Source organism: Panicum virgatum, chromosome 3K, assembly GCF_016808335.1.
Source record: "Panicum virgatum strain AP13 chromosome 3K, P.virgatum_v5, whole genome shotgun sequence".
In the NCBI taxonomy this organism is placed as follows: Eukaryota; Viridiplantae; Streptophyta; class Magnoliopsida; order Poales; family Poaceae; genus Panicum; species Panicum virgatum.
Window position 1 is genome coordinate 44,584,774 of NC_053138.1, and position 63,639 is coordinate 44,648,412.

Here is a 63,639-nt window from a genome sequence, read left to right on the forward strand (position 1 = left end):
CTCCGCTGCCGCCTTCTGGATGTCCCGCTCACCGGTAATCCGCGCCAGGTCCTCCTCCAGCGCCTGCTGACGCGCTCCCAGATCCACCATCTTAGTGTTAGCCTCGATGTTTTTGAGCACTAGCTCGGCGTTGTGCTGCCCGAGCTGGCTCATCTGGGAGTACATCAGGATCATTGCGACGCTCTTTCCGCGTGAGATTTCCTCAGCCGCTGCAAGTGGAAGGGTGTGGGCAGAAACATGTTAAAACCGAAATTGAATCCGAGCAATTTTCAAGGGAAAGTATTTACCTGGCTGACCTGGTAATCCGTCCTCTAATGGAGCTGGAAAGCGCGGTCAAGAGCTTCTAGGATCTCTCGGCCGACATTGAGCTGCGCGTTCCAGGCCACCTCCTCCTCTTGCTCTTTGCGGAGGAACTCCGAGGGGAGCCCGGACGGGACGATTGCCCCGTGATGACGCCCCTCGGACGTCCCCGCCTCGAGCACGTCCGCGCTGGCCGATGCAAACTCGGCAATGTGTGCGGCGGCGCTTGCTGCAGCAGCGGGGTCGATGTCCATCGAGTCCCCATATTCTTCACTGCTGTCCGGCAGCTGCACCACCGGCACCATGGCCCCTTGCGCCGTGGGCACCGGCACCACCGTGACGGTACCCTCGTCCCGGGCCTCGGTGGGCTCCGAGACGGGGGCTCCTTCCACCCCTGGCGCCCCTAGCGCCGTCTCCTCCCCTGCTTGGTTGGCGGGGCGCTCCTGCGCGCCCCCACCAGTTTCTCCTCCCGCATCCGGCCGGGCGGCGTTAGCCGCGTCGCCCTGACCGGCCTCAACTTCAATGACTGGCTGGGCGGCATCGTCCGCGCCGCCCCGGCCTGTCTCCTCGGCGTCGTCAGCCTGAGCAGCTGCTCCAGCACCACTTCGGCTGACGTCGCCCTCCTCCTCCTACGCCAGGGCTTGCTGAGCCGCCAGGGCCCCTCGCGCCACGGCCTCCCGCAGCTTCGCGGCCTCCGCCACGAGGTCCACGGCAGGCAGGGTCTGCGGCGCCGTGTGCGGCGTGCTGCGTGCCCCGGTCTTGAGGGCCTTAGCCGGGGCAAGCTGTACCACATCCTTGGCAACGACCCCGGGGCTGGCAAATCGAGGAACAACAGCTGAGGACAACAGGATAGAGAAATCGACCAAACACGCAACAAAAACAAAACCCAAGTCTACTTACCTGGATCGAGCACTCATGCTCCACTTCCTCGTGGCGCTTCTTCAGGCCCGCGGCACCGTGCCACCCCTCGAAGATTGCCCCGAGGGCACCCCCCCTCGTGTCGGCCTAGTGACTCGAGGCTGCCAGCACAGGTGACTCCAAGCCCGCCGCAGACTCGTCCCCACAGACAAGCACCTGGGGTGCGGGCGTCTCCTCACCCGCCATCGGAGGGGATGACTCCCGCTCCACACCCTCGAGGGACGGACCCGCTATTGACTCTGCCATGACCCTTGTCTCTTCTGCCGCTGCCGGCGTCCCCTCATCGGCATCCCACTCATAGGTGGGCGGGGGGCTCGCGCCCGCAGCTGCCTCAGAGCGTGGTCCTCGGCGTCCGAGGCCTCCTCCGAGGACTCGGGCGTCGCGGGACACGGCTTCCCCTCCGCGTGAGCAAGTTTGCACGCCTTGTCGTGCCACGCCTTCCTTTTCCTCTTCCTCTCGACCTTTGCCTCCGCCGCGTCCTTCCGCCTTTTCATCTTCTCCGCATGGAGGCGGTTGATCTGGTGTTCTTCCGGGATCGGGGGCTTCGAGGTGCCGCACCTCAACCCCTACAAAGCATGCCCGAGTTAGAGTCAGGAAAAGGGGCTGCACAAGACACAGCGGATTCGGAATCAAAACTTACCAGAGAAATGTACCCCGGCTCGGGGTGCATCTTGATCCTCCAGAAATCCTCAGGGTCGTGGGGGAACTCCGCCACCGCATACTTCGCCCTCCGGGCGGCGGTGGTGCTGGAAAGCAGCTTGTACGACGTCCTCGAGCCCTCAACCTGGCTCCCGGGGGTGAGCTGGAAGATCGGCAGGGCCCTTTCCACGAGAGGGATCACCCTCTGCCGGTGGAAGTTTGCGATGACGGCCGCCGCTGTCAACCCCTTCCTCGCCAGATGCGCCAGCGCGTCGGTGAGGACTTCGAGCTTGTCTTGTGCTGCTGGGGGCGACACCCCCTAATCCCACTTCGGTGGTCACTCCCGGAGCACCCTATTGGTGAATGCTGGGAGCGCGCCGCTGTAGTTCCGAGGATAGAACCACCCTCGGCTCCACCCGGCGTTGTTTGTCGTCATCTTGCTGTGGATATAGAGGTTCCTCCGGGAGTGACGCACGTGGAACGTCAGGCCGCCGGCGCGCGCGAACCGCCTCGGTTGGCCCCGCCCGCTCTCGATGAAGAGTTCGCCGCGGAATAGGTGGATCCAGAGATCCTAGTGCACTTCTATCCCGAGGTACCCCTCGCAGACGGCGACGAAGACCGCCACCTGCGAGATGGAGTTGGGGCTGAAGTTGTGTAGCTCCGCTCCATAATAATCGCACAGCGCCCGCATGAACCTGCAGACGGGGACGCCGAAGCCTCGCTCGTGAAGGCGCATGAAGCTCACAATGTAGCCTTGCAGGGGCTTCGGCTCGGTCTCGTCCGGATGTGGGGAAATCCACGCCGGCGCCCCCGATTCGGGATTCCGTGGCAGCAGCCGGTCGGCGACCAACTGCTCCAGGACCGCCACGGTGACTGAGGACTTCCCCCACGGCAAAGGCTCCTGGATGTCCGACATCTCTTCGATTCGACGGGGAATGTGGGAGTGAAGGCTCCAGGATGGCTAAGGTGCCCTTTCTCTCTCTCTCCTTCCTCTAGCTCCTTTCGCTCTCGGCTACCGGCTCAGGATGCAGGGGAGGCGGAGAAGGCAAAGTGAGAAGGAGGCAAACAGCCAGGTGAGCCCAAACAACCCCCTTCTCTTCGTTTTTATTCACCACGATGGGCGGACTCGCCGCCACAGCCCAAATCTACCGCATTCAATGCGGTAGATTCGCTGTCACTGACGGCTAGGCCCCGTGACCGCGGAGTTTCCCACGCGCACACGCAGCAATAACTGCGGCACGATAATCGGCGGGCACGGCGCGACTGTTGCACTATCCCATCCGTCAGCTGCCACCCACGCCGCTTCATCTACCCGAGGCTGCCGCCTGAAAAGGCGTGCCCCGCATCGCACCGCACGAATCGGGCCACGTCGCCCACCACCAGCGGAATACCCGCGCGCGTGACTCGCGACTCTGCGTCGTTTTCGAATCAAGACGGAATATTCCTTCGGGGGTCTCTTTACCCTCGAAGGAATCGCATTCCGAGGCCTTACCGATCAGGGGTTCGAAGCCTGGCCCTTCGGGGGGGTCGACAGGCGCCCCAGATCGCCGGAGTCAGGGACTGCAGGGATGTGCTGTACAAGCTACTCTCGAACGCGGAGTTCGAGACATCCTACGTAGTGTTCAAGGCCAGTCGAGGGTGCCTAGAAGGGGGATGCCATCGAGGGAGAGCATCGAGCCCTCGGACCCTATCGAACGGGTCCGAGCCCCGCCTAGCGAACCACTCGCAAGCGCTTTATGTGACGTGTCCATGGACCATGAGCCGACCCCTATCGAACGGGGCACGGACGTCCGCTTGAACAACCCGCTAACAGCTCACCGAAGCAGCCATAGCTCGTGGCCCGGGCATGGGTAGCATGGTGCGCTTCACCCCTCCTCCCTACGGAAGGGCGACGAGGGTCGTAATCAAAGTCGAGGGTTCCCCTGAATGCCTTCACACGGGCCTAGGCTCGGGGGCTCCTCGCACACCATGGTTCAAACTGCACCCTCGAATAAGTCGACGACCGTCAATTGTGAAGCTCCACGTGTCTAACCAAACCCTCCGCTGTTAACGTGCGCTCTCCTGGTGGTTAAGCTGAACGCCGGGCCGCTGTACCAGCACTGAGAATGCCGAGGCCGGCTGAAAGAGTGCCGATGCCGGCTGAAAAAGATGCTAGACGACCACCCCAATAAGGCTACCCGGCGAGGCGACGTTTATAGCCCTTGGACGAGTACAAACACTCCTCCAAGGCCTCGGGGGCTACACCTGCGGGTGCGCTGGCGCGCCCCCGCGAAGGAAACTTCACGCATATTCGAGGGTCGTAACTCTCTGTACACCCCTATACCCTCAGTCATCCTCCCCGTGGAGGGGAAAGTGGACTTTATTGCTCAATGCAAATAAAGATTACAAAGGGTTACCGGCGTGAAGCGGTCGGAAGATACAAACACATTGCCACCTACGTGGCAATTTTCCCTGTCTTGGGGAGGAGCGAGTGACGAAGAAAGGCACCGAGCCCCTGGCTGATGCAATAGCCAGGCTGCTAGGGATGTGAGGAGCAGCCCCCAGGCCGCACGGGTCCAGCGGGATGCTCTCCTCGCAAGCTTTCTTCTAGCGTCTCCTCCACCGAAGACTCCGCGGGGGGGTCGAGCTGGCGGACAGCGCCCTCCGCACCGTCTCCCCGAGAGCAACCTTGTTGCTGGGGGGACGATGCGAAGAACAGCCGCCAGACCTGGCGCCAGCGCCACGGTCAGGCTTCTCCATCCCCCTTCAGGCTAGGGGACAACGCAGGAGCAAGACCCCACGGGCCCAATGCTCTTCTGCTGATCCCACTGAAACTGGGGGATGGTCCGCACGCCCTCTCCGGTCTTCCCCCACCGCTCGCAAGCATTCTTCTAGCGCCAAAGCCTAAAAAAGCCACGCCACCACATCTGGGAGCTGTTCACAAAAGGCAAAGGGAAACATTACAAGATTTAGGCAATGCTAGAAGAAAGAGCTGGGAGGTTGGAGAGGAAAGGGAATCCCACGACCCCTATTTATAGCTGCGCCGGGCACCAAGCTTCAAGCCTGTCGAAAGGTAGAGGTTTGGGCCACCCGTGACAGCGTGGCACTCCACGAGCAAAGGATGCCCTCAGTCACCGCGCCGAGATGCGACTGAACAAAATAAAGCGAAGCTGAGCCCCTGGACGCTAGGTGGCACAGCATCGGCTCAGGCCGACCGCCCTCGAACGGCGCACTGCAAGGAAACTAGGGAAGGCAGGGCCAAGGCCCTAAGCACGGGACAGTGCAACGAAAGCGCCAGCTGCCGAGCAGCAGGCGCCGTCCTCACCCAAGCCCCCCTCAGCGCGCGGACACGTCTTGTCCCCGGAACAAACAAACAAAGAGGCGCGCGCCTCGAAGCTCTCCCCCCCCCCCCTCCGCGGGCGCACTACCCTGATAGACGAATTGTCACATCCACCGGGCTGACGCTGAGGCACGCCTGTCAGGTGCGCAGCATCGACCGATCACGTTAAGAGGGAAATCGCCGAATCACCCTTTGGCTGAATCCCCTGACTCGACCAAAGCCTCGGGGGCTACTGTCGGGTACCACGATTAGGGACACCCTAATCGGGGTACTAAGATCACTCTGAAAAACGCAAACATATGTTAAGCAGCTGAGCCCACAAAGGCCCACGGCCTGCTTCCCATCTGGAAGAAAGAAAAGGACTCAAAGAAGCCCAGCGTGCAGCCCATTCGCATCCTCCTCGACTGCGCCCCGCATCTCCGACTCGCTCGAGGGTAGCGCACCTACCCTCGAGCGGGCAAAACATCTCCGCCTCGCTCGAGGGTAGCAAACCTACCCTCGAGGGAGTGACTCATCTCCACCTCGCTCGAGGCCATCTCTCGGCATAAGGGACAAACGGCCCTGCTGCTCACCCGCCCGTCGTACGAAGGTATTAAAGACCAGCCACTCCACCACGGCACCCAGGACAGGCGGCGTCGGGCCGCCATTCCCACAGTGGATGGAAACGGGGTCCCATCCGCTGACTCCGGTCACCGCTGCGCCATCCCGGATGCTGTAGCAGCATGGTAGGACCTGCGACGCGGGACAAGACAGGCTCGGCACTGCTCCCATTACTATTCTGCCTACACTGACCGTCCAGACCCGCCTCCCGCTGGGGAAGGAGTCCGGCGACATCACGTGTCCTTCAGAGAAGGGCGCTCAGCACACACGGACGGAGTCCCGGACCTCCCCCCTCGAGGAGTCCAGGACCTCCACGTGTCCCCCGGACCTCCTAGTGTGCACGCCTGCACTCCGACCAGGGGGTCCGGGGCCGCCACGCGCCCCGCTACCGCTACCGCTACTGCTGGTGCATGCAGGACCCTGGCCCACAGGGCCCACTGAACGCCACCGCGCCGTATATAGAAGACCATACACCAGCGACGACCACGCCTCCTGCAGGGGCTGGCAATACGACCGGCATAATCTTCGCAGGACCAAGGACGATATCTAGGACGACTGCGACGCCCGCCGCCATGCCCCACAGTGTACTTCCTACAGTGTCCGACCACTGTACCCCCCGCGATTCGGGGGAAAATGATGACTTCCATGCTTCCCTACTCATGCACGCCACCCCTCCTTGTGACTATAAAAGGAGGAGGCGGGCTTCCTTTAGATGGGACGCTTCCGGACGTGATCCATCATCACTTACGCTCCGACATCCCTATTCGCCACGTTCAACCCCTCTTCTAGCAGGGACCTGGGAGCCTTCCTCCCTCTCTCGCCTCGCTTGTATCCCCTACTACAAGCACTCCGGGTGCAAGATAATACAGTGCCCTCTCACACCCCCTTTGCTTGACGTACGGCCCCGTGGCCAGAACCAGGATAAACCTTGCGTTTCTGTGTTGCCTCTTGCATCATCATCTGGGACGAGGAAACACGCAGCATTCACTAGTTGGGATCCGGACCCCCGGGTCGGGACACCGACAACAGGGGAGGAGTCCGAGTCCCAGTCTAGTCCCATTGGCAAAGAAGAGCTGGGTACGATGCGGCTGAATTCCTTAGTCTGAAGGGAAAACGAGTAGGTGTCGAGCCCGACAAGGACAAGTTTTCGATTTCTTTGACGAATCCAGGAAGAAGGATTTCGGCGGGAGTGATTTCGCCGAGTTGTTCTTCCTGGGGGGTCTTCGTATTCGTGGGGTTGATCAGATGACTAGAGAAGCCTCCTGATCCATTGGCAATGCAGACCCACGAGCCGAAGACGAAGGTGGTTCCGGCGTCGATCGCCGGGAAGCCGAAGTTGAAGGATGCCATCGAATTCCTCCGATGATCTTTGGAGAGAGGCCCCACGGTGGGCGCCAGCTGTCGGTGTTTTACCATCGGGTTCTCCGAAGGGTATCCCGAGGAGAGTGGTTATGAGTAGGGACTCGCCGAGATCAGAATGCAATGATGCAAGGAACACAAGGATTTAGACAGGTTCGGGCCGCCGGAGCGTAATACCCTATATCCTGTGTGTTGGTTTGTATTCCCTCTGGTATTGTTCGCTGTTTTGGAGGGATCCCTGCTCGCCCTTATATGATCTGGGGGAGCAGGGTTACAAGGAAAGTCCTAGCTTAGTACGTTTAGAGTCCTACTCCGAGTGGGTCGGGTAGTTTCCTTGTACTTTGGCTAGTCCTACTTTTGTACGAGTAGTTAAAGTGGAGGTAGGGCATATCCGTGTGGTACTCCCTACTCTAGAATATTCCATACCCGTGAGCAGTCCTACTGCCCCGAGTCTGACACTAGTTGGCTTCCTTACAGCTATAGGTTGATCATTTTCAAGAGTGGGCTGAGTAGACAGTTGATTATCTGCTTGCTCTAGAGTACTAGATGGAGCATTAGGACTAAGAGAATGTGAGTTGGTACCTGGGTTCTCGTGCATAAGGGACTCTTTATCTCGAGAAGGCAAATTACTCTATATATCTCCATGACAAGGATTATTAACCCCACTTTCACTATCATCATTAATTTCCTCCCCTAACTATGAACCAAATTATCCCCAAAGGAACCAACTGAAGGAGGAACAAAAATAGAGCCAACTGAAGAAGGAACAAGAACAGAGCCCATGTGACTACCTCCATTGTTACTCTCCCCCTCTTGTTGTCCTTCAGGTGGAGAAAGAGTGATTCCAGTGTCATTGGTCGGCTCATAATAAGGTTTAGATTCACGAAATGTTACATCCATACTTAAAAAAAAACGATGTTCCGATGGACACCAACAACGATAACCCTTTTGAGTAGAAGAGTATCCAACAAATACATATTTAATAGCACGAGGGTCAAGTTTTCTAACATCATTTCTGTAGTCATGAACAAAACAAACACATCCAAAGACTTTTGGAGCAACAATAAAGTCATTCGAGTTCAAAAGTAACTCAGCAGAAGATTTATTGTCAAGAACTCGAAGAGGCATACGATTAATTAAATATGTAGCAGTCTTTACTACCTCTCCCCAAAGAAATTTAGGAGCATTCATTGTGAACATAAGGGAACGAGCAACCTCAAGTAAATGCCTATTTTTTCTTTCTGCAACACCATTTTGCTCTGGAGTGTTAACACAGGTTGTTTGATGTTCAATACCATTAGAAACAAGGAAATGTTCAAACTCCTGGTTAACATACTCCATACCATTGTCTGAGTGTAAGACTTAATAGTGTTGCCAAACTTATTTTTAATGAGGGCATACAAATCTTTAAACACAGCAAAAACATCACTTTTGTGTTTCAACAGATAAAGCCAAGTATACCTAATAAATCCATCAATGAAAGTCAGAAACCATCTGTGGCCAGAAATAGAGTGCATCTCACATGGACCCCAGACATCAGAATGAATCACATCAAATGGTCTATTACTTCTTAAACCCAAACTAGGATAGTGAACTCTTGTATGTTTAGCAAACTCACATGCATCACATACAAGAGATTCCTTAGGACATGTATTAAAAAGTGTAGGATAACTACGAGACATAGAAGCAAAAGAAGGGTGTCCAAGCCTGCGGTGGAGTAATATTAATTCTTGACATGGAGACATCTTGGAAGCAAAAGCAACTTCATCACTTCCTTCATCAAGATAATAGAGTCCATTATGCACGGTCCCAGTCCCAAGAATTCTCTCTGTCCCTAGCTCCTGAAAAACACAATGAGAAGGATCAAACCAACCTCTACAATTGAGAGATTTTGTGATAGAGCTAACTGATAATAGATTAATAGGGAAATCGGGAACATGTAAAATTGGTGATAAGGATAGGGTTTTTGTGCACCGGATAGATCCACGCCCTGTTATAGGAATGTTGGCGCTCCTTAAGTACCCATTTTATCCCTTGTTTATCCTTGATAATGACATGAATTCAATATCAAAATCACTAACCGTCCTAATCCCGGCCTAATTATTGGTCATTTTCACGTTTGCACATATATTTTGGAGGAACTTCGTTTTTGCAGGTTTTTGGCCTATTTTAGAGCATGAAATGACGAGGCCCATGATCGAGCGCTAGCACGGAGAAAGGCGAGGGCCAAAGCCCAAAGGAAGGACCAAAGCCCATGTTGATTCGAAGCACATTCATGCACATCCATCCTCCAAGAGAGCCCAAAGGACCGAGCCCACGAAGATGAGATCAAGATACTTCGGGATTAAGCAAAGCAAATGAAGATTTAAGGAAGGATTCCCTATCCTATCCTTTCCTCGAAGATATCTCCAAGATAACAACGTCCAAAGGGGTGCAATCGTGAAGGACAGAAACTCTAGAAGATGCGAGGAGTCTACATGCCAAAGATGAGACCGAGGCGAGCCCGAAAAGGGGTAGGCCGGCCTAGGCCCATGGGGCCGGCTGGCCCAGCCCTTTTCTGAGGCGGTTTGCCTTCCCCTTCGACCGGTGGCTTCCTCGGCTTATAAATAGCTCACACCTTATTCAACTCGAAGCATCCATCCAACCAGAACTCGACGAAAACCAAGGGCCAAGACCGGAGGGAGACGACGGCCGCCGCAAGTCTTTGAAGTTGTTTAGGAGATGGCTTAGGCCATCCCTAGCCGCCATAGCCTCCCTACATGGTTGTGTCATGGTGGAGTTCATGAGCTAGTTGGAGTCGTCAATGGTGTATACGCGGTGGTGGCGATCCAAACGAATCTATTATGTGAGTAATGTCTTCATGTCATCCGATCTATTTATCGATCATGTCTCTCCTCTTTCAATTTCGTTCTTGCTTTGGGTGCGCTTATTCCTAGATCTATTCTCGAGATAGATTGCATGGGGTGTTCATGTAGCTATGGTGGCTAGGAGTTCATACCGGATCTACCCAAAGGGGGTTCGACTTGCTTCAGGGTATTCCGTTGAAAGGGGTGGCGTCGTGACAGGCCGTTGCCACTAAGTAGGTTGGGTATCGAGGGATCGGATTGGAGGTTTTGATTTAAAGATGCTTTGGATGAGATGCATGTTGATCTTACTCGTTTAGCTAGAACTACAACTAGAATGCGTGTGATAGGCTTAGTCATGCCTTCGGTCATGCTTTATCCTTACCGATGTTCATGGATGAGATCAACCTTCGTACATCACTCATATCTATCAAAGGTTCACCTTTTATATGCAATTAATGCTTCAAGTTAGGATAGATCCATTAGATTAGATGGAAAACCCTAGTAAGTTCTTTGTCGATCCACAGATTGATAAACCTTGGGGGAATACTCTAAGGGAAAAGCTACACGATCCGTGCGCTTGCGGTATACAAATCGGGGGCGCTAAGGAGCGTTAACAAGCTTTTCTAGCGCCGTTGCCGGGGATCGGCAACACGAACCCTAGGGCGATCTATCTAGTTTTTGGACTAACCCTAATTTTTATTATTGCATATACCCTTGTTTTCTTGTTGTGTCCTTGAAAGCAGGTGGAAAAAGCTAGACACCAAATTTGGACTTCGAGAAGTCCATAATCCACTTCGACAAATTTCAACAGTCGGCAATAAGATGATCGAGGAGCCTCGACATGGAACATCAACAACATCCACATCGACATGACGGCAACAACATGAGGACCCGCTCTTTAGTGGTAGGTGCTAACTTTTGTTAGTGGCCCAGCATTCGCTATCGAGTCCCCACTCTCCAAAGCAAAAGATGATAAATAAGGTACGCCGTCGTGTCAATTGATTTTAAAGACTAATATTTTTGGAAAAAAAATTGTTTGTTCAAGCAATAGGTATGAAGCATGCCAGCGAAGAAAATCGTGCGGTCGGATCATCATTATCTCCAAAGTGTTACTGTTGTAATGAGTTTTTCGTCCAAGATCAGAGAAGTACCATGAGCAAATAATAGATTATTTTGAAGCTCCGTCAAGTCTACTTTCCAACGCATCAAGAATCATGAATTTTGGAGATCGGTGTGAAGAGTTATGGTAAAATCTTTCAACGCTGCGCGTTCTGAAATGTCTCGGGACAGAGCGTAGTGCCTGAGTAAAATGACCATAACTTCTTCATCCGGAGTCCGTTTGGGATCAATGACCACTCATTGAAAAGGTAATTTCATAAGGCTTTCCATGGAGTAGAATTTTGGTACATGTTCTGTGCAGGATGATCAAGGAATTCAACGAAGAAGAGGCAGCAACAAACAATGGAGAAAGTGATGACGATGTCGCAAGATGTTTGGAGAACCTTGTGCACAAAAGTTGATGATTTGAAGTTGATCAATGCTAGAGGCAACAAGATTAGAAGAATCATGACACCACCTATCTTCTCTAGTGGGATGCTCGATATACTTCTAGTCGAGTGATGCTAACAAGGAAGAAAACCGCTCAGATCATCAACACAAAGCACGGGAGCCTCCACTAATCCCGATACCTTGGGTAAAGCAAGAATCATGGAGAAGACACATCATTGAAGCCATGCTATGTCCTGGTAAATCAATGGTGATGACCTTGAAGCCAAGGACGCACGACAAGACGCTCCAAAGACCACATGATTGAGATCATTGACATCTTCGGATGAATTCACAAGAAGATACTATTCTCATCAATATTCTGCTCGACCTTAGAAGAAAATTGCAGTATATTTTTGGATATTCAAAAGCTCCACGAAGTTCCGATTCCAACGAATCATGAATGAAGTCAATTGAAGTTTCCCACAAGAAGTTATGGCCAAAACATCAAAAGTCGTGCACTCTGAAATTTTCTGGACAGCACGCAGCGCTAAAGTAAAACTGTCATAACTCTCTCGTTTGGACTCCGTTTAAAGCGAGTGACCACTCGTTGGAAAGTTAATTTCATAAACTTTTCAATAGATCTATATTTTGGTATATGTTCTGTTGGGTGTATAGGAGAGATTCTACGAAGAAGAGGCAGGAGCAACTCGATGAGAACAAGATAGAAAAGATGACGATGACAACAATGAAGAGGAGCTTGGGCGATGTTTTCATCAAGCGTACATGATAAAATTCAGAGGCTTGGAGCAGAGGAAGAACCCCAATGACATTGGCAAATGAAGACACAAGCAGTTGACCTTCGACAAATGAAGATGTTGCAAACAAACCACGACGGATTACAAGAGCGCAACATTCAACACATGGAGACGTGAGAAGCAAACCGCGACGGACCATGAAGTGTGCATCAAGACGACATCTCGCACAAAGCACCACGACTCCAATGAGTATGAAAAAGCTCCGAGGCTAAGGTATACAGTGAATTCTCAAACTTCTATTGGTTTTGTTGATAATCTTTAAAAATCTCATGCTCGAACCGATAGTCGGAATGAAAGTTTAAATTCTATGCCTTGTTCTTTTCATGATGATAGGCTAGAGTTTCTTGAGAAGGTTGATTTCATGCTTAAAGAACCTTTGCCTAATAATGAGCTCCATGCTATGCAAGAAACACATGCTGCATTTAATTACACCATGTCTTGTTGATGAAAATTAATTGAGGATGTGATTATGTTGCATATGTTTACAAATAATTGCAAATCTCGATCTTGCTTTGCGCTTGGTCAAGCTCATGACTCTAAAAGAGCACATGTTGGGAGAAGCCCCGAATTTCACTAACCATGCAGGACATGAAACTCAAATGATGAGGAGGGAAACCGTGCCCAAAATTTTGAACACCATCATCAACATCTTCAAGTTTCAAGAACGGAGGTCGCTAAGCCTCATCAATTTTGTGCACAAGTCCAGAGATTTGCAATGCAAGAAAGTTGAATATTCAGGATCTCCATCAAGTCCTCGGTTCAACGCATCCATGATCGATACAATTGAAAATCCACGGGAGGAGCTATGTCTCAAACATCGGAGATGCACGTGCTGAAATCAGCACGAGGCAGATTGCAGTAACGGGGAAAAAGGGGCATAACTCTCTCAATTGGAATGCGTTTTGGGTAAATGAAGACTTGTTGGAAAGAAGATTTCGTGCACCTTGCATTGGATCAATTAGTTGGTGCAACTTCCAATCTGGAGAGAGAGGAAAATTCATGAAAAGAAAAGTAGCGACGAAGGACAACAAAGAAGGAGGTGACGATGATGTGAGAGACGATTGGGCAAGTTTTCCATTAAGCATGATTGATCATGTCCAACATGGGAAATGGAATAAGAGCTGTATGGAACACCTTCACCTCTTGCATGAAGGACCATGGCTTCGCATCAATGAGAAGGTATGTGAGAAAGTCGAGCTCTATGACTCTAAATGAAGCGCTTTGCGGGAGGCAACCCGATCTTTTGTTTTATAAATATTAATATGACCGTCTACATTGCACTCTTTAATCGGAATATCAAGTAACATTGTACCATTGCTCTAACAAAAACCACAACTTCATGTTGTTCATTCTAAATGTTATTGAGGGAGCACTTTGTTATTTGATCTTGGGAAACTTGTAGACCTTTTTGTGTGCCTATTAGTGTTTAGAGTCTTTTTATTTGTGTCTTTTTAGAGAGATTTATGAAGCATTGCACCACCCTTTGATTCTAAACTTGTGGCTAGTTAACTTAGGCTAACTTTTTGTTTTGTTTTAGACCACCTCATCATGTCATATCATTTTATTCACTCACCCCGTGTTGCATTGCATACAATGTTGTTCGTCTCACCCTTGCATTGCATTGCATGTTGCATTTAAAAAAACCTTTTCTAAAAAATATTGACTAGCCTCGCTTTTGAGATCCTAAAACCCTTAGGAAAACCACTCATAGAGCAATCCTAAAACCATAGGGTATGTTTTTCATTCAAAAAAAAATCTAACTTTTGTTTCTCTCTAGTTTTTTTGAAACCACCTTAGATAGAATTTCTATACCCAACACTCTCTCCCTTCAAAATTTTTGTTTTAAGCCAAAAATATAGGAAACCCATAAACCTACTTCTAAAACCTTGTTAGCTCGGTTGGTTGATCCTTTTTCGATAAATAACCTTTTTATTGACAAAAGCCTCACTTCTTATGAAGTGCCGCGAAGGCTTTTTGTCACTCTTAGCAATTGTTTTTGAATAAGCTAGTTGCGGAACAACATCGAAAGGTCCTTTCAACCTTGCTAACACTTGTTTTTGCTAACTTTGCATTTGCACTTTGCGTCCATTCCATTGTTCATGCACTCATTTTGCTAGCTTGGTCTCAACTTTATTGATGAAAGATTTCATATCCATATTAATGCTTCACGTGAGCATTTTCCTTTTTGCAATCTTGTGTAAACATGGTGTTTAGACATGATTGAAGACCATCATCATTTAGTTACCAAGCAATGAGGTTGCATTTGGTTGGTTTGTAAGCTTTGCAATGCGCTTTATTTTTTCTTGTGCTATGAAGGCCTATTGATCTTGGGATAGACATGGTATTTTAACCTTTGTTAAATAAGTCTTTGTGGCTATGGAGAAGTTCGGCAATCTAGTTGTAAACATGGTGTTTAGAACTAGGTGTAAACATTGTCTTTGTTTATATACCTTCCTCTCATTTGCATTTACACTAGCACACACGTACACTCACTAGTTTCGCTAAGCTAACTTTGCCACAAATTGAGATCTTAGGAATGGTAGGTTTGTTAGCATTTGATTCTACTCCCGACCGTCACCCCGGGGGTAGTGTGTGTTTAAAATGTTTTGTAGGCATGAAGAAGCGCTCCCATGAGTTCAAGGCCAAAAGAATTTCAATCAAGATCGTCAACATCATCGAAACCCGAGAAGGACGCAGCGGTTTTCATCAATTTGAGAACATGTTCAGAGCTGTAAAAGAAGCAAAAAGTTGATATTCAGAAGCTCCATCAAATTCTCATTCCAACGCATTCAAGATCAATGAATTTGAAGACCCGTACAAGGAGATATGTCAAGAACATTGGACGTTGCGCGTTCTAAAATTCGTCGGGACAGATTGCAGCGCTGGGATAAAATGGACACAACTCTCTTGTTCGGAATCAATTTTGGGCGAATAAGGACTCGTTGGAAAGGAAAATTCGTGCACTTCGCAATGGAGCAATGTTTCAGTACAGGTTCTGTTCTAGAAATTGAAAGAAAAATTCGTGAAGATGCGGCAGCAATAAGACAACAAGGAATTGAAGGTGGCGACGACGACGTGAAGCAATGATTGGGACCATGACTTAGTACAAGAAGAAGTTGAAGGAAATTGAGGCAACAAAGGTGAAGACACATTGAAGATGATATTCATACACATGAGGGAAGGACTTCAAGAATTTCAAGATGGTCCATCTTCTCCTTCCACGCCTAGCATCATGCTAAGCATGGGGGAGGATTTTGTGAACAAGGAAGAAAGATCTCATGGAGCAAGATAATCTTGGTTGCCACAAGATGCTTATGATTCTTCTTCCATGCTTAGCACAATGCTTAAGTATGGGGGAGGCCGCGCTACACTTCATTACGAGCATCGAGAAGGACGGTAATTCTTCCTCAACTCTCTCTTTTTCTAAATGTTTATACATATATGCCTTCAACCATAGATGCAACCTTTGTATATATCTCTCAACCTATCACATGGCTTCTAGGAGGACAACCTAGTTTCGTTTTTGTTTTCAATAAGTGTAGGATCGCCATCACTTTGAGCTCACCACAATGATACATTTTGGCAATGCCTTATGTTTATGGAAAAATGATGAAAGTTGCTACTTTATTTTACCTATGCTATGTTATATATGACTTGACCATTTGCTCTCAATTAAATGGAATTAAAATGATTAAATACCGGCTCTTTTATTTGTGGAGGTTAAATGACTAAATTCTAAACCCACATATTCTATGTTGCTCTTTGATATAAGTCTACCGATGACCTTACACCTTGTGTTGTTTAATTTGAAAACTTAATTCCTATGCTATCTACATTTGTGAATCTCTTGCAAAGTTCTACCTACCAAAGCCTATAGAAGCATATTCTTTCATGATGAAACCTTTAGATTGCAAACTTATATTTTGATGAGTTGGATTAAGATTGATTTCTTTGGTACGAGACTAAGAAGCTGGTCATTCCATTTTTTTGTGTAACCTTCTTTTTGCTAGCCTATTTATCCATGCATTGTGAGTTTCTACTTCGGAAATTTTACAAACCTCGCTGGATATCCACCCTAAACCAAAAACATCTTTTTGTGATTACCTCCTTGACCACAACCCACTTTGAGTATGGATTATCATTTCGACGGAATCAAAAGAATCAAGGGCATCATATAAAGAAAGTTTTGGGAGACAAGGCTCCCCGAGATTCAAGTGGTTCTACGAAGAAGAAGGTGAATTTGAGATACTTACCCTAGCTAGTTGGTTCTCCCACTATTCATACTCGAGGACGAGCATTCGTTCAAGCATGGAGGGATGGCTGGGTAAGTATTCTATGCTATCAAAAGTTCTAAGGAGCAAAAAGAAAGAAAAAAGAAAAGAAAAATGAAATAAAAAAAGAGAAGAATAAAATGCTCCTTAGTTCTTTTTGGCTTCATTAATTTTCCAAGTTACTTTGAAGAACTATTCCATACTCAAATCTTCCAACCATATGCAATCCGATAACGAGAACTTCATTTGTGTCTCGGGATCATCCATTTGCCACTTGCACATGTCCACCTATCTAAATGTGTGTGTTTCATCTTTCCCCCTCTCCAACATTATTTTCCAATGGCCTTTTTGACTAGTCTCGGTAATCCCATTAGATCTCTCTCTTAGTTTGATAATATTTCAAGTATAATGTTTTGCTAGGATTGTTTTTACCTACCAAGCTCCACATAAGCCTTCCACTTTTATATATGAGTAGAATAGGTTGAAAACAATCTAATGTAGGCTTGAGCGACTTGATGAGATGAGTATTTCCATGATCTTTTGCAAGAGAACCTCGCTTATGTTTGATATGCATTCTTTTGAAAACTCTTCACGATGAAACAAGGTAAAGGTTTGAAGTTCGCTTAAGTTTGAGAGCATTGTATTTATTTATTATTGTGGCTTGTTCTTTAATTGCTAGTCTATCTTCCATAATGAAAAAGTAGCCGGTCACATTCATGCACATCCATCCTCCAAGAGAGCCCTTCCACTCTCGAATCGGGCAATCAAAGGTCAAGCCGGTCAAGGTCAAAGCGGTCAAAGACAAGCTGATCAAAGGGCCAAAGCCAAGTCGGTCAAAGTCAAGCCGGAAATCTCTCTCCTCAACTTGTAAGTGGAGTAAGAGTACAATCCTCCACATCAGTTAGGCGGACCCGACTCCACGCAGGTTGAAGAGGAGAAAGTAGGCCGCCCCGCCCCAACCTCGACATTAGGATCGCCACTGACTTCTGAAGGCAAGGCAAGCCTCGTGCTTACACGGCCTCCTCTGATCTTAGAAAGCATACTAAACTTCACTCCAATCTTTCTCCATTAGCAACAAGAGCTGCTCTATCTATCGGCCCTTGATGAGTAAGCTTAGCTATACCGCTTAGGTTGCAAAGCTGCAAGCTCCCTTCTAATGCGTTATTAGGCTGCTTGGAGCCTTCTCGCTTAGTAAGCCGCCTTCGGCCTGCCTATTTACTCGTCTAAACTCGTCACACAACTCTTGGTCATATTTCTTTTTATAGAAAAATAGAGGAAGCCATACAAGGATTTAGTCGGGCCTATTCATACACTATCTAAATAAGGAAGTTAGATTCGGCGATGCCCCTTTCGAGGGGCATTCCGATTTCGTTAGTCCCATCTTTTTTGCCGCGCAAATCCAGATTGAGATTGAGGAAAGGGAGTAAATTAAGTTTTCGAATCACTGACTCAAGCCCATTGTCGAATCCTACTCAGCAATTGTCGAATCCTACTCAGCCAAATTAGGGGGTACTTATGTATGGCAGAACGGGCCAACTTGGTCTTTCATAATAAAGAGATAGACGGAACTGCTATGAAACGACTTATTAGCAGATTAATAGATCATTTCGGAATGGGATATACATCCCATATACTGGATCAAATAAAGACTCTGGGCTTCCATCAAGCCAGAGAATAGAATGGAGTAGGAACACGAAGAACTTATATGTAATCTAATATTCTTTTATTTGAATACTAGGAATCGCACCTGAATTCCATCAATCATTCGGTTAGAAGTCCACTATTTCATCCTTGATGTTTCAATCGAAGGAGATACTCTATTTCACAATCTATCCATCTGGATTCCTCTTTTTAAAGAAAGTCTTTCCTGGATCCTGAAAAAACAAGAAAGAACAGAATGAGAGCTAAGAGTTCTTTCAGTCGAGCAGTTGAGGGAACGAGTAAGATACGTTTGTCAGTCTACTATTCTTTCGGGAAGGAATTGAGCCTCAATCATCATACGCAACGAAAGAAATCCTTCGAGAGCGAGAACATTCAGAGTTAGTAGTTGAGTAAGTATAGATTCACTCCGATTACCAAACGGGCGACTTTACAACTTAGGGAGTTCACCTTGATCCCAGTTTAGTAGGAATTGTTTGAAACTAAGGAGGTTGATTGTGTAGGAAGTTGGAAATGATCTGAGTGGCAGTAATCTTTTTGATCTAATCACAAAATGTCAATATCGAATTACTGAAAACAATTGAGAGGAAAGAGATAAGCACATGATATTTATTTTCGAAAGGACATGATATTTATCAATTGTAGTGTTGGCATTCGACTAAACGAATAGCATTTCGAAGACAGTCTGACTCTTGAATTATCCCTCATCTGTTGACTGACTCGCCTACACAGCTAACGAGGAAGGATATGGTCTGGTAACGAATGAATTGTCTTGTCTGAAAGCGGAAACTAAGATGAAGAGCTTATTCTCATTACTGGCTTGTTGTCCTTACTTTAGTTGGCAAGCAGGCGGGAAAGCTAACTGGTGAACTTGCTGAACATGCTCAAACTGATCAACATCAAGTTGAAAGTGTAGTTGAGATATTACTTGCAGTATGAGAAGAAAGAGAAGATCTAACCTCTCCACTTGACACCTCTGAACCAACTTCATTCCTTGCTAAAACAGGAACTACAGCTGAAAGTACTAAAGCTTCAAACTCCTTGCTAACAGCCCTACCGATAAACGGAATAATGCTTCAAGGACTATATGACTAGCTCTTATACGAGTTCCTGGTAAACCACTACTTGCGTAAAGTACTCCGCTCGCTCCCCTGCTCGTTCAAAGTATTCCACTCGCTAGGATCTTAGTAAATAAGCTTGCTCTGACCTTACCTTTCCTTCCTAGCTTTGAGAGCAATACTACCTGTAATAACACAATGAACTTATCCAACTTAGGGAACAGGCTGGCATAAAGGCATTCCACCATGGGACCGAAAGAAGATGATGAAGATTTTCATTCATATCTGTGGATCTCTACGCGAATGTTGATGGCGGCTTTCACCACTAGATTGTGTCCCTTATAGATCTGATAACAAGTTTCTAGCTGACAATATGAATAAAGGATAAGCTCGACTGTCCTGCATCACCATTCATCATCTTATCGATATACAAGAACATGGTGACAAGACAGCAGCCGCCCATCGCTATCTCTCTCCCCGCGCGAAAGCAAGGCCTCCAGTTTGTGAAACTTTATTTGAATGAATGCCACTCCTTTTTTTCTTCTTCTGACAAACTTTTATTCTAAGGATTTTCTGATAGCCCAGAATACATAAAAGAGGTTGGATAAAAAAGAGGATAAGAAAGGGATGATGGGAAAGTGACAAGACTGGACTTCGACTCGTTTAAAAAGAGTTGTAGCCGTACGGAATTCAAATTGGAATTGACCCATCTCATGATACAAGTTACCCTGGATTTATTTCTATTCCTATTTAGCAGGGCAATTCTAGTTTTTGTTATGATGATCTCATGGATAGTAGTATTTAGTTCTTCTTTTACATTCAGATTGGTAGTAGGTTTTCAGACTAGCAGGTCAAAACCCTTTCCGCAGTGAGCTTTCAAACTTTCTTTAGAACTTGCTTCACAGGCTTTGAGGCATTTTGACACCCTCCCGTAGGCTCACTTTGTTTCAGGGCTTTCCTTTCTCTCCTAAGATCCCATCCCAACCAACAAACGAGAGTCTGATGGGGATTCTGCTTGAACGTTAACTAGACCTGCGCCCGTATTAGCTTACCGGAAAACTAACTAAGGGGAAGCTCAAAGGAATTAAGTAAGCCAACTTCAGGCTATAAAGATATTTCTATTGAGGCTAAACTTATCTGCCTTTCCTGGTACTTCAAAGTCGAATACCACTGCTGCTACATACAGGAGAAGATAGATTTTTTGCTAGAGGATGGATACAATGACGGGGTCATCGCAAAGAAAAAGAGCTAGAGGTGAGTGATTGATAGATTGGTAGCTGAAATAGGAAGGAAATGCTATCCACGCTAGATAGCGAAAAAAAAGCTTTTCTTATTTTCAATTGGTAAAGGTCATCCACGATTCATTCCCTCTTTTGAAAGACAAGAAAGAGAGGAATAAGATTCCCTAGAAAACCCAATGACAAACCTGCTGGTAGTGAGTAAGAAACAATTAACTTATCTGCCTTTCTTGGTACTTCAAAGTCGAATACCACTGCTGCTACATACAGGAGAAGATAGATTTTTTGCTAGAGGACGGATACAAGGACGGGGTCATCGCAAAGAAAAAGAGCTAGAGGTGAGTGAGCCTACGACCACCAATTGCTTATCCCCTATTACCAATTGCAGCAGACTTGGACTAAAGGAATTGCTTGAAGTGAAGACCAGTGAACAAAAGGCTTTACACAAAAGAATTGTTGACCTCTTTCGGGATAAGGCCTGGAAGAAGCAGGGATTGAACCAGGGCTTGTTGACAGAGCAAATATCAAAAGCCTATGTTATCTCATTTTCAGGGACCGAGCAAGGGATGAGCGCCCTCTGATCTAACGACCAAACAAGCAACGGCCCTTGTTACTAGAAATATGAAGCGTGCTAGCGCGCACTTCCTATTAACCAATTCACTAATTGGAAGATTGGTAAACAAAGATAATAGGAGCCGAAGTCAATCCCTTAAAACACTCCTCCCCGAGGGGATGTTATCGGTCGCTTCGTTCCCTTGTTTACTGAACTCTTTTCAGGAGATAGGTCTACCGTTGCAAACTCATCTGCTTGTAAATTCATTGTGTAAAATAACTCGTAAATTCATTGTGCCAGAATTGATCACTGATCAGGTGTGATCAGTCTCATCCGTCTAAGAGACTGATCCGGTGCGATGAGTCTATTCCGTGTGGTCAGTCAAGAGCGGCATCCGAATCCCTCTCCAATCCCTCCAGCGCAGGTTCCCGCTCCAATGCCTGGAGCGGCAGCGGAAGCAGAACAGAACCCTCCTTCTTTTGATTGGGAGGGACGACCTCTCTCTCTTTGAGAGGAAAGTTCTCTACAAAAGGCCCACGCCTGTCACGCCCAGATTCTGGACACATTGCGTGATATTACTCTGAAGAATGGAAGATGAGATCAAGATACTTCGGGATTAAGCAAAGCAAATGAAGATTTAAGGAAGGATTCCCTATTCTATCCTTTCCTCGAAGATATCTCCAAGATAACAACGTCCAAAGGGGTGCAATCGTGAAGGACAGAAACTCTAGAAGATGCGAGGAGTCTACATGCCAAAGATGAGACCGAGGCGAGCCCGAAAAGGGGTAGGCCGGCCGGCCTAGGCCCATGGGGCCGGCCGGCCCAGCCCTTTTCTGAGGCGGTTTGCCTTCCCCTTCGACCGGTGGCTTCCTCAGTTTATAAATAGCTCGCACCTTATTCAACTCGAAGCATCCATCCAACCAGAATTCGACGAAAACCTAGGGCCAAGACCGGAGGGAGACGACGGCCGCCGCAAGTCTTCAAAGTTGTTTAGGAGATGGCTTAGGCCATCCCTAGCCGCCATAGCCTCCCTGCGTGGTTGTGTCATGGTGGAGTTCATGAGCTAGTTGGAGTCGTCAATGGTGTATACACGGTGGTGGCGATCCAAACGAATCTATTATGTGAGTAATGTCTTCATGTCATCCGATCTATTTAGAGATCATGTCTCTCCTCTTTCGATTTCGTTCTTGCTTTGGGTGCGCTTATTCCTAGATCTATTCTCGAGATAGATTGCATGGGGTGTTCTTGTAGCTATGGTGGCTAGGAGTTCATACCGGATCTACCCAAAGGGGGTTCGACTTGCTTCAGGGTATCCCGTTGAAAGGGGTGGCGTCGTGACAGGCCGTTGCCACTAAGTAGGTTGGGTATCGAGGGATCGGATTGGAGGTTTTGATTTAAAGAGGCTTTGGATGAGATGCATGTTGATCTTACTCGTTTAGCTAGAACTACAACTAGAATGCGTGTGATAGGCTTAGTCATGCCTTCGGTCATGCTTTATCCTTACCGATGTTCATGGATGAGATCAACCTTCGTACATCACTCATATCTATCAAAGGTTCACCTTTTATATGCAATTAATGCTTCATGTTAGGATAGATCCGTTAGATTAGATGGAAAACCCTAGTAAGTTCTTTGTCGATCCACGGATTGATAAACCTTGGGGGGAATACTCTAAGGGAAAAGCTACACGAACCGTGCGCTTGCGGTATACAAATCGGGGGCGCTAAGGAGCGTCAACAAGGAACCATGGATCCATCTGCTACACGTACCTTATCCTTACCTGAACAGGGAGTATAAGAAGTGAAAAGATTGGATTCTCCTGTCATATGGTTAGTAGCTCCAGAATCAATAATCCAAGATTTATGTGCATAGGCCTGAACAGGTTTTATACCTTGGGAAGTGGCATGATAACTGGAATTAGTAGAAGAACCTTGAGTAGAAGATGAGCCTTCAGAGAGTTTGAGCTTGGAGTTGTATTTCTCAAGAGCTTGAGTATCTACCACTGGAAGTTCCTTTTCAGATGCAGTATGATGGGCTCGATTCCAATTAGCACCTCGAACTCCCCCTGGCTGAGATTTTTCTCCTTTTTTCCACCCAGGTGGAAAACCATGCAGCTTAAAGCATCTCTCTATAGTGTGCCCCTTATCACCACAATGATCACAAATCACCTTATTTCTTTCTTGATCCCCTCGGAAGACAGATGGGCGGCTCTTCTTTGCCGATAAGGCAGCACTAGCATCAACTGCTTTATATTCATCCACTTTGGAATGTGACAACCTGGTTTTCTGTTCTACAATGCTAGAAATTATCTCATCAAGAGTAGGCCATTCGGACTTAGAGAAGATAAGCTGCCGACGGAGGTCAAATTCTTGGTTCAACCCATCAAGAAAAAGTTTGCTCACCAATGACTGGAACAATGTGTAATGAATGGCCATATCCTTTTGGTCAATAGGCTCAAACGGATGATAATAATGTAAATCTATGTATATTTTTTTCAATTCACCAGAATACTCAGTCACTGATTTTGTACATTGCTTTAAATGTAACAACTCATGCATAATATGAGTAGCCTGCATCTTGTTTGATTTGCCTGCAAATTGATTTTGTAGAGCATGCCACACTTCTGCTACAGTAGCCATTGTTTCAACTTGTTCTCTATCCAACAGCCACACAAGCACTCTATCATTGATCTGTTTAGTCTGGACATCCATTTCACCTTTAGCATCGCCTTCATCAGGGACTAATAACCTCTCATATCCATGAGAGCTCACGATTAATCGAGCATGTCGGGCCCAACTTAAATAATTTTCTTGTCCCTGTAATTTTATGGGATTTGGCTCAAGAGCATATTTGGCAACATCTGAAACTACCTTGGGCTGCTCAATTATTTTGCTAAGAATTTCACATAATTTTCTAATGCTAGAATCAGCCTCCTTTTCTCCACTAATCCCAGCTATGGTTCTGTAATACGCAAATCACAAAGTCTCCACTCGCATGAGACTCACCAAACTGAGTTGCTTGAACTGTATTAATTGGCAGCACTACGGGCTAGCCAAATCTATAACAAAATCAAACTCCAGTGAGCAGCACTAGCACAACATGCAGCACTACGAATTAGATCTTGGATGCACACACTTCAACAACTCTCCCTTGACCAATCAGCACATCATACAGCAGACAAGCAGCAAAGGACCAGAAAAGCCAGCAGCCACCAGACCACAAGCATACGGGCTACCTGAATAGAAGAGAAAGCCAGCGACCTGCAGACTTGGAGACTTGCGGATGGTGCTGCAGGAGGAGACAGGCGCGATGACGACGGCCACGACAGGCGACGGCAGCGGGAGAAGAGCCGCAACAGCCGGCGACGACGGCGGACGGATGGCTGCCGGAGATAAGATACCGACGAACAGGGCTCCAAGGCCCCCAACAAATTGCAGCCTGTCGTGCCGCAAAAGACAGCAAAATCGATGGAAATGGGATAGAACCTGCAGGATCAACCCGCTCTGATACCATATTGGAGTTTATTGGATGGATTTGTGGTGGATTAAGGATTGGAGATGAAGAGGAACAGGGACTATGAAGAACACTGAATGGGGGAATTTTTAGATCGGATACCCTCTCGATCCTTCTCTGGTCATATCTATTTGGAATTGTAACTTTACAATTCAGTCCCTATGGAACATATATTTTACAAATATACACCAACAATAGAGGAGAATCCGATCATACTTTTGCTGAACAATGAGGCCAGCGCCCTTTTCTGGCAATGAAGTTGATGATTGGCCTTTATTCATGAGTCCACCCATCAGAACTTCCCTTTCAGGACAAACCTTCTTAACTGGTCCAGCAAGCCCTCAACATGTACCGTTTCCTACTTGAGCAAAGCCGTTCTCATCTTGCTATAAATAGGTATCGAACATAAACCACCAAAAGATATTGAGCCCTCAACATTGCAAACCAAACTCGAAGGATTCTCTATTATATTGATTTCTTGCAATATTGAAAGAGAAAGAAATGGTTAGAGACTTAGTTATTCAATTGTGAAATACTGAATTGGCATACTTTGTTCAACATTGCAAACCTCCGAAGTAATAGTGTCTTGCAATTAAGCATCCGATTTGCCATATCACATATTCCCTCCATTCTAAATTATTAGCCATTTTGCTTTTTCTAGTTGTATAGTTTTTGTTATGATTGAGAATTGAGATATATGTTATGGCTAGATACATACTAAAATTTATGTATTTAGAAAACCAAAACGACTAATAATTTAGGACCGAGAGAATACTTCTTAGATGTTGAACATCGCAGCCGCTTCTTCATCGGATATTTAGAGAGCTGCATCTGCATTGGCTGCCACTAAACTCTACGGTGGGACTATGAGGTCTATTTTGAGCCTATTTGACACCGCTTCGGCTATCTCCGGCTTCGTCTGCTACGAGCACTGTTGATCATTAGAGCACGAAGCCGGAATAGGAATCGAGGTAAAAAAATAAACCAGCACACAGGTGAAGCTTGAGAAGCCGGAAGAGGCAAATAAAGCACCCTCTTATGTTGCTCCACTGCGCATGCGTATGTTGCATATCTTGTGTAATATCGAATTCTGGATCAGTTGTACGCCAGAATGGTTCAGCATCTCCGGCTATTCATGTTGACCGCTAGGGCACTTTCAAAAAACACGTCGATTGTATGGTTACGTTCTTCTATCTTAATTACAAAAATGTGCAAATTTTTTTACGTATTTGATAAAAAAAAAGAAGTCAGAAAATGTGGTTTTCGTACTGGTACAGTAGCTGTAGCTGAAGCTGAAGCCGCCGAAGGTGCCAAACGGGCCCTTCTTTTGTTTGGAGTTTGGACCGTATCTAAATTATAAACTGGCGCAGCCACGTCCAGGAAGGCGTATCCGCAGCCGTTGTTAGACCGTTGGGTTCGTTCTTTCCGAAAGCTCGCGGCTTTCTCCGTCCTGGCCGGCCGCCCTCCTCTCCCTGGCCAGCCTTTTTTTGGCATCCGACTAGTCATCTCCTATAGCAAAGAAATCTGGACGCGTCTCCTCCCGAATCCACCCAGAGGCCACCACGCCGGCCGCCGCGGCACCGACCACGAAAGGGTGGACCCAGCATCCCCCCTCTCGGCTCTTTCTTCACCTGCGTACGTGCGCGTCTCGATCTTTCTCCGCCTTTATCGAAATTTTCCTCTTTTTTTCTAGAGCGTTCTTCTCCCAAGATTCGGTTCTGACCTTCTCAAATTATTTGCGTAGTATGTAACCTCTTTGCTGGCCGATCTGTGCGCAGGAGAAAGAGTTGGAGAGGGGAGGGCGGGCCGGGATGGAGGGGGCCGGCGCGGCGGAGGAGGAGGCCAGGGCCGTGGAGGAGCTCCGGGAGGCGTTGGCCGCGCGCGACCTGCTGCCGCCCAAGTTTGATGACAAACACACCATGAGGAGGTATGCGGTTGTCGCTCCATGCCATTTCTGCTTGTTTCTTATTCTCTCGGAGTTTGGTTCAATTTTTTTATAAAAAAAAAAGCACAAATTTTAAAGGGGTGTGTGTGTGGCTGGCTTGTGTTTTTGTTATGGAGTTGGCCACCAGGCATTTTTGTGGCGACCATTCATTGCTTTTCTCTCCAGAAGAATAATAGACTGTTAATCTTGGGTTTCTGTCTGATCTGAGGTGTGATGGTTAACAACTTGACACTGATCCCTCCTTTCATCTGTTCACAAAAAGAAAAGGCATGCCATGTTTTTTTTCTCTCCAGGAATGGACCAGGAGATGAACCATGTTAGATGCTTATTAATTTTCCAAAAACAAAAGTAATGAATTTTCTTCAATGGGTGTGCGCGCCTGTTAGCTGCTGTGTGGTGACTCCTTACATCTGTCTCTTTCATGCTTGTAACCAACTGGTTGGAGAGATGAGATTTGCTTCTTGAGGTATGAAACACTTGGTTGGGAACAAATGCACACATCTGTAACTTCTTAAAAACTGTCGTTACCAGTCAAGTGTCATATCAAGCATTTTGTATTGATATAATTTAACAAAATTTGGCATTTGTACTCTTAATGGGTTCTGAATTTATATTTTAGCCACCAAAACTGTGTCGCTAAAAGTTGGGATAAAATTTTGTCTCACAACAATTTATTCGCAGGGGATGGGCTAACTTTTAACACGAGAACCAAACCTACCAAAAGGTTTTAAGCCAAAAGTATCTGTCCTGATTCCATGATCGAAACAATTTTACGGAATTATATAAAGCAGTTCAAACTTCAAAATTATCAGTGAAATTTCCTCAAAGAAAAGTGCAATTAAATTTGGTCAAATTGAATTGTTTCGGACTTTTGGTACTTGTTCTGTATCTGGTGAAAGTAACTATATTGCAAAAGGTGTTTGTCGGTGATACTGTAGCTGGAGTTGTTTGACACCACATCACTAAAATTGGACATGAATATATCTGGTTCCCTTTTTAGTTCTCTTTGATTCTTGTCTGCAAGCTTTCTGTAAGAGAAATTCTCTTATCTCAATCGGATATCTTCTGCATGGCAGTTTTCCTTACATTCACCAAGATTAACATCATATTGTCTTTAAATCACTACATTTCAACTGTTTGTAGCATGTCCCAGCTACACTTTGGAATAAACCACATACCAACATCTAAAAATATATCAAAGCCTCTAAGATGCATTCATGGAAAGTTCATATAAGGCCATATGTTACACAGCTTATGTGTATGGCTATATCACCATGGGAATGTATCAGGTGCACACCAACCTTTCCGTGCAAACCATGGAAACTTCAATCTGAGTCATTGGATCAACATCCAAGAGGTACGGGGGATTGGATAATTTTACAATCTGGACCCACCCTTGGATTGGGTAATCACACTTTTGCAAATCCCCCCTCCCACCTCTCTGCGCCCCCTCCCCTTGGATGTTGATCTGATGGCCCAGACTGAAGTTTTCATAGTTTGCACGGAGAGGTTGGTTTGCACCTGATATGTTCCCTATCACCATATGCAGTTTTTAAAATCAGGAACATGTTGTTAGGAAAGTATATATATTCTAAAAATCTTAGAAAGAATGCAGAGAATCTAGGAGACATTGAGAACTCAGTTACCTTGATGAAACTATATTCCTTGCTTCCTATCCTACCAAATAGCAAGGCCATGTTGCCTACTCATCTCCTTCAGTAACTGCAACCTTAATTTGTGTTCGAGATAGGTCTGGGGCACCTATATCCTGGTGTAGCGGGATTAGTACCACATTATCCGAAATAGGTCTGGGGCACCTCTGGGTTAAGCTTTTTACATGAACCAATGATGGGGATGTAAGAGAGGGCCTATGCATAATTGCATTTTCAGTCTCATTCCATGTGGGAGTTGGTCCTTATGAAGATTTTGGACACTGCACACACTGATCACACTCAAGGTATTTAAAGCAAGGTTCGTTTAACTTCGCTACAGCTGTCTCTGTATTCCAGGCATACTTGCATCTGAACTGCACGCTTCCTACAGTATCTATCTCCAGAATTAACTCATTATTCCATATAATGTCCTAGTGCCTAGATCATTTCCTGGCGCCCCTTGAGAGCTAAAGAGGCTGACACAGACATGGTGTGCAAGGTAGAAGAGCAGCTGGGGTGACAGTAGAGCAATAGCTGTTGATGCTTAACAGGGAGGTCCTACAGCTACTCTGTGCAGATCAGGAATTTCAGAACTCCACATATCATCCTAGGGTTAAAAGATGAACAAATTCGTGGCTTGCTGTAGAATTTGCATCCTGGCCACTGCGCATGGGTAAATTTTCCCTGTGGTTGGCTCTACTGAATTGCTGCTGGACAGCTAGTAGGCTGCCCAAGTGAGGCCTTCCTCACCCTTCTTGCTGCCTTCTTTGTGATCAAAGGGATGAAATCATGCAGCGCCTTCTCATCTCTCATGTGTTCTTGTGGCAAGTCTGGTTCTTCATAGTCCAGCAAGTGAGGCTTGAATTCATGGCAGATGGCACCGCCTCCTTATGTTAGCTGTTTTCAGGATTGTGGAGCCGATCCCTCAGACAGGTGGACAAGCAAACCGGAAAAGCCTTCAATTGCGTGCATGTTGTGTTGTTTATTTCTCAGAGGGTTACCCTTGCGGCCTTGTTGTTTGGTTTAGGTTGGGTTGTTTATTTCTTAAGTCAGTTGCATGTACTGATTTCTTGTGAGATGTGGTGTGGTGTTATGTTGTTCGATTTGCACTTATCTACTTTTCTCTTCCTTCATAAAATTATATTCATTCTCCTGTATATTAGAGAAAAAAATGAACTAATTAAATGTACTACCTACTAGAAAAGAACATGCAACATTGAAGCACAAAATGAGTAAATGCACCTAGGAGGAAGAAATCGGTGGGTCGTGAGCTAGAAAACAGATGGGGTTACAGGCTATGCTCCTTCCAAGAGGGAAAATGGGCTTCCTGTTTGTCTCCATCTTCAGGGCTAGGATTTCACAAGAACGTTTGCCTCAATGATGAGTGGCAAGTTGACCTCCATGTAGTGGCAGGTCACTGGTAAATGACCATGGTTAGAAGTTGGAGCCTGATGGGTGTCTGTCATGCTCCTATGCTAAATGCAGCTACCTTTGCTAGCTTAACCAGGAGGACTAGTACATTGGGATGCTGAGAGTAGAATTTGGATTGGGATTTTGAGTTAGATTTTGATCGAGATTTTCTTGGACATCAAAAGTAGTAGTGCTGGTTGCCTGGTTCTACCATACTGGGGTATATCACAGAGTGTCATAATGTATCGAGAGCTTTCTTTCTGTCCCCGCTGAATTTATCTGACATTTGCTGAGAAAGTATCTCATTTTCTTTTTGTATCCCTTATGTTGCTCAGGAAAATGGCAACTCGATTATGAGGGCCTCATAGCCAAAGTATTTAACAAGCTTGACAACTGGACCAGACGTAGTAGAATGATAAAAGCACAAAAGCTACCCAATAAAGAGTCTAGTAATACTACCATGCATGAAAATGTGACAAGTCTTTGTAGTGTCTTTCAAAGTTTGGTAGCCCATCAGCCTCTTGAAGCTAAACAAGGTTGCAATGATGCTAACAGCAATCCCTGGGCATTGTCCTTCAGGGATTTTAGGCAAATGTTCCTGCACATAAAGTTGTATTTACTCGGTAATATAAAAAAATCGACCAGCGGGGGAAGACTGCCCCCATGGCATTGCACTAAGAAGAAATCTCAGCCAAGCCGGTCGAGAAAACCCCCCGAACCCCAGCGTCACTCTATAGGGCTGCACCGTAACCTAAGCCGACCACGACCCACTGGGTTAGCGATCACTGCAACTACCACCTAGTAGGAGGGCCCAAACCAACAATTAATAGTTCTGTTCCCTAGATATAGTTTTATTTACAATTTTATGTTTCTTACCTTTCTCAAGACTATACCAGTATAGTTCTTTTACTCACCTGGCTTATGTTATTGCAGATTTCTAAAGGCAAGGGGATTTGATAGTGACAAGACAATAGACATGTGGTCGGAAATGCTAAAATGGAGAAAAGAATTTGGTGCAGATTCTATCCTGACAGTAAGTTTTGTTTTCTAAGCGTATTGATGTGTATATACATTCTAGCTATATAGTTGAAGGGTTCAATCAAAAGAAACGTGCCAAAACACTAAAGATTTATCTTTCTGGTTTATAGGTGTAATTATACCTCAATCAAATTGCTATTATTAGATATTCTCTCATACAGATTGCGATGATTGTATAGAAAATTTATTTTCAAATTCCAGTTTTCAGTCAGAGGATCACTGCTGATCTGATTAAGACACCAATGTTACATGTTCGAAATTCTTGGTTAAAATGACTGATATTTATAGCTTCCATTTATGTTCTTCTCACAATAAAAGGCCCCTTGCTGAGATAACTGCTTCCAGAGAAAGAAAAAGCCATGGTGTCTGTCACCTTTTAGGGCCTTTGCTCAACGATTAAGGAAGCTGTGGTGGCTATCTTCCTCCATGGATCCAGATTTAATTATGTTTTTCTTGCAACAGTATTGATAACAAAGGATTAAATGAAAGCAGATCCTCTTGCAAAAGTTTTTGCACTTTTATCTTTTTTCTCGAACACACTATACTCTCAAAACAGGCAGGACCTGACCTAAAGGAAAAACACCGAACCTCCTAATCATTAGGTAGCAGGGCTAGGAGATAACGAATTCCTCGAGCCCCAGCTGAACCCCACAAGTGCAGCTCTTCTCTAATAATGGACAGAAGTCCTTTTAGGTTAGGATGAAGACCATCAAAGACACAACGATTTTATCTGATCAATGCATACTCTGATTCGTTTTGGCAATTCAACTCTTACTGTATGTTCTCATTCTCCAAAGTATGATAAATAAAAAACAAGGCCAGTTGGGGAAGACCGTCCCCAGAGTTTTTTTTACTAAGAAGGAACCTCAGTCAAACTGGCCGAGAGAACCCCCGAACCCCAGCTTCAACCAATAGGGCCGAATCGTAACCTGCCAACCACAAGGGGTGACCATTGCAAGTATCCCTAGGAGCCCCAAACCAACCACAGGTGCCACAGGCCTGGGCTGCTATTATGATAAATACCAAGGTGCAAAATTTCCTATTAAAGAAACTGCAACATTCTGTGATTTATTTCAGTTGCCCTGTAACCTGCACATTTTCCTGTCAACTGAAAGAAAAGAGTCAATATTTCATAAAACACTTATCATTTATCCAATTTTTTAAATTGAAAGATCCGAAGTTTTAAAGATTTGTCGTTATTGTTTTTCCTATAGAATTTATGCTTTGTCATATATACAGCTGGGTCTTTTTGGAGGTTGCACATTGCAGCTTTTGCCTGGTTCACTGCACCTTTTGGCTGCATTAACTGTGTACTAAATTTCTTGCTTCATTGCATAAGCTTCCTGTGGTGACCTTGGTCTCTTGTTGCAATATATATTCTGACTATTCTAATCAACCTCAACACCTATTATTCTGAAGATCGTGTGATAACAGTGAAGAGACATTTCAGGATTTTGTATTCGACGAACTAGAAGATGTTCTTCTTTATTATCCACATGGCTTTCATGGAGTGGATAGAGATGGTAGACCTATTTACATTGAGATACTTGGGAAGGTCGACCCAACTAAGCTCTTGAATGTGACAACAGTGGAGAGATTCTTAAAATATCATGTTCAGTCACTTGAGAGGCTCTTTGCTGAGAAGTATCCAGCATGTTCTGTAGCATCAAAGAAGCATGTTGATACCATAATAACAATACTTGATGTGAAAGGAGTGGTACGTTGTTGATTATTTTGATGATGATGCAGATATAATTTTCAGTTTCTTGGTGATGACATTTGATAATGCAGAACTGGATGAAAGTCAGCAAATTGGCTCGTGAGGTTGTACTTCATATAAACAAAATAGATGGAGACAATTATCCTGAGGTAATTTAACACCTATCTATTTCAACATATGGATTTGTTGATATTCATCTAATGAGTTTTCGTGTGCAGATTTTGCATAGGATGTTCATTGTTAATGCTGGCAGTGGTTTTAGATTATTGTGGGGTGCTTTGAGAGGTTTAATTGATCCAAATACAGCTGAAAAGATAGAGGTTAGATAGATATGGAACTTGCAAGAATGCTTGCAAATCGAGGTTATGGAATTCTTAATACTTTGATTCCATAATTGCAGGTATTGGGAGAAGCATACCAATGCAGACTGCTTGAACAAATTGATAAGAGGTTTGGCACCTTTCTTTCTGATGTGTATATATCTTCTTTGTTACAAATTTTATAACCACTAATTGATGTGCTATAAAGGTTATTGGAATTTAGTCCACGTGTTTCTGTAGTAATATTTTTCTCCTTTTTAATTATGGGATTGTCAACAACTGAATAGATGTTGATATTGGGAATCTTAGTTATTTATCTAAGAACTTCTGTGAAAGACAAATTTACATGTCTTTTCAGTTCTATTCTTTCTGAGAATGAGGTAGGATCTATGCAATGGATCCCTTTAATGGCGCATATTTTGCCCAAGGCTTGCATGCGCCCAGTAAGCTCAGACAGGGCACAGCACTGTTCAAAGCAACATATTATTACTTGGCCGTTTAGTAGATTAGGATATTCCACTATGCGGAAAGTATATTTGTGCCTTTTAGATTATTCCAGACTGTAGTAGATTACTTGGGCATCAAGTTAGCCTATTAGAGGTAGTCTATCAATAAAGGGAAAGCCGGAGTGGAGGGGTTAAAACCCTAAACTCTCCGGCGGCCTGGCTGGCCACTGCCCCACCATCCCTCCCTCCATTTTGCTAAACTCACGCTGGAACCAATGGTAGGGCAATATGTGATGGCCTGGCATTTTTTCATGCCTCTCTTTGTACTAGGTTTTGATATACATACTGGTTTACATATATTTTTTTGTTATTTTGAACATTACACAATGGCGCAGTTTTTTTGTGAAATGAGGCCATTTCGTTCACATTTCCTTTTTTTTTTACAAAATGCAGTCAACTGCCGGATTTTCTTGGTGGCGCCTGCTCTTGCTCGCGTGAGGGAGGCTGTCTTAGGTCAAACAAAGGACCCTGGAATCAGATGATGACTGTATGATTATTGAAACATGTTCTATTAGTAATATGACATTGTATGATACAAAGTCATAATTAAACTTCTTTTTTAGTCAGATAACCTTTCAGAATCAGCACCAATGGAAACCGGACATCTCTCCAATGAGAATTTGGCTTGTCAGGTTATGCAGTTTCTGCAAGTTATTGCAATGGTGCCAAATCATAACTACTAATTATCATCATGTTTTTTGTCTACAGGACATGGAGCCAGATGTGCAAATGAAGTTGGAGAACTCCAAATCATCTGATTCAGCCAGCATTCCACTCAAGATGCTATCTTCCCCTAATACTCCTGTTAGTATTATGATCCAAATGCCCCATTTCCATTCTCAGATACATTCCAACACACACATACACAATAATACACATGTGCACACACAAAGCTAGGCAGCTGTTAAAGTTACCTTTTGTCTTACTGTTATTGAGAAGCATGCTGTAGTTGAATGTACCTAAATGAACACCAAACATGTTCCTTGAATGTGGGAATAACACATTTGTGCCCCCAGAATCATGCTACCTCCAATACAAATTAGGTCACGCTGCTTTGAGCACATAAACTAAGTACTAAGAAAATGACCTTTCCGCCTTTCATTTATAACACATACATAAGCCATGTTTTTCTTTGGCAGGCTGAACATGTCCTTCTCAATTACATGTTGACCTTCAGAGTAAAATTTTGCAAAACTGCAGCTAGATCTGCAACTTATATATCTACAAAGTCGAAGGGTGTCAATGTATCACAAAAATACAGATTTTACCAACTAGCTTGGCAATAACAGTTTGGACTTTGGAGGATATGCAAAATAAATAAATAAATAAACTCTAAAATGTAAGTAGATGTTTAAAATAGGTATGCTGTTTTGTCTTTAATTTATTTCTGCATTAATATAAGCCCAGTGAATATTTTACATCAAGTAATCAAATTAAGCATATTAATTAAAAAATGTAGAAATTGAAAGTTCTTCATGTTCAATTTTGAATTTCCAGATATTTGTTTCTTTCGAGCCAGTTATAACCATAACATGTAATTGTCACCTTATGATGCACTCCCCAGGTCACTAGGAAGGAAAATGTGGTCACTCCCAGGCTAACTACAGTCAGTTCAACAGTTACATGTACGTTTGGAGATTGCTCAAATCTGTGATTTACATATTATTGAAGTTTTATTTAGTATTTATAGCTGATGTCTGAAAGCATTTTGTATCTTCTGCTTCTGGAGGTAGTGCTTGATTATTTTCTTGATAATACTGAAATAACCTATTGTTTCCCTTGCACTGCCTTTTGACATTTGGTCTCATTGAGGAGATAAATGTCATCTTCATTTGTTTACTTGTGTCATAGCAAAAGTTGTTTGTTCTAATAAGGAACCTTCTGAGTACCACTGCAAATGATTTTTTTTTCTGTAACAGTTTATGATATTTGTTTGGTTTGTAAATGTTGATAGGTGGAAGCATAGATTTGATTATACCTTTTATTAACTATTAGCAGCTCATTGTGTCAGGATCTTGAGAAATGTTATTTGTGTGGTACTGTTGGTTTATATTGAAAAGAGTAGTTTTTCAAAAATAATTAAAAAGAGTAGTTGTTGGTAGGAATCTGAGCCTCAGTTTGGTTAGTTGAGGGTGTGGATCTTCACCTAGTCCACCCAGGTTCAAGTCCTTGTCAAGGCGAATTTGGGTGCCTATTTTCTTCTTAATATATATAATAATATAAAGCCACCTGGCTCCTCCTAGTTTGGTTTAGGTCCTTTTTTTTAGGAGTTAGTGGTGGTGCAGTAGCAGAAGCACGACTCTTTGTTTTTTTAAAATTTTTCTGTATTTCCCTTTTTGTTGCTATCGTTGTCGTTATTGTTATTCTGTTTTTGGGGACCACATCTGATTATATTATCCTTTGCAGGTTTTCAGTTGTGCCACCCTGTTTGGTATCACCGATTGCTGAACTTGCTTGTAGATGTGATTAAAGCTATCTTTGTATTTCTATGGAGGCTCCTTTCAGTGGCTCAACTGTTCTCTGCTCTAAGGAGGGTAGCCTCTCACTGCATTAACACGAGTTCCACAGGTGAACATGTACATACGCCAGGCATGAAGTCAAGTGATCCCATTGACAAAGATCGCACGGCCCCATGCTTAGAGAGACTAAAAAGGCTAGAGGACATGGTCATGGAGCTGAACCAGCGATCTCCAAGAATTCCTCCAGAAAAGGAAAACCTGATAGAGGAGTCAATGAGGCGGATTAGATCCATTGAGTGTGATATAAAGAAGACTCAATGCGTAAGTAACTTCACCACGCATATTTCACCATTGGTCTCTATCTTCTTGTCTACTCAGCCATAATTTCTCTGCATTCTTTTGAGTTTTGTCAACCGCACTCCTGTCGTTGAGTATTTGTTTCAATTTCAAATTCATTTGCAACCGATCTGAAATGTCCTGTGCTAGACTCTGCGAGTGTACAGTGCCTTGGCATTCCCGTGGAAGAAGGGTGATGAGACGTGGAAGTCATGAATTCTATTTGCAGGATCACTATTAGGGAATCGATTGCAGCTGAAGTTGAATTTTGGGTCTCTTTAAATAATATTGATTTTTCTATCTTATGATTTTTTTCTGTTTTTGTAGGCATTGAATAGGACATCGTTGAAGCAATTGAAGCTGGAACAGAGAGTGGAAAATTGGAAAGACTCCATGTTAACAGTATGTTTTTTTTCCCTTGTGCAAGGGACTGTTGATTTCTTAACTTCACTTATTTTGTGCTGTTATTACCTGTGTCCTACACCTATTACTTTACTGCAGTTAACTTTTACTCGCTGTGTGCAGAACTCATGTCGGTTCAGTTACTGCAAGGCCATTTAACTGGAAACCTCCATTTCGTACATCAGAGAACTAAGGGTTTGTTACACGGTAAACTTGTGCATATATAAAAATTATAGTGTGACGTAGGATTTAAGGTATAGGCTACAGCTGTATATAATGCATATATGTGATGTTACTACTTACCAACATCACAAATCCTTTGACCACTGTTCATGGACGAGAGATAAATGTAAAAGATTGGTTGAGGGGTTTCCATTTTTCTTTACAGCCAAACTGTTTGTATCACAGCCATCAGAATGATGGCCTTTGCATGCATACCGCTGAGAAGTGTTATTGTTCAGCCGGAAATTGGCCTGTTCCCTTTTCTCTGAACACCAAGATGATCTGGCTTTAAAAACCAGCTGTAAGTAAAGGATGCATGGGTGATTTTGCTGAAATGGTAAACTTGGCAGCAGATTAAATGTTGAATGTTTCACGTATATGCACATGCTGCTAGTAAAATCTACACTTCCAACTATGGAATCAACTTGTATATGACCATAAAACTTGCAGTCTGGCTTGATGTGATCTACTGATCTTCAACTGTGTGATCCTTTTGTTGGCTTGATGTGATCTTCAAATTAAACCAAACACCTCCGATAGTTGATGGTGAAGTGGTGATCATTGCGGGAATGTCTATTCATTGCCGCTGCCTCCAATCGCGGGAGCACCACCGCCCTGCTGGAAAATAGGCCCATGTCTGGCTTGATGTGATATACTGATCTTCAACTGGGTGATCCTCCAGGAAAATAGGAAATTCCAAAGCAAGAGTGCATGGTATCTAGTAGTCCTATACTGCTAGTTTGAGTTGGTGCAAGCGAACTTAAATAGAACTCTCCTATGTTGTTGGATATACAACAAAGGAAAGAATGGGACCGGTTTACACAACACACGCTCGCACATGTATGTTTTTGCATGAGGAACCACGTGACTTGTGACTAGTACGCAGTAGGGCTCGAAGCTGATTGACTATGTTCTGCGCTGCCCCAACTACGATCTGCACTACATCGTGTCTTCATGAGGACGTAAGACTGATGTAAGTGTGATGGTTTTTACATGAGTTTGTTTCAGCTCTTATGATCTGTCTACCGTTAAATATGAATTACATAGTAGTAGTTTTGTGGTTTATATTTTGCCTACACACGCCCCAGCCACCCTCCGGCCACCGTCCTGGGCTCCTGGCGGTGTCGTCGCCGTCTCCAGTCCACCTCCGATCCGCCACCCGCGACCATCCCGGCGATATCAATCTCCCTTGGCTGAAATCCTGCCACCGGTTATCCTCGGAGCGCCGTCGGCCTGTGGCAGCCCTCTCGCAACGAGCTTCCCTATGACCCTATCCCCCACCTCTCATTTCTAAACTCGATGGTGGCCACCAGACCCCGGCAACCCCGCACCCAGAGCTCCACGAACTCCGGCCACCGCAGCCCTCAACAAGGAAGATGAACAGGAACGGCGGCAGCCTTCTGCGACGTGGCACATCCCACCCGCACGCGCGATGAATAGCGTCCGTGATCATTGCTGCCCACAAATGAGACACCAACCTCCATCCGAAATGAGCCTCCCCTGCAAAGCTTGCTTCACGAGAAACCCTGCTCTGCGTCCGACAACAACGCCCAACGCTCACCCTCGCTTTTCCTCCTCTTTTCACGTGCGACGAACTAGACCGGCACCACATCAGCTTCTCACCTGAAGCATCATCGCCGCTAACGTTCACGAGATCGAGCTCACCATGTCGATCGATCGATTGATCGAGTACGTGACCCAACTCGCTCCAACCATTTCGCGCGCTTTCCGTTCCGGCCATATAAAGTCCTCGTCGTCGTCTCCCAGTTTGTTCCCTGCGCGATCGATCGATGCTGCAGCTGCTCACTCTGCTCCGGCCGCCATCAGCAATGGCGGGCGATGCCGGCGGCGAGGTGAAGTACCCGCTGGGCGCGGAGTCGTACCGCCTCCTGTGCAAGATCGGGAGCGGCGTGAGCGCGGTGGTGTACAAGGCGGTGTGCCTGCCGCTGGGCTCGTCGGCGGTGGTGGCCATCAAGGCGATCGACCTGGAGCGCTCCCGCGCCAACCTCGAGGACGTGTGGCGCGAGGCCAAGGCCATGGCCCTGCTCTCCCACTGCAACGTGCTCCGCGCCCACTGCTCCTTCGCCGTCGGAAGCCACCTTTGGGTGGTCATGCCCTTCATGGCCGCCGGCTCGCTCCACTCCATCCTCTCCCACGGCTTCCCCGACGGCCTCCCGGAGCCCTGCGTCGCCGTCGTGCTCCGGGACACGCTCCGCGCGCTCTGCTACCTCCACGGGCAGGGCCGCATCCACCGCGACATCAAGGCCGGCAACATCCTCGTCGACTCCGACGGCTCCGTCAAGCTCGCCGACTTCGGCGTCTCGGCCTCCATCTACGAGACCGCACCGGCGGCGGCGGCGTCCTCCGGGCCCGCCCACGCGGCGCCGCCGGCGGCCCTCGGCGGCTCGTCGTCGTGCTTCAACGACCTCGCCGGGACGCCCTACTGGATGGCGCCCGAGGTCATCCACTCCCACGTCGGCTACGGCATCAAGGCGGACATCTGGTCGTTCGGCATCACGGCGCTGGAGCTCGCGCACGGCCGGCCGCCGCTCTCCCACCTGCCGCCGTCCAAGTCGATGCTGATGCGGATCACCAGCCGCGTGCGCCTCGAGGACGCCGAGCCGGCGGCCTCCGGCTCCGCCAAGAGGAAGAAGAAGTTCTCCAAGGCGTTCAAGGACATGGTGTCCTCCTGCCTCTGCCAGGAGCCGGCCAGGAGGCCGTCGGCGGAGAAGCTCCTCCGCCACCCCTTCTTCAGGGGCTGCCGCTCCAGGGACTACCTCGTCCGCAACGTCCTCGCCGCCGTCCCGAGCATCGAGGAGCGGTGCAAGGACGCCGCCAACCTCTGCGGCTGCGCCAAGGGCGCGCGCTGCGTCTCGCCGTGCCGCCACGCCGCCGGCAGCGTCGACGTCGTCAGGAACCGGCGGATTAGCGGCTGGAACTTCAACGAGGAGAACCTCGAGTTCGATCCGGCCGAGGCGGGGGCGGCGGAGAAGAGACGCGGCCGCCTTCCGTTCCACGAGGAGGAAGAGGAAGACGACCCGGCCGAGCTGGAGAGCAACTCCGCCGGAGACGGCAACGAGGGTACCCGGACGGCGGCGGCGACGCGAGTGAGCCACGACGACGAGAAGGCGGCGGCGGCGACGCGAGGGAGCCACGACGACGAGAAGGCGGCGGCGACAGGGTTTAAGGAGGTGGTGGTTCCGCAGCTGATGACCATCTTGGAGAGCCTGGAGGTGCAGAGGGGCATGGTGATGCACGTGCTGGAGAGCGGCGGCTGCCACGTCGCCGACGGCGGCATTAATGGATGCGGCGGCATGGCAGCTGCTGATCCAGGGGAGGAGATGCTGCTCGGGTACGTGCGGCAGCTGGAGCACAAGGTTGAGGAGCTCAGCACGGAGGTGGAAGAGGAGATGGCAAGGAACGCCCGGTTGGAGAAGCAGGTGCAGGAGAGGCAGGTTAGTGCCCACAGGACAGATTCTTCAGCTCAGACATCAGGGAGCAATTGAGATTTGAGAATTTGAGATCGTTCAGCGAATCAGCGTGTTCGTCAAGCGCTAGCGTCAGACTATTGCAGTTTTTCATGCTAGCTAGATTGAGACCCTATTTGGAGGAGCTAAATTTGAGTGCTAAACTTTAGCACATATTATTAGCAATTAGCACTTACACGCACTCTAAAATTTTAGAGTCTTGGCTAAAGTTTAGCTCACCCCATTATCGTTTTCTATTTGGATGAGCTAGTGTTAAAATTAGTACTTTCACCTATTAGCAATAGGATCGCCTTGTTAACGGCTTGAACCCTGTGTATGCCTTATCATTAGAGTATACATGTGGTAACTTAATTGGTAAATTCCATTGTATCTGTTCTTGAGTTCCTAACTAACATACTATATGATATCTTAGGTGTTATGATGCGGGTGCAAGACTCATTGTCAATGGTCATCGAATTGTTAAATTATTTAAAGGTTAATTGAATCCATGCCACTACAATTTTCGAAGTTCTAAAACCATTACAATTCACCTATTCTAAAACTTGCCATTATAATTCTTCGTCGATTCTTGCCATTTTCTACATGTTTTGGGTGCCTAGGCCCACTGTCAAAGCACTATACGCGTACGCATCTTTGGTATGGACCAAAACACCACATGTTGCTTCTCTCTCCACTCGTTGACATGTGAGTCCTGCAAGTTAGCTTCTCCTTCATGGCGTCGTCCTCTAGTCTGGTGCGCCCATCCGTGCCACTAGCTCATCGCTCACACAAGCCCGAGCCACCCGAGTAGCATTCTCCCGTGGTGCGGCGACTGGAAGCGGGTGAATGCACGCAACCGCCGATCGTGGGCAAGACATGCAGCCTAACATGGAGCTTGAGGAGGATATGAAGAAGAACAAAGGATGGAGGAAGGGGATGACATGTATGTGGGGCCATATGTCAGCGAGTGAAGAGGGAGGATCATAGTATGGGTATTTTAATCTATACAGTGATACTGATACCTGCATGTCGTCGGAGACATAGAAAATGACATGTTTCAGGACTCTAACGAATTTGAATACATGAATTGTATTGATATAACTTAGAAGTTGGAAATTTGTAACGGTATGGATCCAATTAACCCTAAATTTAACTATCCATGATGAAGGCAATGGGTGTAGAGGGGGGATTTTTGTTTAGATTTAGTTTGGAACTATCATATTCATATAGAACATGTTTAGGTTTTCCGTGTTAATAACAGCCAACTATTGCAAGGAATATGTACCTTTCGGCAGTGTTAGGAAAACCACATGAATCCAATCCAGATGAATGACAACAATGGATAAACAATTAAATATTCCTGAAAATTCGAACTAATATTTACATTTCTGTACATTTGTTTATGTAGAGAATAGCACCATGAATATATTATTAATGAAAATATGAAAGCTTCTTTTATTATGAGCTTGCCATGGTTATTCATAGGGCAAAGGAGTACTTCACGATCAGGTATCAAAATATGGCCAGACAGTATCTGTTGCTTCTTCTTCTTGTTTTTCCTTTTCTTCTGCTCTTTTGCTCGTTCTTGTAACTTAAACTCTTTCTTTCTTATAGAGTTATAACCAGTAGGAGAGCGCTCCCCTCCTATTCCATAGAAAACAGAATGAATGTAATCAAGTTTATGCCATACCAGTCGGGCATATATTCATTTTTGAAATAATTTGACAAAATTAATTCCTTTTTTTTAGAATTTCACAAATTAGTTAGGTTGAAGTACATTGTTTATCTTTGCCCACTTGGCAAGGTCTATCGGCCGCAGCGTGGCAACCGCACTGCCGCAGCCCTCGAGCACCACTGGGCCGGGCCAGGCCGCGAAGGCACGAACTCCCCTATGGGCTCCTTTGCATGAGGGCCCAAGCAGACAGCCACGGTAGACATTAACATTGGAGGCGGCAACAGGCAAGCAAGCTCGGCCACAGCCCAGGCCCATCTGGGGTGGGCCGACGGCGAGACCACGGGCCGTCGAGCGAGCGGCGCACCTCCTGGTGGCATCCGTGCCGAACAGGAGACGAACCAACTTTTTTCGCCGAGAACCCCGTCTGCAAAAATTATTTGCTACAAGTACCAATTTAAAAGATAGTACTACTACTACGCCCATCTCCGACACCCTAATTTTCCGGCGACAGGAGCGCTGCGGCGGCCGAGGCACCCCCCCCCCCCCCCCCCCCTTTGACTTCGAAGCAGGTGAAGAACCCCGGCCCCGTACCCGCCTCGCATTCCCATTTTTTCCCCAGCAGTGAATGAACTAGAGTACGTGCATGGAAGGTACTAGGCGCGCTCGCTGGCTGCGGCCACTCCACGGAACCAAAGCCTCGGCCTCGCGCCCCGGCAGCGTCGCGCAGCCCGGGCGACGCGGTCACGTGACGCGGCTGCCGCCTGGGGACGCGCGGCGGCGACGGACCTGGCCGCCGCGGATTGGCGCCGGCCCGGCAGAACGGCCAACGAGGGCGCCGGCCGGGCCTGTCGTCGCCGCGCGCCGCGCTGCGCTGCGCGGGTAGAAATTCAACGCCGGCCTAGGCGCACGCACGCAGCGGCAGAGGCCAGAGGGGCGTGCACATTCCAACCCGCGCGACGACCGGCTCGATCGGCCGCGCAGGCTCAGGCACTGTTTAGTTCTCTTTATATGTAAACACAAAATTTTTTTACGAAGAAATCTTGCCAATTTGAAGTACTAAATGAAATATATTTATAAATTTTTTTTACACAGATGGGTTGTAAATCGCAAGACGAATCTAATGATGTTAATTAATCCATGATTAAGCATTAATTAGCGGGGGTACTGTAGCATCACTGTTGCAATCATGGATTAAGTAGGTTCATTAGATTCGTCTCGTGATTTACAGCCCATTTATGTAAAAAGTTTTATAAATAGACTTTATTTATTACTTTAAATTAACAAAATTCCTTTGCAAAATTTTAAATTTACGGTTTTTTTGTGTTTACGGGGTGGAAAGCTCAGCTCAGCTAGCGTCGCGACGACGCCACGGCGGCGCGCCTCTGCTCGCGCGCGCTCGGCCGGCCTGCATTTGGCAGCTTGTGGACACACAGCAAAAGAAAGGGAGATGGCCAAGTCAAAGCGCTGGAGGTTGTCCTCTCCTCGGGTGCTGGACTGCTGCCTGATTTTCTTTTTCTTTCTCCGCTAATAGTAAGCAGTTTGTGTGCGTTGTGTGAAACAAAAATGAGGGGAAGGAAATGCACGGAATCGGCCGGCATTATGGAATACTACCCATTAATTTATTAAGTAATACCCTTTAATTTTCTGCGGTGCTCCATGACAGTAGTAGAGTGGACGTGTTGGGCTTTTTTTTGTAACGAATTAAATGAAAGCGCATATATTGTTGCCAAAAGCCAGTAGTTTAAGTTGCTGTCACATCGAATATTTAGATGGCAATTCGAATGTTCAGATGGCAATTTAATATAAAACTAATTGTATAAGTTGTAATTAGGGCTCTAGACGAATCTATTAATTATAATTAATGCATGATTAGTGGATGGTTAATGTAGCAATTGATGGTCAAATTATAGACTAATTAGGCTTAATAGATTCATCTCGTGATTAAATCACGACTTATAAAATTAGTTTTGTAATAAATTTATATTTAGTACTCCTAATTAGTGTGTAAACATGCAATGTGACGGGACTTATGACCTAAACTGAAACAATGCCTTGGACCAACTGACACGCACTGACCGAATCCAAGGCCAGCACAGGTGCTAGCAAGATTACGGTTTTGGCCAAAGAGTGCGTGACAAGGGTAATGCTGGCCTAGGAGGTGGCAGCGAGTGTCCTAGAGTACAAATATACTACTCACTCCGTGCATATTTTGGACGTATTAATTAAGATTTTGATGGAAATTAAGTTCCTTAGAGATATACAAATTATATTCCTCATGCAGTATATCATCATCTGATACAATACGATGTCGTCTTAGAACATACTATGAATCTACAATAAAACGGTCATGCTGACAGATTCTGCCTAGCCGAGCTGTTGTAATAATTAATGCATGCCGAGTTCATTGGTCCTGAATGCTGATGCATGCTGATGCAGCAGCCCTGCTGGTGGCCCACGCGTTAAAAAGCACCCCAAAAGGCTTCTTCGCTCGTTCAGAGTCAGAGCAGAAGGAAGCAACCAGCACTTGCCGCGGCCTCGCTCTTCTCCCTCGTCTTCCTTCTCCGAGATTATCGTCAGAACCATCTTATACATCCTCCCATCTTATTAGCTTCACGACGAGCAGACATGGAGGTAATAAGCTAGCTATGGCTTCAACGTTCGACCCTTCAGATCTGCTGCTTTATTTGGATCTCGACCGGTCCTGCCGAGATCTTGCGTGTAGTCGATCATAGCCTTCTTCTATTTCCAACTAAACTATTCGTTTGCCCTCTTGGACGATGCATGTGCAGCAGCGAGGACGAAGGAGACGGCAGCAGATCCCGGTGTTCGGGGAGTGGAACCAGCAGCAGTGCGAGGAGCTGCCCATGACGCAGTACTTCGAGTCGGCGATGCAGGCCGGGCTCGTCGTCAGGGCGGGCCGCTGCTGCTACCACCACGGCGGCACCGAGGCGGCGGCGCTCTCCAGCAGGTCGCCGTCCGGCTCGCCGCCTCCGCACAAGCCGGCCAAGAAGGTAGTGCGTACGTGCAATGCACCCCGTGATCTCTCACGATCTCAGAGCCCTGTGTGGCAGCTGCTCTGACCCTTGTTTTTGTTGCTTCTCTTGATGTGATGGCTCCGTCTTTTTCTCAGGCGCGCAGCGCGATGGAGAGCCACCAGCAGCAGCAGGTCGTCCACGCGGTGAGCAGGAGGCGGCAGCAGGGGGCGCCGCTGGTGGCTGACGGCGGGCCCCGCGCGCCGAGGAGGCCCCGGGTGGTGAGGTCGGTGGACGAGGACCTGTACAAGGTCCATCCCGATCTGCTCCCCAAGAAGGGCAAACCGGTACGACGGCTCACTTCTCTCTATTCTCTGCTCTTTTCTTCCCTCTATAGCTACCTGCCAACTGGACAGTTACTTCACTATTTTTAGATCAACACTTAACTTTGGAAGCAGGCTTTGTTCACTCGTCCAAATAGATTCTACGAAGAAATATGTAAATGTGAAATGCTTGTGCACTTTTTATATATGTTCCATTCAAAGCATGGATAGTCCAGCTTCATGCTTGGTGCTTGCATCTGGAGACTGAACCTTCTTCAAGTTTTTAAAAACTCCTACAAGGTTAGGTCCAAGCAACAAAATTGAAATACAGAGGAAGCGGCCAAGAGAGACACGGAGTTAGTTGACTTTGTAGGCCCGATGCATCTCGATCCTAATAATAATTTTCTTTTCATCTTTTTGTGTTCGCAGAGGAAGAATGTGAGGAGCCTGTGGATGGGCTGCGTGGGGCTCAACTGCGTCGCCTGACGTGAAGAGACAGACCGCAGCGGGTCTCCCGTCCCCTGGCCCCGTGGCATGCACTATCATATCCTCTTGTCATGTACTCCGAACTAGGCTTTTCGTCCTGCTTTTCCGCGGCGTATGGAAAGAAGAGACGACGACCGGGAGCACCAGCACATCCAGAAGACCAGAAGGCTATCCGATCACACACATGCGTAGACCATCACCTTTCTGCCACCGTGCTCTCTTGCTAGTTGCTACCTATTTCGTCGTACACAGGGATGCATGGTCCGTGTGTTGCACGGTTGCACCTTGTGGACAACGGAACAGCTAGTCTAGCTGTGCTGTGATACCTTCTAATCAGGGCCGTGTTCAGTTACAAAATTCCAAATTCCAAAAAAAAATTTCCGGCACTTGCATGGAGATTTAAATCTAGACGAAATAAAAAACGCATTGCGACTGCTGTCTGTAAATGGCGAGACGAATCTAATGAACCTAATTAGGCTGTAATTAGATGCTAAATTGCTACCGTGATGCTACAGTAAATAACCTCTAATGATGGATTAATTAGGCTCATTAGATTTGTCTCGCGATTTACAGACGAGTTCTGTAATTATTTTTGTGATTAGTCTATATTTAGAACTTCAAATATAGAAAGATGCCTTTTCAAAAAATTTACAGGCTGCAACCAAACACGGCCCAGGATGCCAGTACATTACATGCATGGTGCACTTTGTGGTTGATGATCGGTTGCTCTGAGTTGTCCACGGTTTTGTTTTTCTACGCGTGCATGTATGACCAACTACTTAATTATTCCCATTTCTCTTTTGAATTGCCCCGTTACCTCTCTCTCTCAGTGCGTCTCCAACAATGTAGCTAGTAGATTGTTTTTCACGATGCATACTTTCGTACATGGAAATAGTGTAGTTCTCTAGTGGCTCAACGATTGTGTGCAATGCAGTGATGAACAATCCTATATCTGGCCGGGATAGATGGCACATGACTCAACCTAATCATGTCAGGAAATTAATAACAACTTTAGCACAAAGATTACATCGTTGAAAATGTAGTTATTCTACACTAACTAAATATATAAAGATTATAATATTTTATGCGCATGGATGAATATTACCCGAGCTTTATTTCAAGGAAACAAAGCATCACAAGTTTAGCATCCAAATTCAGCGTTTACATTGTTCCACAGCGCACTCGCTGGGTCAAGGGGGATCAAAGTTCAACGCCGTAGCAAGATTAGCTAATACACCCTCACCAACTTCAGCAAAAGGCAGAACTACTCTAGCAGCTGCTTCAGAAGTCACCGGTAGCACAACGTTGGAGATAATACTTCCAAGTGATGGAGCCGAAGGAGACGTGCTCGCCTCCAGCGAGCTCGATCGAAGAGAGCCCATCAGGCTTGGTCCCAGGATAGCTAGCGGCTGTACCAGTTTGGCATGCAGGGATGCCACTACTTGGTCCAGCAATTCCCAATCTCCAGCTGCGAACAGAATTCGCCAGTTCTTCAATGTGTTGGCCAGTCTTCTTATCACCAGCTTCTCCCCCAACCACACTTTGCCCTGAAAACAAATTTCGTTTCGAGTTTTCCATAAGCACCACATTAAAGCAGCCGAGCAGCAGTTCATAACTTTATATCTATTATTGCTAACCCACCAACGGGCTACAGATTCAAAGTTACTACCAAATCGACATGAAAAATATCCACCAGATACGACCAGCAAGTTTTTGCCACCACGCAGTCAAAAAACAGGTGACAGACCGACTCCTGTTCAGAGCAAAATAAACAGGAGTAGTCCTCAACATTCCTCCTCTTGGCCAGGTTATCTCTAGTGAGAATCTTGATGTTTGAAAGGAGCCAAAGGAAGATATGAATCCTGGGGGGGGGGGGGCACAACAATGCTCCAAATGCTAGGAGTAAAGACTATTTGAATACCCCTAAAGCTAATGGTTTTATAAACAGCCTGCACTGAAAACTTGCTACTCCCATCGAAGGCCCAAATAATAGAATCACAATCATCAGTAAAATTGACAGATTCTGCTATAGCAGTTAAATTGTGCCACATTCGCATCAGCCTGGGCGAGACACGCCTCCTAAAGGAGATTTTCAAGTGCTCCCCATCCAAGAGCTCTGCTACACTTTTATTTTTTTGGTCAGCTATCATGTAGAGATCCCAATATTGGATTGCTAGACTACAATTCCCGAACTAGTGATCCTCCCAGAATCTAACCGAATGACCATTTCCAATCTTCCAAGACACACCTAATTTGGCAGCCTTGCTGGCCCAGAGGACGCCTTTCCAAAAAGGAGAGACACCCACTTCAGAGCAGCAGAAAACATTAGGATCTGAGGTGTTATATTTATGATCAATGATTGTTTCCAGATAACATTGCCACTGCGATGGTATCTATTAATCCAAGAAGATAAGAGACACATGTTTAGGCAACTATGGTCTGGAATCCCCCATCCTCCAAAGTCCTTTCTCTGGGCTAGACTTTGAAAATTTGCCTAAGTGGTACTTATGATTACCTTCCTGGTCATTCCAAAGGAAATTGGCCATGTGAGAATTAATATTCTCTATGGCCCATTTGGGGAATTTAATTACAGAAAGGAGATAGATAGGGATACTGGCTAAACAAGATTTGAGAAGAGTAAGCTTCCCAGCACTAGAAAGCAATCTGCCTTTCCAACCATCTATTATGTTCATCATTTTGTCCACCATCGGTTGAATATCCTCTCTCTCTTGAGTTTAGTGAAGTGCAGTGGGACACCAAGATATTTAATAGGGAAATCACCAATATTACAGCAAAAAAAACCTTGCTAGGGCAGTTTTTTCCTCTTCCGAGGCCCCCATAGTAATAAGATCGCTCTTGTTGTAGTTAATCTTCATTCCTGAGAGTTTTTCAAAGAAAGCTAACAGCCATTTAAAGTGGATAGCTTGAGGGAGGTTATTTTGTAGGAATAAAATTGTATCATCTGCATACTGCAGACTAACAATGCCTCCTTCACACATATCAGTCAGCAAACCACTAATAATCCCCTGATTAGCAGCTTTAATTAGCATTTTTGTAATAATAATATTTCCCGAGCCATGGGAAAAATGGGAAGAGGTTCAGTTTGGCAGCTAGTGATGGATATATAGGTTATACAAGACCCCGCCCACCACCACCCCCAAGCGCAAGATAAATAATCTAATTTAAGAAAAGAATATGCGACGTTCAAAACAAGGCAATTACTAGTTTCTTTGAACTAGTACTCCCTCCATTCCAAATTATAAGACATCCCAAGAATCTTAGAGAGTCAAAACAATCTCAAGTTTGACCAAGATTATAGAGAGAAATATAAAGATTTATGATATCAAATTGATGTATTTTATATGAAAATATAACTAATAAAAATCTAATGATACTTAATTTATATAATAAATGTCATTATTTTATTATATAAATTTGGTTAAACATAAAAAAACTTTGACTCTCCAAAATTGTTGGAATAGATTATAATTTAGAACGGAAGGAGTAGTATTTAAAAGCAGAGGAGACTCGTCGTACACGTACAGCTTCCCCCAAAACAGTATCCAGTGCTGTGATAAAGAAATGGGAGAAGGGCACTGCTGCATCAGTAGACGACTTGAATTGCCGTTGCTCCAGGAGCTAGCACTAGCAGCGCGTGCTGCTCGGCCCGGAGGCCGGCTTTGGGAGCGTACAGCGCGCGCCGGCCGGACCAGAGGAGCGCGACCAAAGATCGTGCGCGCGTGCAGCGTGTGCTTCCTATCTATGGGTGGAAGTTTACGGCGACGGCGACGACGACGCACGCAGCAGAGCAGCGAGCCCAGTCCGGTCTGCTGCTGGCTGAGGCTGCGTCGTTCGTTGCATTGGTTGGCCCCCTGTGGCTGTGTCTGCTGCCGGCGACTTGCTTCTCCGCCCGCGCCGTCGGGATACGTGAGGGGGCTAGCTGCCAAATTAAACTGAACCGCGACTAGCTAGGAGTAGGACGGTTTCTACTCTACTAGGAGTCTAGGACTAGGAGTAGGGCCGAGGTAGCCGCTGACTTGGACACAGGAAACGGCCGGGAAGAAATTGGAAGGGTTCGAGCAGCCCATGGACGCCGAGGCAGTAGCCTTTTGTTTTCGGTTGTGTCCTCGAGCCATAAAGAGAGATCATGGGCAGGCAGTGTAGTGCAGTGCACAGTGCGACGTTGAGCGGCCGGCATGCCAGCTGAACATGGCGGCAGGTTCGTTCGGTTCACGTCATCACGTGAGTAGATCAGCAGTACTAGTATGTAGCTAGGCCCGCGCGCGCGATATTTTTTTCAGCCCTTTTTTTTGAAGAAATATTCGCAGCCCTTTCGCTTTCGTTCAGTCTTCACGTACGTATTACACGCGTGCCAAAAACACTAAAACTTTGGATTCGGAACGGGGCTGGATCGGTTATGGATCCGATGCGACGCGGCAGGGACGCCGTTACAACAGCTGCATAGCCCCCCGCGCCCACGGCCGGTTCGTTCCACCACCATCGGGAGCAGTAGCCAAAAGGGACTGGGGATCTACTGCTTAGAGCAGATATTATAAGGCCACGTCGTCGGGCAGTATAAGCCTCCACGTCAGAAAAATCTGTGCTGGCAGAAAGAGAAACGGAGGGAGACGAGGGAATGAGCGCTCCGTCACTCGCCCGGCTGAATCATCGCTCCCGAGGCGAAAAAGCCCGCTCCCGGCCCGTCTCGGGCGAAGAAGTCGCCGCCGCCGATCCCATGCTCCTCCCTGCACTCCTCCTTCCACTGCGTGCCAAATCGGCCTTCCCTCCCACCAAATCGGCCTCCCCTCCTGCCAAATCGATCCTCCCGCGACTCAAATCGATCCCTCTCGGGCCAAATCAGAGATAAATCCACCCCAAAATCGCCCCCAAATTCCCGATCCCCAAACCCTAGACGTCGTCCAAGACGCGAGATAAGCTTCCAGTCGAAGAGGACGCGTGCGCCGCCGCCGCCGGAGGTCCCATCGCCGGCGACTCAGCTGGTCAAACCACCACCGCCACCCCATCGAGTCCCGCCGCCACCCCCGCCCCCAAGAACACCGCAATCCATGGCACCCTCCTCGGCACCAAGTTGGTTCGCTGGTGTACAGCAACCTGGCATGGCGGCTCAAGGTCCCCGGTGGCCACCGCGAACCTGCTGCCTGGTTTCCCTGTGCAATATTTGCCATAACCTGTTATCTGAGATTAAAATGAACTGTGTTGTTAGTCCAGATTAATCTGTTCCGGTATGTTCGTTGGCCGGATGAGTTTATTTGTATGTTCATGTATTATGTTGTTTGATGAATGGCCACAAAGATGCCGTCCACAAAAGATTTGTATGCACATGCCAGCATTAACTACTTGTTTCTCTATTGCAATCATTCTCTTAGTCAAGCTAACAGCCGATTCATTATACGAGGTACTCCCTCCGTTTTCGTTTATTAGGCGTGTCAGCCTCTACTCCGGAGACCGGGAGTTAACTCCATACGAATGTGAGGATCCATAATTGCAGGCGGCCACTTTTGCTTCCTTTTTGCAAGCAGCCATCGAGAGAAAAAAATAACACGAGCAGACTATAGGGCGTGGAGCATCGGAAGGCGCAACAATTTGGATTCCTATATGGCCGATTAAATGCATCACGAATTAAATATCATGGAGTATCGAGGCCAACAGAGCTTTTCAAGGGGGGGCGCCCTATAAATCTAAAAAAGTAGAATACTGTGACATGTCTAAAAAACAAAAACGGTGGGAGTAGCTGGTTGGAAGTGATATATCACTTGTATTTAGCCAGCAGAAGGCTGAGTTATAAAACTCTTAGCCTCAGGCTGGTTCCAACGGGGTCGGTACCGACCTCCGCCGGTCGGTACCGACCCGGCTACCGACCCGCGCCGGTCGGTAAGCGCGGAAACAGAGAGCGCGGGGCGGTAGCGCTACCGACCGGCCGGGCGGTCGATACTGACCGGCGTTGGAGCCGCGCGCGGTCGGTACCGACTGGTCGGTACCGACCCCGCGTCCGGTCGGCTGCCACGCGGCGCTCTGTGATTGGCCAACGGCTGCCACGTCAGCTAGCCGTTGCAATTAGCCGTTTTTGACCGTTTGGACTCCAAAAAATTCGAAAAAAAATCCAAAAAATCACAAATTTCGTCCCCAACTCATCTATAAATAGAGAGGGCTGGTTGGAGCTCATTCCACACCTCTCACTCCCCATTTCACCCACTTTCTCTCTCAAATTCTTCCACCATGGCAAACTGGAGTCCAAATATGCAGTCATACTTCGACCTGCTCAACGCCGACCCCGAGCGTTCGACTACCAATACGCCGGGTACCAATGCTTCCGAGGAGGAGTTCGACTACTCGCCGCTCCATCGCCGCTCGGAGACTGCTCCACCCTCGCAACCCCGAGCGCTGTTTCCTCCAGCTCCCGGCGCTTTCATAGGTGTTCCTCCGCCGTATCCGTACCCACCGTATCCCTACCCACCGTACCCGTATCCTCCAGCTCCCGCCGCTTCCAGAGTCGCTCCCCCACCGTATCCATATCCTGCTCCCATGACCGATGCTCCTCCGCCATATCCCTACCCTCCATATCCGTACCCTCCATACCCCTACCCTCCGCCTCCCACATTCACGACATCTGCTCCTCACGGTCATGCTGGAGGTGCTGCCTCCGCTGGCTCGGAGAATGAAGGCGGGGGTACGACCGCACCATGTCGTCCAGCCATTCCCAAAAAGAGGAATGAGTGGACGCCCGCAGACGAGGAGAAACTGGTACGTCTTCATTCGTTTCTCGTGTTCGCTAATGTCAGTTGAAGTATAGTTTTACTAAGTTAGTTTTGTATAGGTTAATGCTTGGTTGATGCACTCGGTCGATTGCGTGGACGGAAACAGCAAGAGCGGCCCAACCTTTTGGGGCCAAATAAGCGACACCTACAACGCCACCACCGACCCACTCCGACACCCCACCGCCAAGCAACTGAAGGATCATTGGTCCATGTACAATGCACGGGTCTCCTTGTTCAATGCAATATACAACCAAGAAGTGTCGAAGCGGCAAAGTGGAGCCGACGACGACATGGTGATGGACGAAGCCAAAGCAAGGTATGCACGAAGGGCTGGCCATGAGTTTAAGCTTTTTCATTGGTGGGAAGCTGTCCGTCACCAGCCGAAATGGTCAGTGAAGTATGGTGGTGGGCCGAATATAGACGTGTCGAAGAGATCACGTCTCGGAGCTTCCGGTGAGTATAGCTCCGGCTCTCGGGAGACCGACGAGGAGGTGAACCGTCCCCCGGGTCGTGATAGATCGAAGGCGGCTGCGCGGAAGGGTAAGGGGAAGGTAGGCTCAAGCAGCCATACTTCTACTGATTCCGCAGACATGGGCGAAAAGTTGGAAGATCTTTGCAAGATCACCCACGAGTACGCTCAAGCAAAACTGTGGAAGCAGTGGAACATACTCAGTTCACGCTCGACGGACGGTATGACGGATGCTCAGAAGAAGGTTCATGACCGAGCGTTAAAACGTCTGCAACAACAGCTTCACCTCGACGACGACGACGAGTAGATTTATGTAATTTTCTTTATTTTAAATTGTCGTGTAATTTTTATTTCGAATTTTTATGTAATTTCTGAATTTTTAAATTTAATAAAGTGGTTTTGCTGTGTCAATTTAAATCATAGAGCAACGCGTTCTGAAATAGTTAAGTCTGGAATGGAAAAGCTGATGTGGCGCTGATGTGGCTGTGGGCTAAGGCTGCAGGCTGACTGATGGAGCGCTGGGGTCGAGTGGGCTGGCGAGAGCTGACGTGTCGCTAACGTAGCTGTGGCTGTGGGCTGGGGCTGCAGACCCGCTGTTGGAACCAGACTCACCAAGCCCAACGCAAGGCGGACGCAGACCGGCCGGCCGGCACAGGCGCTGCTGCCGCGGACCAGGAAGGAGTCAATGCGCGCGCGCGTGCCCGCGTTCGGCTTCGGACAGCCACGCCTTTCGGCAGCAGCAGCAGATTGGTTGGGGGATGCTGGCCCCGCCCTACCTGCGGGCCATAAATCCCGGCTCGGCTCCTCCTCGGCCCATCACGTACAGGGAAGGTACAGAGGTCCTCCTCGACGCGCACGATCTCTGGTCGGCGGCGGCGACCGGCCGGCGGGGAGGTCCTGCTGCTGGTGCCAGCCAACAACAGGGGCAACAGCCACGGCACGCGCAACCGCTGCGCTGCGCGGCATGGCGAGGCCTGCGCCTGCGCATGCATGCAGCCGTTGCACGAACACGTCACGAGAACTGTTGGAGCATCAATGATGACTCGGCTCGCCACAGAAAAAAAAAAAGGTTGAGCAAATAATTACTCCCATTCTGCTCCCGTAGTAGCGTACATACCGTGCTGCACGTACGATGTGCCACACATCTAGTTTCAAATGCGCTCTTTTGCAAAACTGGTTTGGCAAAAAATGGGAACGTGTGGACTGCAGCTCGTTCGAGCACCACATGACAGCCTAGAGATCATTGATTGGTGGGAAAAGGAGCTTGCACATTTACCAGCAAAGAAAAGAAGATTAAAGGCTGCATTGCTTATGTAGTTATGTATTGTGCTTGGAACATTTGGAAGAAAAGAAACCGGAGAGTATTTGATCAGGTCCAGAAGGCACCAGCGGAAGTGATGCAGGAGATTAAGGCTGAAGTTGACACTAGAAAATTGGCCCGTGGGGGGCTAGAGTTACCTTAAGTTTTTCATGTTTTGTTCTTCCTTTTTTGAGTTTGAGAATCTCTCCTTTCATGTAATATTGCCCTACTAAGATTTGCTTCTCCTCACTTAAATGACATAGCAGTGCTCCTGCTTTTATTCAAAAAAATGAAGAATGCTAATGTGTTCTGGCATCCTCAGCAGCGTACGAAAACAACGAATGGCCGCCTGATATGTATAGACTCGGACGGGATTCAACTACTCGATAGCCTCTTTTGCTAAGGATCAATGACAAGGGGTATGCTCGTTGCACGCCCTCAACTCCCTTCTCCCCTAGCAGCGGGGGAAACCCTTGGGATCCCGCCGCCACCGCCGCCTCGGTCCCCCTCCTCTGCCCCTCTGGTGGCCTCGCCGCCGGTAGGTGGAGGAGGGGGGACTCATCCTTTTCCTATATCTGTTTAGCTTCTTTAGGGTTTGGTTCTCCAGCGACATCGACGAGGTGGTGGTGGCGACGATGATGCTTTGGAATATGGTCTCTCCAGCTTTTCCCTACCTCGACGACGTCCATTCTGGCGCCGACGATGGCCAAGTGAGAGTTAGTTCTGCCAGATCTAAAGGTTCTCTCCAGATTTTTGCTGTTGGTGTGTCAGTCAGGAGATGCAGTTGCTTGTCCTTTGTTGTGGCGATTTCGACCTCTTCTTTCGATCTGTTCGGCTACAAGATCTGGTTTCTTCAGCCCTCTGTTTTGGTGGTGAAGGATTGTAAGCCTGTGTTGCTTGGGGTATTCCCCCAGCCAATGTTCTTTCAGCTGTTGCTAGATCTCGTTGCAAGCAGCGAGTGGTTTTTGCGGTCCTCAAAGTCTCGTGTGGCGATAGCGTTTGCAGGTGTCCCTTTCTCTTACAGCCTTTTCAGTGTGTTTTTCAAGCTCCGGTGGACGACGAACAATCGGGTGAAGAAGACGACCAGAGAACTCTTCGGTGTAATTTTATTTTCTTTATGTCGTCTTGTGTCAAGTTGTCCTTCTATTGTACTATCAATTGTTGTCTTACTCAAAAAAATGACAAGGGGTATGCATACATTTGACGGGTTGCCTCAGGAGTCACAACGTGTGCCCATCCGTCCGTGCCGCCACTGGGGTCTTTCAGGCCTTGTATCGCTGCAATCAGTTCCATCATTGATGCAAGTACGAAAGACTAGCAAAGGGGTTTGTCAAGATCCCTAGCTATTACACTTGAGGAGTCACGCTGGGCGATCGCGTCGCTCCCGACGCGGGCGCTCCCAAACTCTAGCCGCGCCCCCTTCGCAGCCTCACTCTCCTCCTCCGCGCCGCTGCCCGAACGGGCTGCCTGGAAGCTCGGGCGCCCCGTGGTGAAGGCGGCAGCGTGGCTAACTCCCACTCTCCTCCGGTGGTTCGGTGTGGGCGCGGTCGTCTCGTTCCTCAGAGGGGGCTCGCCGGTGCGGCGCTACGCGGAGGCGGCGACGGGAGGCCACGGATCCGGCGTCGCCCCGGCCGGATCCGGTGGCCGTGTGGTGGGGGCGCGCGCCTGTGTGTGTGGGGGGGGGGGCTGGCGCAAGGAGTTGGCGGCAGCGACGGTGGATGGCGCAGACTGGGCGCGAAGATCGCCGTTCGGGCGGTAGCGCGGCAGGTGGCGGGCGGGGTGGGTTGCTGGTGGGCCTGCCTGCCCGCGGTTGACAGGTGGCCGGTCGGGGACTCAGGGCTGCCTGCGGGGCTCGGCCGTGGCTGGTGGCCGCGGGCGCGTTCGGGTGCCGCCGCTCTACCGGATCTGGGCCATGGCGGACCGATGATGGTGGAGTTGGGGGCGTGCTGCGCGCGGGCGACGGGTGCTGCAGTGAGGAGGTGGTGCTCGTCCTCTCCCTTCTGATGGCGATATTGGTCCGGCGTCGCCTTGGTGGTGGGGCTGGGGGCCGGCTGGTGCTTGCTGGTGGCGCCATAGTGGTGCTTCGGGCTGTGTCGGGTCTCTTCCAGTAGAGGCATTGTGGAGGTGAGATGGGGTGAGCTACTGCTTAGTCCGAGTGTGTGCAACAGGGACGGTGCTGAGTCGGGCGAAAGCCTTCACCGACGGTTTTGTCTGTGGCGATGGTGGCAGCGCCCTTGTGGTGCCGTTCTCCCTGCTGGGGGCACCACTGTGTTGCACAGGGTCCTCTAGGGTGAAAACCCTATCCATTTATGGATGTGCGTGAAGCGTCCCCTCATAAGAGAAGACTTAAATGTGTTACAAACATCAGTCCCAGGAGGCTGATGACATATTTATTATATCAGATGGTTCATTACCGTACAACTCTACGCGGTAGTGAGCAGAGAAGCGCCACTGTTGGCGCTCCTTAAGTACCCATTTTATTATATGATTAGGAGTTGTTTTGGTAAATTCTTCGGGATGATTCATGTACTAACTCGCCACTTGGAACACGAACTTGACCGTTTTCGATTTTGTCCTGGATTTTGGAGCATGTTGCATTTTGACAGGAAATTGGACATTTTCGGAGATGTTTTGACGCATGGTTACAACTGGGCTAAGATGAGGAATAAGAGGAAGATTCAACACGCGAAAGATGGGACCGAAAGGGGCCAGAAAAGGCCCAGGCCGGCCGGCCTGGAGTCCTTGGGCCGGCCGGCCTAGCCCTTTTTGGAGCCCAATCGGTCTCGGTTTTCTTCAGCACGAAGTATGTGTCAATCCTAATCTATGTTTTACTAAAACCACCGACCATATCTGCCTATAAATACCCCAAAGCCGCCGTCAAAGAAGAGCACCGCAAAAGGGATCGCAGAGAAAGAGCATCCAGAGATACATTCGAGTTAGACACAAGAAAAAGGTGACACCGGAGGCCTCATCGTCCCTCAGCGCCGTTGCAAGTTGGAGGACAGCAAGGGATCCATCCCTTGCCGGAGATTTCACCACCATGATCGACTACGCTTCGCATAGCTTCATGGGGTAAAGTCCTCGTTTGTTCATGGGGTTGTAAGGAGATCTTGAGTTGTAATTGTCGAATCCTTTATGAGATTGATCTACCATGATTCTTGTTGGTGATGTTTTGATGCCTAATAGTTCGCGACTTGGCTTTGGGTTTGCTTTGCTCTTGCATGGTTTACTTAGATTACATCAACTATCGTGTTCTTGTTGATTCGTTACCGATTATCCTCGTGTAGTGACAATATGCGGGAGGGAAATATTTTGATCTTGGAACACACTTTTGGTAGATTAGATCCGTTCTTCGTTGCTTGGCGATTACATCTCTAGTGATCCTAGACCCTATGGACAAATGCTCTTCATATCTTGTGCACACATCTATCATTGCTCACTAGTCTAGATTAGATTAGATTGGTTAGATTAGATATATTTCACACTCAATCACTCAATATAGATCTTTTACCAACATTATTAGTGCTTAGTTAAGCATAGTAATACACTTGTTCCGTGGATTGATAAACCTTGGGGGAATACTCTAAGGGAAAAGCTACACGATCCGTGCGCTTGCGGTACGTAAATTGGCGCTTTAAGAAGCGTCAACAGCCACTATCACGAGGATTACAATCCACACACACGCAACGATATTAAATATAAAAAGAAAGTCATCAGAGTCTGGCGCCATGCGGTATCTTCTGCGGGTGACCCTAATCCACAGGCAAGGCTGGGTGCAGGACGGTACCCCTACTCAACGTCGTCGGGTACAAAGTCTGGATCTTCCTCTGTAAAAATAAAGAATGGGGTGAGTACAAACGTATTCAGCAAGTCCAACCACACCCACGGAGGGGGTATAAACAGAATATCATGCACATGGTAAGTCAAGGATAAGGTTAGGGTTTGATTTGCGGAAAGTAATATTTTATGCAGGGGTTCATTTGAAAGAAAACATTTTTACAAAATCAGTTTTCTCATACCAAGTAACACAAAGGGTTGATCCATACTGGATCCAGGTTTTAAGCTGCTACCAGACTCCTCATCCGCCGTAGCACACGGCCCAACTGCCGGACGCATTTCCAAAACAACTCACACCAACCCATCCCCAAGTAAATACTAGTTGTGAGACCACACCGTAACTCGCCCAGTACCATGGGCACGGCTATTCAAATAGATTCTTAACTCTGCAGAGGTGTGCAACTTTACCCACAAGCGGGGTACCGCAACTCGATCACCTTAGTATCGGTGCAGATCCCAACAAAGCCATTACCCACCTTAGCTAGACCTGACTAGCCATCACGGGATGCACCAAGGGGTCATCGACCTTTCACCTAGGTTTAACCGGGGCATAAGTCACTCGGGGCTTATCCCTTTTCCTTAGTCACCCGTTGCTCTCAGCTCTCCTGATGGCTATCAGACTAACTAGTGGGATTTATGCTAAGCCGTTGCCCATACAACGGTCGAGTGGTTTGCACGGAAGTGGAGTTAGGTGAGATGTAACACCAACTCGGTCCTTAGTTGTGACAAGATAGATATCTCCCTTCCTTGCCCTGCCACACCGGCACGAGCACACCAAACGGCAAATCACACTGAAATGCCATCCATCCCGTCTAGACTCATCTTTCGAAAATCCACTTTTATCCCTTCCCACACACACAACTTTTCTTTATAAAACAAGTTGCATAAAGTAGCGGGTCCTAAGCGTTCTAGTATCGATTAACGTCCAAGCAAAATCAGACATTAATCTAGGTGGTCAAGGAATGGTTATCACAAATCAAGGGGTGGCTATCCAACCGTGTTTTCATGTAAGCAACACATATGCAATTTTGTAAAACAGGCCAATAGGTTGTGTTTATAAAAACTAGGACAAAAGCATGCATCAAAGGATGGGATTAAACTTGCCGTCTTCGAAGCCTTCGGGGAGGTCCTGGTCGAAGCACTGTCCTTCGGGCTCGGGGTCATGAAACTGGTCCTCATTCACGAGCTCGCAGTACTGCTCGTCAACAGGCTCTCCTTCGTTCACACCGTGGTCTACGACACGTACAAACAAACACACAATCAAGAAAAAGAAATAAAAGTTTTATCGTTGAGCTCGAATCAGAGATTCTTAAAATATGGAGTTCAGAGTAATTTTCTCGGGCGGTTTCCTAATGGCATGGTCAAAACTATGTTATGAGAGGTGTGGTAAAGTTTTAGGTCGATCCGAGGTCGTTTGGCGCATGAAATGATAGGTCCAAGGGGTGTTTAGGGTCTAAACAGGGTTCCAGGGACCTGTTTGTTAATATTTTTGAGGGGCAAGGGCTTGGTTTGTATTTTAGAAAGTATTTGGGTCATTCTGAAAAGGATCAGGGTTTCATTTAGAAATATGTTTATATGAGGGGAGGAATTATTTTGAAATATGATAAAGGAGGGGGTTTATTTTGCTAAAATGGCATAAAAAAGGGAAACTCTTAACTAAATAGAAGAGAGGGGAGGGGGGGTCCGGGCAAAAGTGCCCTCCTCTCCTTCCTCCCGACCGGGAAACAGGGGAGGGGAGGTGCAGGGCGCCGGCGACCTTGGGCCGGTGGCCCTGGGAGCTTGTGGCGGCCAGGAAGGAGGGGGAAAGGAGGAGGGTGGCGTGGGGATCCCGTCCCCCACCTTGATTTGATTCAGAGCACGGTGAGGTGGCGGCGCCAGGGAGGCCAGCAGGTGACGGGCGGCGGCGCTGCGGCGGTGGCGCTGTGGAGCGCGGTGGCGGCCGGGAAGTGAGGGGAAATGGACAGAGGAATGAGGGGGTTCGGGTGCCCTACCTAGCTCGGGCTGAAGTGGAGCGGGGCGTTCTGGCCACGCGGGCCGTCGGCGACGGGCGGAGGTGGCCCTGGCGGCGGCGCTGCAAGGCGAAGGGAGGGGCTTGCGGCGGTGGAAGGGTTTGCGGGGCGGAGGAGTGGCAGGGGGGTCCTTTTATAGGTGAAATAAGGCGGTGGGGCGAGCCGTGGGGCAGTGGCCGCGGTGCGGTCGGCCGGCGAGCTCCGCGGGCGGAATTAATGGCGGGTGGCCGCGTTGGGTTGTCGCGGAGCGGCGTGCAGCGGCGAGGGCGTCGAGGCCGCTCACTGTGGCACGTGGAGGGGAAGGCTGGGTGCTGCTACTAGGCGACGCACCGTGCGGCGGTGCACGTGGAGCAGCGGCCGGGCGTGCGTGGGCGAGCCGGTAGCAAGGGCGAGCGGGGTTGGGGCACGGGGAGCGGCGCGGGTACGGCTCGGCGAGAGGCGCGGGCACGCGGGGGTGGCAGCGACGGGTGGCACGGCGTGCGATGGGAGCATGCGGTGCGCGGGCGAGCGTGGCGCGGCTCGGCGCGCCGAGCGCCGCGTGCGTGCGCGCGCGCGGGCGCACGGGCAGGCTGAGGCGGCGCGTGTACGCGGGCGAGCGGGCGCTGCGGTGTGCGCGAGCGCGGCGGCCAGGAGCAGGCCGGAGCGAGGAGGGGCGCTCGGGCGGTCGGAGTGCGGCGTGGCTCGGAGGCGTGCGCGCGTGGGCAGGCAGGCAGGGGCAGGCCGGGAGTGGGGCGTGCGGAGCAGGGCAGCGGGCGGCTTGCTCGCGGGGGCGAAGGGGAGTTGGGCCGGGCCGGTCGTTCGGAGCAGGGGAGGTGGGCATGCGGGAGCGGGGCAGACTGGGCTGAGCGTCGCGCTCGGGGGAGGAGAGAGAGGGGAGGAAGGAGAAGGGAGAAGGGAGAAAAGAAAAAGGGAAAAGAGGAAAAGGGAAGAAAATAGAAAAGGGAAAAAGGGAAGTAAAATGGGGAAAAGAAAAAGGGAAGAGGGAGAGGGGGAGTTAGTGTGCGCCAGCGGCGATGGCGGGGTGCGCCAGCCAGGGGAGGCATGCGCGGCCGGGTGCGCGGGCCAGGGGGGCAGTGTCGCGTGCGGCCGGTGCTAATCGCGGTCGGCGGTCGCGCGATGAGACGGTGGCGTGGAAAAAGAGAGAGAGCGAGGTACGGTCGGCGAAAAGAAAAGGTGGCATTGACGAATAGAATCGGGAGTTGGGAATCGGGTATTCGGGACAGAGAAAAGATTTTCGGGAGTTAGAGTTCAAGTTCAGGTTTTTGAGCTCAACGACGAAAAAGAGTTTTGAAAATTTTTAGCGTGTGACTTATTTGGTGAATTTTTCGCGTCGTTACAGTGCGACGGCGGCGCCATTGGCGTCGTGCCCTCCTTGGAGACGCCGCATCTAGAGACCCGCTTTGGCTACGCAGTGGTGGTGGTTGGTTGGCGGTGTTGCTCGTGCGCAACGGCAGAGGAGGCGCGGCTGGTCCATGCTTGCAGGGAGGTGCAGAGGGCCCATGGGTGCTGGAGGCCTTGAGGTGGCGCGCATGTGCGGTGGTGACTCCGGCGACGGTTGGACAGAGGTGTCGCTCTCATAGCGATTTCAGATATCTGAGTTCTTGGCAGAGGAGTGTGAGGTGGTGGGAGAGGCGAGGCCCCCACGCAGAGTGGTTAGGATCAGTGGTTTTTTTCGGCGCTGCGACGTGAGTGTTCTACTGAAGCTCCATTGGGACAGGGGAATCGACGATCGTGTGTGTGCGGCTTGAGGGGATAGTCCCATGGTGGAGAAGTTCGTGCTGCCGCTCAGGCCTGCAGTGGGCCGCGACATTTGGCGTGGCGCAACATTGGTGACGACGGCGCAGTTCGCGGGTGGCTTGTTTTGGCTCCTCTCCCAGGTTGTGGCGGTGTAGTATTTTATTGTGTGCATTGTTTGCGTGCGTTGTTTGTGTGGTGGTAGTATTCGTTTCGGCACGTTATGTACGAATGCTTCTTCTTTTTATATAATGTGGCAGTGCTCCTGCCTTTTATTTAAAAAAAAAGAAAAAAATCCCTAGCTACAAGCATCAACCAGACAGGTCATAAACTAGCAAAGCGGGCTAGACAATCTATCCAACAACTAACATCGATGCACTTGTTGAGTTGTAAACTCAACTTGTCACCACGGCCCTTGCTCATCAGTGCTTGAGAGGCACTTTGTAACACACAGCGACAAAGTGAGAATTTCTCTCCTCTCTAAAACTTCCTAAACAAGTTTTTTTTTAAAAAAAATAATTCCTAAACATGTAGAGGGAGAAATTCAAACCGGAAAGGACGTATTCCGACCAATCGAAACCTTCGGAGCAGATAGTACGTGGACCACCCCGCGCCCCCGGCCACTCCATGCCGTTTCTGAAACCTGACACGCTGGCTGTCTTTCGCTCATGTGAGAGCACACATCAGAATGTAGGGTCCCGTCCCAATGAACAGTAAATGGAGGGCAGGCCTCCTTCCATTCCATCGTCCACGTCTTGGATTCCAATGGAAGAAAAGAAAAATAATCAGCTCATACCTTTTCTGCATATTTATTTACTTATTGTTACATCCGTGCATGAAGGTAATGTAACCTTTTAGCCAGATTAGTGGCTTCCCTGCAGCTTTGGGTAGGTCACAAGGTTGCCAATCTTTAGCTGTGCAACGTAACCATTTGTTTTTTTTTTTCTGTTTTTGTAAAGAGCGTTGGACCCTGCCCCCTTGTAATGACTACCTTTCTTTCTTTCTCTTAATGAAAAAATTTCTCGGACACGGTCACGGAAAAAAAAACAGAGAAAGCCATGAAGGAGCTTCTCTAGAATTTGTTTGCTTCAACCACAGCTTTTGGAGGTTTTCTGAAAAGCTGGTACTGTATATTTCTTCTGAAACACCAATAATAGCTTTCATGTGATGCTTTGAACTTTTTGAGCTCAAAAGGTTAAAAAAACTCAGCTTTTCTGAAATTTTTTACTTCCTGGAATCCGCACGAGAAGTTCAGCTTTCTTTTGAATGTTTGTTTGAGTTTTTGGATTTTCACTTTGAAAAGATGACTAGAAGCACGAACAAACACACCCTTAATTTCCGTTTAACTATCGTACCGTAGCCATCCTCACAGTAGCGGCGCAATCCTCTACGAGTACTTGACTACTGCTGCTGCAGGCATCCAAACCGGCACGTGAGCACAGCCTTTGCCATGCTTCCTATAGAAACCCGTGGCCGTGGTTACACGTTTACACGGCGCCAAGTCGCCGTACTGCATGCCCAGCCTACAGGCTACCCACAGCAGTCGTCGAACGCTTTCTGACGAGAAGCAATACTTTTTAAGCTGCATGGAGCACTAAATTTAGATGAAAAAATCTAAAAAAAAAATTATAATATTTGTATGAAGCACTAAATCTAGATGAAATAAAAAAATAATTACACAGTTTGCTTGTAAATTGCGAGATAAATCTAATTAACCTAATTAAATCGTGATTAAATACTAAATTACTACAGTAAAACTATAGTACATATATGTTAATGGCGAATTAATTAGTCTCATTAGATTCGTTTCGCAGTTTACAGACAAATTTTGTAATTGGTTTTATAATTAATCTATATTTAATACTTTAAATGTAAAAAAATTCATCCTAAAACTAAACAAAGCCTAATCATGCCCAAATAATACGACGTGCGTGCTGCTCCCAAGAAGCGGCAGCAGGGCCCCTACGCCCGCGCCGAAAAGCCTGCCGGGTCGTCGTCCACGGCC

General features: G+C 47.7%; 5 protein-coding genes across 8 annotated transcripts; 4 read left to right on the plus strand and 1 right to left on the minus strand.

The window, feature by feature from the left end:
* Positions 1-8,671: 8,671 nt before the first annotated feature.
* On the minus strand, positions 8,672-23,719 carry LOC120699289. The gene is made up of 2 exons (XM_039983244.1): positions 22,955-23,719; positions 8,672-8,976 (listed from the first exon to the last, which is right to left on the minus strand). Exons 1-2 carry the CDS (start codon positions 23,700-23,702, stop codon positions 8,933-8,935), a joined length of 792 nt encoding a protein of 263 aa, XP_039839178.1. The 5' UTR covers positions 23,703-23,719; the 3' UTR covers positions 8,672-8,932.
* Positions 23,720-26,002: 2,283 nt separating this feature from the next.
* LOC120699291 (phosphatidylinositol/phosphatidylcholine transfer protein SFH9-like) lies at positions 26,003-36,952 on the plus strand. 2 transcript variants are annotated; one of them, XM_039983248.1, is made up of 14 exons: positions 26,003-26,211; positions 26,355-26,503; positions 30,517-30,616; positions 32,072-32,338; positions 32,413-32,490; positions 32,560-32,661; positions 32,742-32,791; positions 33,561-33,654; positions 33,731-33,799; positions 33,876-33,971; positions 34,732-34,792; positions 35,574-35,947; positions 36,290-36,364; positions 36,488-36,952. In XM_039983248.1, exons 2-14 carry the CDS (start codon positions 26,388-26,390, stop codon positions 36,521-36,523), a joined length of 1,518 nt encoding a protein of 505 aa, XP_039839182.1. In that variant the 5' UTR covers positions 26,003-26,211; positions 26,355-26,387; the 3' UTR covers positions 36,524-36,952. The 2 variants fall into 2 exon arrangements, with proteins under 2 accessions (XP_039839182.1, XP_039839183.1); XM_039983249.1 differs by lacking the exon at positions 26,003-26,211 and having other exon boundaries at positions 26,230-26,503.
* Positions 36,953-37,923: 971 nt separating this feature from the next.
* Positions 37,924-40,573, plus strand: LOC120699290 (serine/threonine-protein kinase BLUS1-like). 2 transcript variants are annotated; one of them, XM_039983247.1, is made up of 2 exons: positions 37,927-39,717; positions 39,754-40,573. In XM_039983247.1, the coding sequence occupies exons 1-2, from the start codon at positions 38,377-38,379 to the stop codon at positions 40,090-40,092; spliced, it is 1,680 nt and encodes a 559-aa protein (XP_039839181.1). In that variant the 5' UTR covers positions 37,927-38,376; the 3' UTR covers positions 40,093-40,573. The 2 variants fall into 2 exon arrangements, with proteins under 2 accessions (XP_039839180.1, XP_039839181.1); XM_039983246.1 differs by having other exon boundaries at positions 37,924-40,573.
* A 3,667-nt stretch (positions 40,574-44,240) lies between these two features.
* Positions 44,241-45,979, plus strand: LOC120699294. Of its 2 annotated transcripts, none has more exons than XM_039983252.1 (4): positions 44,241-44,359; positions 44,518-44,739; positions 44,859-45,047; positions 45,453-45,979. In XM_039983252.1, the coding sequence occupies exons 1-4, from the start codon at positions 44,354-44,356 to the stop codon at positions 45,507-45,509; spliced, it is 474 nt and encodes a 157-aa protein (XP_039839186.1). In that variant the 5' UTR covers positions 44,241-44,353; the 3' UTR covers positions 45,510-45,979. The 2 variants fall into 2 exon arrangements, with proteins under 2 accessions (XP_039839186.1, XP_039839187.1); XM_039983253.1 differs by having other exon boundaries at positions 44,521-44,739.
* Positions 45,980-51,953: 5,974 nt separating this feature from the next.
* Positions 51,954-53,189, plus strand: LOC120699292 (glutathione S-transferase T2-like). The gene is made up of 2 exons (XM_039983250.1): positions 51,954-52,271; positions 52,345-53,189. Exons 1-2 carry the CDS (start codon positions 52,053-52,055, stop codon positions 53,059-53,061), a joined length of 936 nt encoding a protein of 311 aa, XP_039839184.1. The 5' UTR covers positions 51,954-52,052; the 3' UTR covers positions 53,062-53,189.
* Positions 53,190-63,639: the final 10,450 nt, after the last annotated feature.

Bases quoted from the DNA above. Each gene is read 5' to 3' on its own strand.
- LOC120699289 (XM_039983244.1), bottom strand. From the start codon at position 23,702: ATGGCTACTGTAGCAGAAGTGTGGCATGCTCTACAAAATCAATTTGCA. The intron at 8,977-22,954 runs GTATAAAACCTG...TGTGTTTTTCAG, and splicing joins TTATCATGCCACTTCCCAAG to GAGCTAGGGACAGAGAGAAT.
- LOC120699291 (XM_039983248.1), top strand. From the start codon at position 26,388: ATGGAGGGGGCCGGCGCGGCGGAGGAGGAGGCCAGGGCCGTGGAGGAG. The intron at 32,491-32,559 runs GTAATTTAACAC...TTTCGTGTGCAG, and splicing joins ATGGAGACAATTATCCTGAG to ATTTTGCATAGGATGTTCAT. The intron at 33,800-33,875 runs GTTATGCAGTTT...TTTTGTCTACAG, and splicing joins ATGAGAATTTGGCTTGTCAG to GACATGGAGCCAGATGTGCA.
- LOC120699290 (XM_039983246.1), top strand. From the start codon at position 38,377: ATGCTGCAGCTGCTCACTCTGCTCCGGCCGCCATCAGCAATGGCGGGC.
- LOC120699294 (XM_039983252.1), top strand. The intron at 44,740-44,858 runs GTAGTGCGTACG...TCTTTTTCTCAG, and splicing joins CGCACAAGCCGGCCAAGAAG to GCGCGCAGCGCGATGGAGAG. The intron at 45,048-45,452 runs GTACGACGGCTC...TTGTGTTCGCAG, and splicing joins TCCCCAAGAAGGGCAAACCG to AGGAAGAATGTGAGGAGCCT.
- LOC120699292 (XM_039983250.1), top strand. From the start codon at position 52,053: ATGACCGATGCTCCTCCGCCATATCCCTACCCTCCATATCCGTACCCT. The intron at 52,272-52,344 runs GTACGTCTTCAT...AGTTTTGTATAG, and splicing joins CCGCAGACGAGGAGAAACTG to GTTAATGCTTGGTTGATGCA.